Genomic DNA, 72089 nt, shown 5'->3' on the forward strand with positions numbered 1-72089 from the left:
AACTTAAAAGTCCATGCTACTTTTGGTTCTCTGTTTCTCCGGAAACTTTTGATCGAGCAGAACAGAGCTGCCAATCACATAGCCTTTTTTATATAGTATATCATACGACTGCATACCACATGCATGCTTAATCACACCTCTAATTTTTTTTTTTGAAACATCAGGCAAAAGCTTTGCCCGTTTCATTGATTAAGAAGATAGTTGCCAAGTTAATTACGGAAAACCTGGCGAAAACCGATACAACCAACGAGGGCAGACACCCAAAAACACAAGAGTTTAGGGGCAGCCGCACTGTTTAAAACGGCTCAGCCCAAAACCAGAGCTATCATTTGAAAAGAGATACCGCATTTTGGTCGTACGTACGAATTCCAGCAATACACACGGCCATGTGTAATGTGTTACTCCTGTTTGGCAATATGGGTGGTACGTATCTTGATTGAGGAAACACTGTAGCTTTCAGACGCGGATCACAGCCACTATGGGGCCAGATTCTTGGAGCAGAAGGTTACGTGTTCACGACATCTCGGCCAAGTGGTAGTGTGGGAAGGTATCCAATAAAGATCGCTGCCCGTGTTGTAATGGCATATCATGTAAAAGGCCGCTTTCGTGCCAACGAAAAATGGGTCTCCATCTCAGTTCAGCGGTCCGACTGAAAATGTTCGGGCTATCATAATGACGCAAACACGACTCAAATTTGGAGTGGAAATACGTCAACGCGGACGCTGCGTGGATAGCTCGCGCGTCCGCCTCGCTAGTATGTTGACCCATCGGACAATGACTCAGGTAAGTAAAAAGTTTCTCATTAATATTTGTTAGTCAAAAAGGACCATCTTTACAGGGATGGTTAGACGAGTTAACATAAACTAGGCCGACCGTATATACTCGTCGTCGCACGACCTATTATGGACGCGTTACTCGTAGTCGCGTGACCTACTGGCCGCTAGCTTGTCCTGACGGCCCGACCCCGTCCGAGATCCTCCGATGGTGGACCACCACACGGGCAGCGAAGGCCCCCGACAGCTCATGGAGGCTGCCACCTCCTCCCGCGGGTGTTGTGCCTACACATAGACTAGAGCCTCCGTCGTTGGCGCAGCTGCCTTCATGGCCTGGTAGCAGGCCATGTCCCTCGCCACCATGGCCTCCGCCTCGAACACAGTCGAGGGAGCCTCCTCCAGCTCCCGGTTCTCCCGGTCCACCTGCGGCTGCTCCGGCCGCCACCACCTCCCCGCGTGCTGCACGGTGGACTGTTGCAGGGACCGACATCTCATACGCGCGCCTCATGGTGAGCGCTTGGTAGCGTGCTTACTCCTCCACACCAGGACTGACGACGGTCGGCGTCCTGTCGAACGGTCTCAAACGACGGGAGCATCGCCCGCCGCTTGCCTGCCACGTCGACGGCCTCCTCGCCGCCGAGGTCGTCGAGGTCAGCATCATCGGAGAGGTGGATGATGCCTGTGGGCTGGGCCCCCAGGGCATGCAGGGCTTCCCGCGACTTCCGGAGCAATGCCCTCACCTCGGCGAGCTCAACATTGGTCGCCTGGATTTCAGCGGTGGTCGCCGACGGAGTTTGGCGATGGAGCGACTTGAGGGACACCCACTCGCCCGCCAACGCGATGGCCATGTGCGCTGACGCCTCCGCCGCCTCCCCATGCCCTCCCGGTAGGGGCCGTAGAGCGAGTCCTCAAGGAGGTAGTTGGCGGTCTGCTCCGCCTCGATCTCAGCCAACGCGTGGAGATGCGTGATACGCGTACAACACGCGTCCGTTGGGAACCCCAAGAGGAAGGTGTGATGCGTACAGCGGCAAGTTTTCCCTCAGTAAGAAACCAAGGTTTATCGAACCAGTAGGAGCCAAGAAGCACGTTGAAGGTTGATGGCGGCGAGATGTAGTGCGGCGCAACACCGTGATTCCAAGCGCCAACGTGGAACCTGCACAACACAACCAAAGTACTTTGCCCCAACGAAACAGTGAGGTTGTCAATCTCACCGGCTTGCTGTAATAAAGGATTAGATGTATAGTGTGGATGATGATTGTTTGCAGAGAACAGTAGAACAAGTATTGCAGTAGATTGTATTCGATGTAAAAGAATAGACCGGGGTCCACAGTTCACTAGAGGTGTCTCTCCCATAAGATAAATAGCATGTTGGGTGAACAAATTACAGTTGGGCAATTGACAAATAGAGAGGGCATGACAATGCACATACATGATATGATGAGTATTGTGAGATTTAATTGGGAATTACGACAAAGTACATAGACCGCTATCCAAAGATGCATCTATGCCTAAAAAGTCCACCTTCAAAGTTATCATCTCGAACCCCTTCCAGTATTAAGTTGCAAACAACAGACAATTGCATTAAGTATGGTGCGTAATGTAATCAATAACTACATCCTCGGACATAGCATCAATGTTTTATCCCTAGTGGCAACAGCACATCCATAACCTTAGGGGTTTCTGTCACTCCCCCAGATTCACGGAGACATGAACCCACTATCGAGCATAAATACTCCCTCTTGGAGTTACAATCATCAACTTGGCCAAAGCCTCTACTAGTAACGGAGAGCATGCAAGATCATAAACAACACATAGATTGATAATCAACATAACATAGTATTCTCTATCCATCAGATCCCAACAAACACAACATATAGTATTACAGATAGATGATCTTGATCATGTTAGGCAGCTCACAAGATCCGACAATGAAGCATAATGAGGAGAAGACAACCATCTAGCTACTGCTATGGACCCATAGTCCAGGGGTGAACTACTCACTCATCACTCCGGAGGCGACCATGGTGGTGAAGAGTCCTCCGGGAGATGATTCCCCTCTCCGGCAGGGTGCCGGAGGCGATCTCCTGAATCCCCCGAGATGGGATTGGCGGCGGCGGCGTCTCTGGAAGGTTTTCCGTATCGTGGCTCTCGGTACTGGGGGTTTCGCGACGAAGACTATATGTAGGCGGAAGGGCAGGTCAGGGGGCCACACCGGGGCCCCACACGCTAGGGCCGCGCCGCCCTAGTGTGGCAGCGCCCCGTGGCCCCACTTCGTCTTCCCTTCGGTCTTCTGGAAGCTTCGTGGCAAAATAGGCCCCTGGGCGTTGATTTCGTCCAATTCCGAGAATATTTCCTTACTAGGATTTCTGAAACCAAAAACAGCAGAACAAAGAATCGGCTCTTCGGCATCTCGTTAATAGGTTAGTGCCGGAAAATGCATAAATATGACATAAAGTATGCATAAAATATGTAGATATCATCAATAATGTGGCATGGAACATAAGAAATTGTCGATACGTCGGAGACGTATCAGCATCCCCAAGCTTAGTTTCCGCTCGTCCCGAGCAGGTAAACGATAACAAAGATAATTTCTGTAGTGACATGCCATCATAACCTTGATCATACTATTGTAAGCATATGTAATGAATGCAGGGATCCAAACAATATAAATGACATGAGTAAACAATTGAATCATATAGCAAAGACTTTTCATGAATAGTACTTCAAGACAAGCATCAATAAGTCTTGCATAAGAGTTAACTCATAAAGCAATAATTCATAGTAGAGGCATTGAAACAACACAAAGGAAGATTAAGTTTAAGCGGTTGCTTTCAACTTGTAACATGTATATCTCATGGATATTTGTCAATGCAAAGTAATATAACAAGTGCAATATGCAAGTATGTAGGAATCAATGCACAGTTCACACAAGTGTTTGCTTCTTGAGGTGGAGAGAAATAGGTGAACTGACTCAACAATAAAAGTAGAAGAAAGGCCCTTCGCAGAGGGAAGCATCGATTGCTATATTTGTGCTAGAGCTTTGATTTTGAAAACAAGAAACAATTTTGTCAACGGTAGTAATAAAGCATATGTGTCATGTATATTATATCTTACAAGTTGCAAGCCTCATGCATAGTATACTAATAGTGCCCGCACCTTGTCCTAATTAGCTCGGATTACCTGGATTATCATTGCAATGCACATGTTTTAACCAAGTGTCACAAAGGGGTACCTCTATGCCGCCTGTACAAAGGTCTAAGGAGAAAGCTCGCATCGGATTTCTCGCTATTGATTATTCTCAACTTAGACATCCATACCGGGACAACATAGACAACAGATAATGGACTCCTCTTTAATGCTTAAGCATTCAACAACAATTAATTTTCTCATATGAGATTGAGGATATTTGTCCAAAACTGAAACCTCCACCATGGATCATGGCTTTAGTTAGCGGCCCAATGTTCTTCTCTAACATTATGCATGCTCTAACCATTCTGGCGGTAAATCTCCCTTACTTCAGACAAGACGGACATGCATAGCAACTCACATGATATTCAACAAAGAGTAGTTGATGGCGTCCCCAGGAACATGGTTATCGCACAACAAGCAACTTAATAAGAGATAAAGTGCATAAGTACATATTCAATACCATAATAGTTTTTAGGCTATTTGTCTCATGAGCTATATATTGCAAAGGTAGAGGATAGAAATTTAAAGGTAGCACTCAAGCAATTTACTTTGGAATGGCGGAGAAATACCATGTAGTATGTAGGTATGGTGGACACAAATGGCATAGTGGTTGGCTCAAGGATTTTGGATGCATGAGAAGTATTCCCTCTCGATACAAGGTTTAGGCTAGCAAGGTTATTTGAAACAAACACAAGGATGAAGCGGTGCAGCAAAACTCACATAAAAGACATATTGTAAACATTATAAGACTCTACACCGTCTTCCTTGTTGTTTAAATTCAATACTAGAAATTATCTAGACCTTAGAGAGACCAATTATGCAAACCAAATTTTAGCAAGCTCTATATATTTCTTCATTAATAGGTGCAAAGTATATGATGCAAGAGCTTAAACATGAGCACAACAATTGCCAAGTATCACATTATCCAAGACATTTTAGCAATTACTACATGTATCATTTTCCAATTCCAACCATATAACAATTTAACGAAGAAGAAACTTTCGCCATGAATATTATGAGTAAAGCCTAAGGACATACTTGTCCATATGCAACGGCGGAGCGTGTCTCTCTCCAACATGATGAATGCTAGGATCCATTTTATTCAAACAAAACAAAAACAAAAACAAACCGACGCTCCAAGCAAAGTACATAAGATGTGATGGAATAAAAATATAGTTTCACTAGAGGAACCTGATAATGTTGTCGATGAAGAAGGGGATGCCTTGGGCATCCCCAAGCTTAGACGCTTGAGTCTTCTTGATATATGCAGGGGTGAACCACCGGGGCATCCCCAAGCTTAGAGCTTTCACTCTCCTTGATCATATTGTATCATCTCCCTCTCTTGATCCTTGAAAACTTCCTCCACACCAAACTCAAAACAACTCATTAGAGGGTTAGTGCACAATTAAAATTTACATGTTGATACGTCTCCGACGTATCGATAATTTCTTATGTTCCATGCCACATTATTGATGATATCTACATGTTTTATGCATACTTTATGTCATATTTATGCATTTTCCGGCACTAACCTATTAACGAGATGCCGAAGAGCCAGTTGCTGTTTTCTGCTGTTTTTGGTTTCAGAAATCCTAGTAAGGAAATATTCTCGGAATTGGACGAAATCAACGCCCAGGGGCCTATTTTGCCACGAAGCTTCCAGAAGACCGAAGGGAAGACGAAGTGGGGCCACGGGGCGCCGCCACACTAGGGCGGCGCGGCCCAGGAGGGGCCCGCGCGGCCCTAGCGTGTGGGGCCCCGGTGTGGCCCCCTGACCTGCCCTTCCGTCTACATATAGTCTTCGTCGCGAAACCCCCAGTACCGAGAGCCACGATACGGAAAACCTTGCAGAGACGCCGCCGCCGCCAATCCCATCTCGGGGGATTCAGGAGATCGCCTCCGGCACCCTGCCGGAGAGGGGAATCATCTCCCGGAGGACTCTTCACCGCCATGGTCGCCTCCGGAGTGATGAGTGAGTAGTTCACCCCTGGACTATGGGTCCATAGCAGTAGCTAGATGGTTGTCTTCTCCTCATTATGCTTCATTGTCGGATCTTGTGAGCTGCCTAACATGATCAAGATCATCTATCTGTAATACTATATGTTGTGTTTGTTGGGATCCGATGGATAGAGAATACTATGTTATGTTGATTATCAATCTATGTGTTGTTTATGATCTTGCATGCTCTCCGTTACTAGTAGAGGCTTTGGCCAAGTTGATGCTTGTAACTCCAAGAGGGAGTATTTATGCTCGATAGTGGGTTCATGTCTCCGTGAATCTGGGGGAGTGACAGAAACCCCTAAGGTTATGGATGTGCTATTGCCACTAGGGATAAAACATTGATGCTATGTCCGAGGATGTAGTTATTGATTACATTACGCACCATACTTAATACAATTGTCTGTTGTTTGCAACTTAATACTGGAAGGGGTTCGGATGATAACCTGAAGGTGGACTTTTTAGGCATAGATGCATGCTGGATAGCGGTCTATGTACTTTGTCGTAATGCCCAATTAAATCTCACAATACTCATCATATCATGTATGTGCATTGTCATGCCCTCTCTATTTGCCAATTGCCCAACTGTAATTTGTTCACCCAACATGCTATTTATCTTATGGGAGAGACACCTCTAGTGAACTGTGGACCCCGATCCATTCTTTACATCGAATACAATCTACTGCAATACTTGTTATACTGTTCTCTGCAAACAATCATCATCCACACTATACATCTAATCCTTTGTTACAGCAAGCCGGTGAGATTGACAACCTCACTGTTTCGTTGGGGCAAAGTACTTTGGTTGTGTTGTGCAGGTTCCACGTTGGCGCCGGAATCCCTGGTGTTGCGCCGCACTACATCTCGCCGCCATCAACCTTCAACGTGCTTATTGGCTCCTACTGGTTCGATAAACCTTGGTTTCTTACTGAGGGAAAACTTGCCGCTGTACGCATCACACCTTCCTCTTGGGGTTCCCAACGGACGCGTGTTGTACGCGTATCACATGTTCAGAGGTGACATAATCATTCTTAACACTTATGGACATTGCACAAAGCTACTGAAAGTCAATGGAATCGAAAAATCCATCAAGCATAGCAAAACATGCAATGCGAAATAAAAGGCAGAATCTGTCAAAACAGAACAGTTCGTAAAGATGAATTTCTAAGAGGCACCAGACTTGCTCAAATGAAAATGCTCAAATTTAATGAAAGTTGCGTACATATCTGAGGATCACTCACGTAAATTGGCATAATTTTCTGAGTTACCTACAGAGAATTAGGCCCAGATTCATGACAGCAAAGAAATCTGTTTCTGCGCAGTAATCCAAATCTAGTATGAACCTTACTATCAACGACTTTACTTGGCACAACAATGCACAAAACTAAGATAAGGAGAGGTTGCTACAGTATTAACAACTTCCAAGACTCATATATAAAATAAAAGTACTGTAGTAAAAACATGGGTTGTCTCCCATAAGCGCTTTTCTTTAACGCCTTTCAGCTAGGCGCAGAAAGTGTATATCAAGTGTTATCAAGAGACGAAGTGTCAACATCATAACTTTTTCTAATGATAGAATCAAAAGGTAACTTCATTCTCTTTCTAGGGAAGTGTTCCATACCTTTCTTGAGAGGAAATTGATATTTAATATTACCTTCCTTCATATCAATGGTAGCACCAACAGTTCGAAGAAAAGGTCTTCCCAATATAATGGGACAAGATGCATTGCATTCAATATCCAAGACAACAAAATCAACGGGGACAAGGTTATTGTTAACGGTAATGCGAACATTATCAACTCTCCCCAAAGGTTTCTTTGTAGAGTTATCAACAAGATTAACATCCAAATAACAATTTTTCAATGGTGGCAAGTCAAGCATATTATAGATTTTCTTAGGCATAACGGAAATACTTGCACCAAGATCACATAAAGCATTACAATCAAAGTCATTGACCTTCATTTTAATGATGGGCTCCCAACCATCCTCTAGCTTCCTAGGAATAGAAGGTTTCGCGTTCTAGTTTCTCTTCTCTAGCTTTTATGAGAGCATTTGTAATGTTTCGTGAAAGCCAAGTTTATAGCACTAGCATTAGGACTCTTAGCAAGTTTTTTAAGAACTTTATAACTTCAGAGATATGGAAATCATCAAAATCCAAACCATTATAATCTAAAGCAATGGGATCATTATCCCCAATGTTGGAAAAAATTTCAGCAGTTTTATCACAAGCAGTTTCAGCAGTTTTAGCAGTTTCAGGCAGTTTTTCGCGCTTTGCATTAGAAGTGGAAACATTGCCAACACCAATTCTTTCATCATTAATAGTAGGAGGTGCAGCAACATGTGGAGCATTAGCATTACTAGTGGTGGTAATAGTCCAAACTTTAGCTATATTATCTTCTTTTTCATTTTCTTCTCTTTCCCACCTAGCACGCAATTCGGCCATCAATCTTATATTCTCATTAATTCTAACTTGGATGGCATTTGCTGTAGTAACAATTTTATTATTATGAATTTCATGAGGCATAACTTTCGATTTCAAAAGATCAACATCAGCAGCAAGACTATCGACTTTAGAAGCAAGTATATCAATTTTCCCAAGCTTTTCTTCAACAGATTTGTTAAAAGCAGTTTGTGTACTAATAAATTCTTTAAGCATTGCTTCAAGTCCAGGGGGTGTGTTCCTATTATTGTTGTAAGAATTACCATAAGAATTACCATAGCCGTTGCCATTATTATAAGGATATGGCCTATAGTTGTTACTAGAATTGTTCCGGTAAGCATTGTTGTTAAAATTATTATTTTTAATGTAGTTTACATCAACATGTTCTTCTTGAGCAACCAATGAAGCTAACGGAACATTATTAGGATCAACATTTGTCCTACCATTCACAAGCATAGACATAATAGCATCAATCTTATCACTCAAGGAAGAGGTTTCTTCGACAGAATTTACCTTCTTACCTTGTGGAGCTCTTTCCGTGTGCCATTCAGAGTAATTAATCATCATATTATCAAGAAGCTTTGTTGCCTCGCCAAGAGTGATGGACAAAAAGGTACCTCCAGCAGCTGAATCCAATAGGTTCCGCGAAGAAAAATTCAGTCCTGCATAAAAGGTTTGGATGATCATCCAAGTAGTCATTCCATGGGTTGGGCAATTTTTAACTAAAGATTTCATTCTTTCCCATGCTTGTGCAACATGCTCAGTATCCAATTGTTTAAAAATCATTATGCTACTCCTCAAAGATATAATTTTAGCAGGGGGATAATATCTACCAATAAAAGCATCCTTGCATTTAGTCCATGAATCAATACTATTCTTAGGCAGAGATAGCAACCAATCTTTAGCTCTTCCTCTTAATGAGAAAGGGAACAATTTTAATTTTATAATGTCACCATCTACATCCTTATACTTTTGCATTTCACATAATTCAACAAAGTTATTGAGATGGGCAGCAGCATCATCATCAGAACTAACACCAGAAAATTGCTCTCGCATAACAAGATTCAGTAAAGCATGTTTAATTTCAAAGAATTCTGCTGTAGTAGCAGGTGGAGCAATAGGTGTGCATAAGAAATCATTATTATTTGTGGTTGTGAGGTCACACAACTTAGTATTTTCAGGAGTACCCATTTTAGCAATAGTAAATAAAGCAAACTAGATAAAGTAAATGCAAGTAACTATTTTTTTTTGTGTTTTTGATATAGAGTGCAAACAAGATAGCAAATAAAGTAAAACTAGCAACTATATTTTTTTGTATTTTGATATAGTGCAGCAAACAAAGTAGTAAATAAAATAAAGCAAGACAAAAACAAAGTAAAGAGATTGGGATGTGGAGACTCCCCTTGCAGCGTGTCTTGATCTCCCCGGCAACGGCGCCAGAAAAAGAGCTTGATACGCGTACAGCACGCGTCCGTTGGGAACCCCAAGAGGAAGGTGTGATGCGTACATCGGCAAGTTTTCCCTCAGTAAGAAACCAAGGTTTATCGAACTAGTAGGAGCCAAGAAGCACGTTGAAGGTTGATGGCGGCGAGATGTAGTGCGGCGCAACACCAGGGATTCCGGCGCCAACGTGGAACCTGCACAACACAACCAAAGTACTTTGCCCCAACGAAACAGTGAGGTTGTCAATCTCACCGGCTTGCTGTAACAAAGGATTAGATGTATAGTGTGGATGATGATTGTTTGCAGAGAACAGTAGAACAAGTATTGCAGTAGATTGTATTCGATGTAAAAGAATGGACCGGGGTCCATAGTTCACTAGAGGTGTCTCTCCCATAAGATAAATAGCATGTTGGGTGAACAAATTACAGTTGGGCAATTGACAAATAGAGAGGGCATGACAATGCACATACATGATATGATGAGTATTGTGAGATTTAATTGGGCATTACGACAAAGTACATAGACCGCTATCCAGCATGCATCTATGCCTAAAAAGTCCACCTTCAAAGTTATCATCCGAACCCCTTCCAGTATTAAGTTGCAAACAACAGACAATTGCATTAAGTATGGTGCGTAATGTAATCAATAACTACATCCTCGGACATAGCATCAATGTTTTATCCCTAGTGGCAACAGCACATCCATAACCTTAGGGGTTTCTGTCACTCCCCCAGATTCACGGAGACATGAACCCACTATCGAGCATAAATACTCCCTCTTGGAGTTACAAGCATCAACTTGGCCAAAGCCTCTACTAGTAACGGAGAGCATGCAAGATCATAAACAACACATAGATTGATAATCAACATAACATAGTATTCTCTATCCATCGGATCCCAACAAACACAACATATAGTATTACAGATAGATGATCTTGATCATGTTAGGCAGCTCACAAGATCCGACAATGAAGCATAATGAGGAGAAGACAACCATCTAGCTACTGCTATGGACCCATAGTCCAGGGGTGAACTACTCACTCATCACTCCGGAGGCGACCATGGCGGTGAAGAGTCCTCCGGGAGATGATTCCCCTCTCCGGCAGGGTGCCGGAGGCGATCTCCTGAATCCCCCGAGATGGGATTGGCGGCGGCGGCGTCTCTGGAAGGTTTTCCGTATCGTGGCTCTCGGTACTGGGGGTTTCGCGACGAAGACTATATGTAGGCGGAAGGGCAGGTCAGGGGGCCACACGGGGGCCCCACACGCTAGGGCCGTGCGGGCCCCTCCTGGGCCGCGCCGCCCTAGTGTGGCGGTGCCCCGTGGCCCCACTTTGTCTTCCCTTCGGTCTTCTGGAAGCTTCGTGGCAAAATAGGCCCCTGGGCGTTGATTTCGTCCAATTCCGAGAATATTTCCTTACTAGGATTTCTGAAACCAAAAATGTTAGAAACAAGAATCGGCTCTTCGGCATCTCGTTAATAGGTTAGTGCCGGAAAATGCATAAATATGACATAAAGTATGCATAAAACATGTAGATATCATCAATAATGTGGCATGGAACATAAGAAATTATCGATACGTCGGAGACGTATCAATGCGCTGCTTCTAGATCTTCTGGATAGCGGTCGCAATCCACGGTGGTGATGCGCCTCTAGGTGCTTTCGTGGTCGCCCATGGCTTGTAGATAGGGATTTCCATAGCCAGCCGTCGGTCACAGTGGTGGAGCATGTCGCCTCGCTGCCACCACCACCACCATTGCCACCGCATGCCGCGCCGCTGGCCACTCCGCCATAGTATGCGCATCCTCCGCAGCCGCGGGAGGTCCCTGCTTGGTTGCAGCAGTTGTGGGCGCCTCTGCCCTTCATCGATCTCATCTCCGACGATGACGCTGGAAACTAGGGTTTAGATTTTTTCTATGTAAATTATGTATGAATGAAAAAAAATCCTATCGGATTTTTGCGGGCTTTTTAAACTTTACTCAAAATAGTTTGACTATGGTTAGCGGGCCAAATGGCCAACCCGAACCGAATGGGCCGCGCCGTTGTGCATGGTGGTCTGGCAGACAGGACAACCACCACCAATCTCTCCGTGGGCTAACCCAAACAGATAGAAACAGACCGAATGGGCGTCCGCTTTAGGTCGGCCCGCTGGAGATATGGCCTTAAAACTCTGCTGAAAGAGATGTGCCCGTTGTAGATTGGGGCTGCTCGCTACCGAGCAGGTCGGTGGCAAACAGGGCACCGCACACCCCAACTGCCTTCTGGGCCAGGCCCATATACGGATGTGAACAGTTTTTTAATTTTTTAATTTGAATAATTTTCTACTATGAACAATTTTCGATTTGAACAAATTTTATATTTGAACATTTTTTAAATCGAACAAATTTTAAATATGAACATTTTAAAATTTTAACAATTTTTGAATTTGAACAAAATTCATATTTGAACGGTTTTCTAATTTGAACGATTTTCAGATTTGAACGGTTTTGAATTTAAACATTTTCTCAATTTGAACAATTTTTAAAAATTAAAATTTTCGAATCTGAAAAAATATAAACAAAACCAAAAAAAAGAAAAAAGAAAAGAAAAAAGAAAAAAACTAGAAAAGAAAAAAGATAAAGCAAAAACGAATTACATAGGCTAAACAGACCCAAATGGGCCTGGCCCATACCCGTATAAGTTTTGCCGTTGTAGATGAGTTCTCTATATATGGTTAGAGTTGTGCACCGAGGGAGTAGGAGTTCTGGATAATGGTTAGGGAGTAGGCTTTGTGTTTCTAGGGAGTTGTTAATCCTCCTTTGTCCTTTGTTTCATTTGAGGACTCTTCTTATAAATAAGATCCGCGTACTCTCTCTAAAAAAAAAAGAGATACCCGGGAGCAGAGAGAATTTTGCGTAGAGAATGACTTTAAGCTGATGAGCAGCTCACCATGCTACGTGCTCGATATGGAAAGCGCTATTTGTTTATGCATACACGAGCTGATACGCGTGCATGTTTCTTTTGTGCGCCTTTTTACGTCAGCCTCTGCACAGTTGCATGCCTGCTCAATTTTATAATCAGCTATGTATATATAGTATAGGCTCTGCTGCAAAGAATACTGACCACGTTATTGTATAGAAGATGCTAATCCTATCAGGTTGCATGGACGTATGCTCCCCGCGGGGAGATGCGGCGATCTCCCTTTTGCGCTAAACAACACATGATAATGGCGAGGAAAGAAGTAGTATTCGCCTTTGGAGCCAGCAGGTTTGCTGAACCAAAAGGCAGACGAACACCTACCACTCTCTGGCTAGTCTCCAGTCTCCTCCACCAGCTCAATCATCCTCACGCGCCGCGCGTCCGTGCTGTTGTTTTCATGTCGTCCCGTCGGTCGTCGATTCGGTTGGTGCCTTGGTGGTGTGCAGAGCCACACAGTACAGGAGAAGGAGAGGCCGGAGATTATCGATTGGGCGTTTCAAACCGACCATCCACTAGCACTGGCGCCGCCGCCGCCGCGCGCATTCGGCTGTGCTCCACGGAATCGGGCCCGGCCTGCTAGCCGGCTTGCGATCAATGTGGTCCATGTCATCGCTCACAGCATCTCCAGACGTTTTTCCGACGAGCCCCAGAACGCCTTTTTTTTCATCCGAATAGACGAAAATGGTTCAGCCACGTCACCGGTTCCTCGTTTTCGCACGGATTTGGGCTTTCATTCATCCGGCGAGTCCAGGCCATCCCCGACCTCCCGGGAGCGCTCGGGGACTCCGGACGAAACGAAAGAGCGGGAAACGTAGAGAAAACTTCCCGCGCGGCTTGTGGCCCCAACTTGTCGGCGATAGAGGCCAATCGTTTTCCGCGCGCTTCAAAAGCCAACCGTCTTCCGCGTGCTTCAAAAGCCTACCGGTCAGACTTCGCCGGACGCGTCGCCTCGGATTAACGCGCGACTCCCTCTATTTATCGCCAAACCTACCGCGTCTCGCCGCATTCACCACCGCTGTCTCCCTCCTCTCCCCAGCCCTGTCTTCTCTCCCCAATCGACCTCAACCAGCGAGCAATGGCGGGCCACGGTGCGGCGAACAACGGTTTCAGCCGCCGTTCCCTGCACCAGTGGGAGGCGAGCTACCCTGCGCCACCGGACTTCCGCGTGCCCGGAGGATGGCGCCTGAGCGCGCGGGGGGAGGGGGGTCCCGATCCCGCCGCTTCCGGTGGGACGCGACGAGCTCGACGCCGCTATCGACATTGTGATGGTCACCCTCACCGACGAGCAGCGCGCGGAGGAGCGGTACCGCGCCGACAACTACGACGCCTGGAACGAGTTCTTCCGTCTCCGGCACGAACGGGAACTCGCAGCCTTCAACGGCCCTCCCCTCCTCCAGCACGTAACAACGCCGTCGGCGGCCACCGCTGGTGGGGTGCGCCGGGCCGCACGCTCGCCCGTGTACTCGCGCACATCAAGGCCGGCAACACCCCCCCTTGGGGATGCCGCCGGCGGCGCCGAACGCCGGGACCTCGAGCAACGACGACATGTAGTATTTTTTTATATTTCCATCTGGCCGAATTCAAATATATGTACGAAATCTTCCTATATACGTATGAACTCGCCTACGTATGTTAAATACCTTTAAATTTCGCTTTTGTTTGATCAAATTTGCCTTGTTTTGTACGATTTCGCCGTTATTTATCAAAAGAATTCATCCATCATGGGCTCGCCGCTGGGGAAAATGGGCTCCCCGGGCCAAAAATTACATCCATCCGACCCTAAATAGCGCCGGATTTGGGCGTGGGGAGCCCCAACGGCTGGGGATGCTCTCATGGTTGGCTGGGGTTCATGAATGGAGGGGCCTCGCGGTCAATGATATGGATATCCAGGCCTGGTACACTTGGACAGCCATTGATATGATAATTAGGTCTAAGGTTGTACCAGTATTTTATTATAGTCTTGTTATTAGGAAATAATAATGTAGCCAAGTCATGTGGTGGGCCAAATTAGGGTTTTAATAGAGTCTATTTGACTTGGGCCTGTCCAAATCGAATTAGGGTTAGGCCCATAAGTGGGCGCCCCAAACCAATAGGGGTTGGCCGGCGACCCTCCCCCTCATATAAGGAGGTGGGGCGGCTAGGGTTTCAGTCAATCTAGTTTTTTATTTAAGTCATGTAGAACCTTGGGTTCTAGTATCACCATCCCTGCGGGGTTGGCCCTATGACGGCGTCTCGGACGTTCGTCTAGTTATCCAATAAAGATGTGTGAGTTCTTGAGTTGTCAAGAGTAATCATATGTGCTTGCGTATCCTTGAATCTGTCAAGGGAGTTCAAGATCTATAGGTCCTATGGATCATCAAGGTGCATCGTGAAAGATCGGGAAACTATTCCTCATCATGAGGTATCAGATTGCTAGGTTGATCACGGTGCAGATTGGTTTGTTGTTCAGTTGTTTCTGTTCGATTGTTGTGGCTACCATTGGGTATGTCGCCGCCATGCTGTTGGTGAAGATCAAGGAGGAGGAAGTGGGCGGCAGAGTCAAGTTCCAGAGGCCTTCGTTTCATGCGGAGGTGGTGGCTGCAAGGGAGAGGAAGAAAAGTACTGCAAAATCTCTGCCACTGCAGGATTTTCTGTCGTGGCAGGGAAAATCGCGAAGAAGACGGTCGGATCCGTTGGGCGGCCGGTGCCACGGCCGGCGGACCGGCCCTCTGACCGGATCACCCGGCTCCACAGCCGGCCGGACTGCTCCCTGTGTCGGGCGGACCGGTCCGCACTGTGCCAAGATCGGAGCCAACCGGGCACGGGTCCAGGGGCTTCCGCCCAGTGAACCGGTCAGCCAGGCCGGCCAACCGGGTTCGATCGACGGGCCGTCCATAGCTCGAACAACGGGGCCAGGATCAGTTGAACCGGTTTCCGTGCTGTCGGACCGGACCCCTGGCCGGTTGTTTCAGCGTGCAGCTTCGGCCTTACCGATCGTCCGGACATTAGCAGCCGTCTGCTCTTTGTTCGTCAGCCGAAGGAAGGAAGTCTGCTCTTTGATACGTCTCCGACGTATCGATAATTTCTTATGTTCCATGCCACATTATTGATGATATCTACATGTTTTATACACACTTTATGTCATATTTATGCGTTTTCCGGAACTAAACTATTGACGAGATGCCGAAGGGCCGTTGTTTTCTAACATTGCTTTTGGTTTCGTAAATCCTAGTAAGGAAATATTCTCGAAATCGGATGAAATCAACGCCCAGCATCTTAGAATCCCCGGAAGCATCCAATAACACCCGAGAGCCGCTGCAGAGGGGACACATGCCCCCAGGAGGTAGGTCAGGCGCCCTGGGGTGGCCGCGCCCTCGCTGTGTGTCGTTGCCTCGTTGACCCTCCGACGCCGCCTCTCTTCACCTATTTAAGGGTCCTCGACCTAAAACTTCGATACGGAAAAGCCACGGTACGAGAAACCATCCAGAGCCGCCGCCATCGCGAAGCCAAGATCTGGGGGACAGGAGTCTCTGTTCCGGCACGCCGCCGGGACGGGGAAGTGCCACCGGAAGGCTCCTCCATCGTCACCACCGCCATCTTCATCAACGCTGCTGTCTCCCATGAGGAGGGAGTAGTTCTCTATCGAGGCTAAGGGCTGTACCGGTAGCTATGTGGTTCATCTCTCTTCCCATGTACTTCAATACAATAATCTCATGAGCTGCCTTACATGATTGAGATTCATATGAGTTTTGTATCACTATTCATTTATGTGCTACTCTAGTGATGTTACTAAAGTAGTTTATTCCTCCTGCACGGTGTAATGTGGACAGTGTGTGCATCGTGTAGTACTTGGCGTATGCTATGATTGTGATCTCTTGTAGATTATGAAGTTAACTATTACTATGATGGTATTGATGTGATCTATTTGGTTATGTTGATCTATCTTGCACTCTAAGGTCATTTAAATATGAACATTGAATATTGTGGAGCTTGTTAACTCCGGCATTGAGGGTTCGTGTAATCCTACACAATGGTGTTCATCATCCGACAAGAGGGTGTAGAGTAGTCCTATTATGTGATCATTGTTGAGAGTGTCCACTAGTGAAAGCAGGATCCCTGGGCCTTGCTTCCAAGCATCGAATCTCCGTTTGTTTACTGTTTTGTTGAATGTTTACTCGCTGCCATATTTCATTCAGATTGCTATTATCACTCATACTCATCCATATTACTTGCATCTCACTATCTCTTCGCCGAACTAGTGCACCTATACATCTGACAAGTGTATTAGGTGTGTTGGGGACACAAGAGACTTCTTGCTTTGTGGTTGCAGGGTTGCTTGAGAGGGATATCTTTGACCTCTTCCTCCCTGAGATCGATAAACCTTGGGTGATCCACTTAAGAAAAACTTGCTGCTGTTCTACAAACCTCTGCTCTTGTAGGCCCAACACTGTCTACAAGAATAGAAGCTCCCGTAGACATCAAGCACTTTTCTGGCGCCGTTGCCGGGGAGGAAAGGTAAAAGGCACTCATACTCCGGTTCAGTGTGATTTTCTGGGCGCCATTTTGTGTGTGCTCGAAGCTATTTCCTTTAGATCCTGCAATTGCATCTTTTTGTTTCTTGTTTACACTAGTAAGGCATAATGGACAACACTGAGCTTCTTATTCTATTTCCTGATTTAAGACATGGATGGTTTGATCCGAAAATTAAAAAACCCATGGAACATATTAGTATGAACACTTTGAACACCATTGTTGCTAATGATATGGAAAATTCTAAGCTTGGGGAAGCTGGTTTTGATGAGCATGATCTTTTTAGTCCCCCAAGCATTGAGGAGGAAATTTACTTTGATGATATTTTGCCTCCTATTTATGATGATTATAATGATAGTAGTCTTTTGTTGCCGCCTGTTATGGAGGATAAATTTGATTACGATTACAATATGCCTCCTATATTTGATGATGAGAATAATAATGATAGCTACTTTGTTGAATTTGCTCCCGCTATTACTAATAAAATTGATTATGCTTATGTGGAGAGTAATAATTTTATGCATGAGACTCATGATAAGAATGCTTTATGTGATACTTATATTGTTGAGTTTGCTCATGTTACTACTGAAAGTTATTATGAGAGAGGAAAATATGGTTGTAGAAATTTTCATGTTACTAAAACACCTCTCTATGTGCTGAAATTTTTGAAGCTACACTTGTTTTATCTTTCTATGCTTGTCGCATTATGCTTCTTGAATTTGTTTATTTATAAGATTCCTATGCATAGGAAGCATGTTAGACTTAAATGTGTTTTAAATTTGCTTTTTGATGCTCTCTTTTGCTTCAAATACTATTTCTTGCGAGTGCATCGTTAAAACTGCTGAGCCCATCTTAATGGCTATAAAGAAAGAACTTCTTGGAAGATAACCCATGTGTTTATTTTGCTACAGTAATTTTGTTTTATATTTGTGTCTTGGAAGTTGTTACTACTGTAGCAACCTCTCCTTATCTTAGTTTTGTGCATTGTTGTGCCAAGTAAAGTCGTTGATAGTAAGGTTCATACTAGATTTGGATTACTGCGCAGAAACAGATTTCTGTCTATCACGAATATGGGCTGAATTCTCTGTAGGTAACTCAGAAAATTATGCCAGTTTACGTGAGTGATCCTCAGATATGTACGTAACTTTCATTCAATTTGATCATTTTCATTTGAGAAAGTCTGGTGCCTCAATAAAATTCGTCATTACGAACTGTTCTGTTTTGACAGATTCTGCCTTTTATTTCGCATTGCCTGTTTTGCTATGTTCGATGGATATTTCGATTCCATTGACTTTCAGTAGCTTTGTGCAATGTCCAGAAGTGTTAAGAATGATTGTGTCACCTCTGAACATGTGAGTTTTTGATTATGCACTAACCCTCTAATGAGTTTGTTTCGAGTTTGGTGTGAAGAAAGTTTTCAAGGGTCAAGAGAGGAGGATGATATACTACGATCAAGAAGAGTGAAAAGTCTAAGCTTGGGGATGCCCCGGTGGTTCATCCCTGCATATTTCAAGAAGACTCAAGCATCTAAGCTTGGGGATGCCCAAGGCATCCCCTTCTTCATCGACAAATTATCAGGTTCCTTCTCTTGAAACTATATTTTTATTCGGTCACATCTTATGTACTTTGCTTGGAGCGTCTGTGTGCTTTTGTTTTTGTTTTTGTTTGAATAAATGCTTGTGTGGGAGAGAGACACGCTCCGCTGGTTCATATGAACACATGTGTTCTTAGCTTTTAATTTTCATGGCGAAGGTTGAAACTGCTTCGTTAAATTGTTACATGGTTGGAAACGGGAAATGCTACATGTAGTAATTGGTAAAATGTCTTGGATAATGTGATACTTGGCAATTGTTGTGCTCATGTTTAAGCTCTTGCATCATATACTTTGCACCTATTAATGAAGAAATACATAGAGCATGCTAAAATTTGGTTTGCATAATTGGTCTCTCTAAGGTCTAGATAATTTCTAGTATTGAGTTTGAACAACAAGGAAGACAGCGTAGAGTCTTATAATGTTTACAATATGTCTTTTATGTGAGTTTTGCTGCACCGCTTCATCCTTGTGTTTGTTTCAAATAACCTTGCTAGCCTAAACCTTGTATCGAGAGGGAATACTTCTCGTGCATCCAAAATCCTTGAGCCAACCACTATGCCATTTGTGTCCACCATACCTACCTACTACATGGTATTTCTCCGCCATTCCAAAGTAAATTTCTTGAGTGCTACCTTTAAATTTCTAATCCTCTACCTTTGCAATATATAGCTCATGGGACAAATAGCCTAAAAACTATTGTGGTATTGAATATGTACTTATGCACTTTATCTCTTATTAAGTTGCTTGTTGTGCGATAACCATGTTCCTGGGGACGCCATCAACTACTCTTTGTTGAATATCATGTGAGTTGCTATGCATGTCCGTCTTGTCTGAAGGAAGGGAGATTTACCGCTAGAATGGTTAGAGCATGCATAATGTTAGATAAGAACATTGGGCCGCTAACTAAAGCCATGATCCATGGTGGAAGTTTCAGTTTTGGACAAATATCCTCAATCTCATATGAGAATATTAATAATTGTTGCTACATGCTTATGCATAAAAGAGGAGTCCATTATCTGTTGTCTATGTTGTCCCGGTATGGATGTCTAAGTTGAGAATAATCAATAGCGAGAAATCCGATGCGATCTTTCTCCTTAGACCTTTGTACAGGTGGCATAGAGGTACCCCTTTGTGACACTTGGTTAAAACATATGCATTGCGATGATAATCCAGGTAATCCGAGCTAATTAGGACAAGGTGCGGGCACTATTAGTATACTATGCATGAGGCTTGCAACTTGTAGGATATAATTTACATGATGCATATGCTTTATTACTACCGTTGACAAAATTGTTTCTTGTTTTCAAAACCGAAGCTCTAGCACAAATATAGCAATCGATGCTTCCCTCTGCGAAGGGCCATTCTTTTACTTTTATGTTGAGTCAGTTCACCTATTTCTCTCCATCTCAAGAAGCAAACACTTGTGTGAACTGTGCATTGATTCCTACATATTTGCATATTGCACTTGTTATATTACTTTGCATTGACAACTATCCATGAGATATACATGTTATAAGTTGAAAGCAACCGCTGAAACTTCATCTTCCCTTGTGTTGCTTCAATACCTTTACTTTGAATTATTGCTTTATGAGTTAACTCTTATGCAAGACTTATTGATGCTTGTCTTGAAGTATTGTTCATGAAAAGTCTTTGCTATATGATTCATTTGTTTACTCATATCATTTACATTGTTTTGATCGCTGCATTCATTACATATGCTTACAATAGTATGATCAAGGTTATGATGGCATGTCACTCCAGAAATTATCTTTGTTATCGTTTACAACGGGACGAGCAGAAACTAAGCTTGGGGATGCTGATACGTCTCCGATGTATCGATAATTTCTTATGTTCCATGCCACATTATTGATGATATCTACATGTTTTATACACACTTTATGTCATATTTATGCGTTTTCCGGAACTAACCTATTGACGAGATGCCGAAGGGCCAGTTCCTGTTTTCTGCTGTTTTTGGTTTCAGAAATCCTAGTAAGGAAATATTCTCGGAATCGGACGAAATCAACGCCCAGCATCTTAGAATCCCCGGAAGCATCCAGAACACCCGAGAGCCGCCAGAGAGGGGACACAGGCCCCCCAGGAGGTAGGCCGGCACGGCCCAGGGGTGGCCCGCGCCCCCCTGTGGTGTCGTCGCCTCGTTGACCCTCCGACGCCGCCTCTTCGCCTATTTAAGGGTCCTCGACCTAAAACTTCGATACGGAAAAGCCACGGTACGAGAAACCATCCAGAGCCGCCGCCATCGCGAAGCCAAGATCTGGGGGACAGGAGTCTCTGTTCCGGCACGCCGCCGGGACGGGGAAGTGCCCCCGGAAGGCTCCTCCATCGTCACCACCACCATCTTCATCAACGCTGATGTCTCCCATGAGGAGGGAGTAGTTCTCCATCGAGGCTAAGGGCTGTACCGGTAGCTATGTGGTTCATCTCTTTTCCCATGTACTTCAATACAATAATCTCATGAGCTGCCTTACATGATTGAGATTCATATGAGTTTTGTATCACTATTCATCTATGTGCTACTCTAGTGATGTTATTAAAGTAGTCTATTCCTCCTGCACGGTGTAATGTGGACAGTGTGTGCATCGTGTAGTACTTGGCGTATGCTATGATTGTGATCTCTTGTAGATTATGAAGTTAACTATTACTATGATGGTATTGATGTGATCTATTTGGTTATGTTGATCTATCTTGCACTCTAAGGTCATTTAAATATGAACATTGAATATTGTGGAGCTTGTTAACTCCGGCATTGAGGGTTCGTGTAATCCTACACAATGGTGTTCATCATCCGACAAGAGGGTGTAGAGTAGTCCTATTATGTGATCATTGTTGAGAGTGTCCAGTAGTGAAAGCAGGATCCCTGGGCCTTGCTTCCAAGCATCGAATCTCCGTTTGTTTACTCGCTGCCATATTTCATTCAGATTGCTATTATCACTCATACTCATCCATATTACTTGCATCTCACTATCTCTTCGCCGAACTAGTGCACCTATACATCTGACAAGTGTATTAGGTGTGTTGGGGACACAAGAGACTTCTTGCTTTGTGGTTGCAGGGTTGCTTGAGAGGGATATCTTTGACCTCTTCCTCCCTGAGATCGATAAACCTTGGGTGATCCACTTAAGGGAAACTTGCTGCTGTTCTACAAACCTCTGCTCTTGGAGGCCCAACACTGTCTACAAGAATAGAAGCTCCCGTAGACATCACTCTTCAAGAAGGACGACATTGGTGTTCAGAAGGGTGCATACTCGGGTGTGTTCAGCTTATTTGGATCTATGGTGTGCAGGAGTTTGTTCTGTGTGTCTTGGGTGGTATGCATGTTGCACTTTCAGTTTGTATTTGGAGGATGTCTGTGTCTCAATCAGGTTGATGGCGTCAAAGACCATAGGGGCGCCAAGGTCAAGACAAGCTAGTCGAGAGGGAGGATGAGGTGTGGAAGACTGGCGAGTCTTGAGGATGAAGTTCGGCGATGTTCTTATCTGACGCTACCCTTTTTCCAGCAGACCCTCACGCGTTGGGGACAACGCTTCTTGAAGAAGGGGAGAGATGATATGGATATCCAGGCCTGGTACACTAGGACAGCCATTGATATGATAATTAGATCTAAGGTTGTACCAGTATTTTATTATAGTCTTGTTATTAGGAAAAAATAATGTAGTCAGGTCATGTGGTGGGCTAAATTAGGGTTTTAATAGAGTTTATTTGACTTGGGCCTGTCCAAGTAGAATTAGGGTTAGGCCCATAAGTGGGCGCCCCAACCCAATAGGGGTTGGCCGGCCACCCTCCCCCTCATATAAGGAGGTGGGGCGGCTAGGGTTTCAGTCAGTCTAGTTTTTGATTCAAGTCATGTAGAACCTTGGGTTCCAGTATCACCATCCTTACGGGGTTGGCCCTATGATGGCGTCTCGGACGTTCGTCTAGTTATCCAATAAAGATGTGTGAGTTCTTGAGTTGTCAAGAGTAATCATATGTGCTTGAGTATCCTTGAATCTGTCAAGGGAGTTCAAGATCTATTGGTCCTATGGATCATCAAGGTGCATCGTGAAAGATCGGGAAACTATTCCTCATCAGTCAATGCCTAGCTAGGCCATCGGATTGGAAACAATGAAAAAATGTGCTAAATGAAATAGGATGATCTTTCAAAATACGCTATGTATGTTATAACATGCTAATAGTGTGCTATTTTATAAAATAGCGTTTCACAAAAATTATAAAAAATAACAAATATATCGTGTATACTAAGGATTTCATCAACTAAAAAAATCATCCAAATCACAATGATCAACAAATCAAATTTACAAAGTACAGATCACAATGAAAGACAAAGATTTGTCACAGTCTAACAACTAACGTCAAAAATTTAACATCTATAATCCAGAATTAGATGGAGAATTAAGATTTAAAAAAGATAAGTAGAAAACTAGCTAGCCAATGGGCATAGTTCAGATAAACAATTAACGAGCCAACAACATAGTAGAAGTAGAAATTAAACAAAATCATATGAACTAGATGGATAATACATGGGGTCATCATCCGATTCGGAAGGACCCGCACATTGCAGCTCATCATCACGGATAACTGGAAGCAACTTCCTTTTACTAGGCTGACAAAGTTTATTTCTTTTTGTTGCAGCAAAAGCTTTTGCTCATTGTGTTGTTAAGTCTTCTCCTTTAACATGTACATGTTGTGCAAGGAGTGGGAATCGTCGATGTGGTTCTTCGGTTGCCAACGGCTTGAATGGCTAGGGTTAGAAAATTGGGATTTGGGAGGCTCGTGGGCCAAACGACCTAAAATGACTAGTCAGCTACTCTATTTCCCTGTGAAAAAATAGTACCACTACGACGCTACAAAAATAGCGCGCCGCTAATAGCGGTATTACCGTCGCTGCAAGCTAAATATGCATAGCGTATCGTTCACTCTCAAATACGCTATAGCGCCGCTATAACGCCAAAATAGCACGCTATTTTTTTGTTGATTGGAAACGCTAACAAAGGGTTCCTGCACGCTTTCGTCCTGACGAAGTTCATATTCTTTCACTCTCGTGAGGGCGAGCTTGTTACGTGACCAGCGCTTAGTTAGCTAGCATTAGCAGTGCGTAGATTGGGCATAAATAAGGGGCACCGCTAGGAATCGGATGCCGATAATGTACTTCCCATCGGACCAATATTTGACCATACGATTGGAAACAGTGTGGCCGCAGGATTTCCAGCCAAACCCACGGCGCTTTCCGTGATTTCCTAAATTACTTCTTAAAAATAAGGAATTAAGTGCATCGCATTGAACTGCCTGGGTCAAAATTGCATGCATCCCGTAAAACTGTCCCCGTAATGCACGTTCCATCCATCCGCATCCTTATTTTTAAGAAGTAATTTAGGAAATTTATATGTTTCCGAAAAATAAAACATACTCCGTAGTAGAAAATAAGGTACATGTTCCCCGGTCCTCATAGTATTTTTATGCCACGGAAGCATCATTTTCCAGTACTAGATAATGGAAACAACTTTTTGGGAAAATAGAAAATAGCGTTTTGGATTTTTTGGCAGGCAGAAAACAGAAGATAGGCTTCCGCTGAAACCTTTTTTTTTTTGCTTTCTCCCAAGAATATTTTGCTTCAATCGGCCAGCTAGATTGCTTCCAGGACAAGTCGACGTTTACCTTGTAGTATTATCGTTTGTATCAACATTGCTTCCAAAAGAGAACATAAGATGCTTACAAATAAAAAAATTGTTTGCTTCCAACGTAACAAACATTATGCTTCTTCAACATTGCTTCCATAATAGCATATAATTTGCTTCCAAAATAAAATAGTTCTTGCTTCGAATGAAACAAAAATTTGCTTCTATCATCATTTGCTTCCTATAGAGAATAGAATTTGCTTCCAAATGAAATAGCTTTTGCTTCCAATAATAATAATATCATAATTTGCTTGTGTATACAATAAGAATAGGTCACATGGATAGTGTTGTCTAGCACATTGCCAAACTTCCACCTCTCATGGTCATGGCACATGCACACTGGCAGGGAACATTAGAGACTCGTCAATGCCACGCAACAATGACCTGATCGCCGGGCTTGGTAACCCTCCCTTCCTCTTGGAGTGCCTGCTGGTGGTGAATGGAACCAATGTACTAGGAGCAGCACATTGGTCTGCTTCCCACGACGTGAAGAAGTCGCTCTTCCTAGCTGTGGTGCTTCATACATGAAATATTGACCAGCATATTCTCGACCTTGATTGGTTCATTGTGATCGTCGTTGTAGTCGACTAGTGGCACCCATTGGCCAAAAAAGGTGATATGGAATGTGTTGAACAGAATCATGAGCAACATATATGAGAAGTATAGGAAGCACAGGGAAATATTTAAAATATAATGCTACTGATAATTTAAACAACAAATGCAAAAAGGTAGAATCATGCATGCTTTGAAAGCATTGTGATATCTCAAGATAACTCGTACCCCGTACAAGGTTCTGATCCTGAAGCGCAGATAGTTGCACAAGCACAATATTGAAGTTACAATGGTGCTGAAATTTTAATTAACAAAAATAAGAAGGAAGAAGCATGGTTATTGTATCCAGGAAACTATTTGGAGTGACAAAAACCATATAATGTACATATGAAGCATGGATATTTCGAAGCAAGATATGCTTGCTATATATGTCAACATAAATCATCTCCACAAGGACAATATTGAAATTTTTACAATGGTGCTGAAATTTAAATTAACAAAAATCAAAAAGGAAGAAGCATGGTTATTATATCGAAGAAACTATTTGGAGCGAGGAAAACTATGTAATGCACATATGAAGCACGGATATTTTGAAGCAAGAGATTCGTGCTACCTCAACATAAATCATCTTCACTGGAAGCATCGAAAATTCATACAATATAACATTTTTCGCGTGCAGTACATAGAAATATATTACTAATTTATCAACATAAATGATCCATATTGGAAGCATAGAAATTTCATATACACTATTTTAGTAATGGATATTTAAAATTATATTATAATTCAACGGATCGCTCATGTGGATGATTAATTATGTGATGAAAGTAAACCAGATTGATCATTATATATGAAATCGATAACAAAGCTCAATTGCTGTTACCTGCGCTAGGTTTGTAGCCGTTCAAGTAAGCACTTTCTCGTATGCAAGTCTTGAGTGTGGCCTCGTCGGTCCGGCTATGGCGTCTCTGCCTCTACACCGCTGGCTGCCGATGGTCAAGGAGAGGCCCTCGCCACAACTCCCCATGGCGGAGCGGCGTGCCGGCGAAAAGCCCGAACCAGGCGGAGGCGCAGGCACCCAGCCAGATCGAAGATGGTGGCGCGATGGGAGAGGAGCGACGAGGCTGTGGGAGAGAGCGACGGCACAGTTTGGAGCAAACACGACTACAACTGATTGATTTGAACAGGAGCAATTTTGGTCGCGAATTTGGTATCGGTTTCATTATTAGCCAGCACACATCATCTTTTTGATGAGTAGGTCCGATGGAATTGGAACGTACGAAGTTATTGGGCCAGAATTAATTATCTTTCCGTAGTAAGCCTTGATGTATGCGGGGCGTCCGATGGAATTGAAACCAGCGGCGTCCGATAGGTCCGATGTTTTGCGTTTCATCGGACTGCGATAAGTAGCGTTTACCATAAATAAGTTGTACTCCCTCCATTTTCTAAAATAAACGTCATAATTTCTTTTAAAAACGATTGAATCTACACATAAAATGTGTCTAAAACTCTAAATACATATAAATCTAGAGAAAATCACAACACTTATTTTGAGTGTACTACGGGTGACGACGACGCTTGTGCACCGTCTCCTTTCTGGAGGCGTCGATTTTAGAGAGTTTGGAGTTCAGGTGTTATCTTGCTGATGGTTGTATTGTTACCGCTAAAGCTGAAATACCGTAGCGGGGTTTTATTTTCTTAGTTTCTTTTTCTTTCTTTAGCTGTGTGCATCCGTCCTGCCATTAGAGTATTACGTTGTTACAGAAGCTGTATGTAATTGGTATCTCTTGATGTTAATATATTTCATTTCTTAAAAACCATATGTGCGAGTTATTTAAACTTTAAAGGTGCATGCTACTTTTGGTTCTCTGTTTCTCCTAGAACTTTTGAGCATGGCAGTGAATGCCATATAACACGACTGCATGCCACATGCTCAATCGATCTTGACACTAGGATGTCATGTTTTTATTTTTCTTCTTATTTAGAATAAATTGGTTACGTTTATTTTCAATGCCTCCACTTGCTCTTGATATTGAGTTGATGTAGAAGCTGTGTACTCACGTCAACTCCATATTGATATATTCTCCTTCTTAGACAGAGGAAAGGCCCCCGCGTCGCTCCCTCCCCTGGGCGACACGGGCGGCGGAGCAAATCCCGGCCAGCCACCACCGCAACCCCACCCACCTCCTCCTCTGCCGTCGCCGGTGTGCTCCGTCGGGCAAAGCCCGCGCGGAGCCGGCGGCGGCAGGACCCGTTTCTCCTCCGGCCGGGAGGGGCTGCTCACGGGATTGGGGAGCCCGTGCCAGCGAGATTCGCTGCGGGCGTCCATGGCGGCTGGAGCAGGTGGTGGCGCTGGGGTGGTTGAGCTGGTGGGCGCGGAGGAGGAGCCCTGCGCGCGGCGGCCCGGGCGCTGCGGCTAGCGGCGGCGATGCGGGCCCGATCTGGGCTCGGCTTGGGCCGGGCGGGCCTGGGCAGATGCGGTTGCTGGGCAGCTCGCCGTGCTGCTTGGTGGCCGGACCTGAGGATGACGGGGCCTGGCCGGGCGTGCGCGGGGAGGAGATGCGGGGGTGGTGGTCGCTGCTTGGGGGGGCTTGCCTCCTTCGGTTGGTATGCTCAGAGGCGGGCGAGGATGCCGGTGGCAGCCCTTCCAGGGGCGTGTTGGAGTGCTGCGGGAAGAGATGCGGGTGGCCGTGGGGGGCACGGTGGTGTTTCTGCCGGCGCCCGGAGGTCGGCCGGCAGTGCAGTCCAGGGCTGGGTGTGGCGGCCGTGGTGGTGATGGTGGTTGAGGGAAGGGAGGTGGTCTGGCCAGAAGCTTGAAGCAGGATGACATGATAAGCTCCGGGCTAATGCCTTGCCCTCGGTGGCTGGCCGGCCGGCAGCTGGCCGAGGCCGGCGATGGCGACGGCTTCGGGCGCCGCTTCCTTCTTGAAGGCATCGCCGAGGTGATGTTTTGTCATCCTGTCCGGAAAAGCTCCGGGGTAATCCCTAGATCCGCCGTGATCGGTCGGTGGCGGCGCTTTTGTGTCGTCTTCCCTCTTGGGGGCATCGATTTGGAGCTGCTTTGGTCGGAGGGACCCGTGGAAGATGGTTGGTGTTGGCGTCGTGGGCTGCGTGGCAACGATGACAATGGTGAGCGGATCGGAGTTGCGGCATGTCCTTCGTCACCCCTGCCGTGATGGTGAAGTCGGAGCTGCGAGGCGACTTGTGGCAACGATGCCACTTGATTGGTGCTTGCGTCGGTGCAAGGCGTGCAACTTTCTCCTTTGAAGATCACGGTTGAAGTCGGAGCTGCCTCCTCCTCGACGTGCTTGGGGGTCGACTGTTTGGCATAGGCTCACATTGGCTCCAGTGTCGTTCGCGGCGAGGGTCTCGGTGGCGGTCGTTTAAGGTGAAGTCGAAATCGCTGGCTCGTGGAGGAGTGACGACGATGACGCTCGATGACATCCTCATCGATGGCTTTTCTTCTCGCTGGCGTGTGTGCACCGTGTGGGTAGCCAGGTTGGCCGGGGTGTCCAGTGTGTGTTGTTGGTTTTCGCCCAATTTTCTCCTAAAAATTGGGCACTTTCTTCTTAATTAATGGATGAGGCAAAGCTTTTGCCTCCGTTTCAAAAAAAAAAAAATTCTCCTTCTTTATCCAAAAAAAAAACATGCTTGATCAGTTACTACTTCTATTTGAAAAAGGGACTAGAAGTTCACGAGTTTCAGTGTTCTCCATTATACTCGCACCTTTCACCTTTCTTGAAAACAGAGAAAAGCTCAGCGAACACCTGGAAGTGTAAAAGTAGATACTCCACTTTGCTCGTACGTACGAATTCCATTCAGTAATACATACGCCATGTGTTACTCCTGTTTGGCATGGTGGGTGTGTATGTGTTAGCGTATGTATTAGCGTGTATAGTAGTTCTATTTACTTTTGTACCCTAATTGTATTGTACTCTAACTCTTGGCCTTTGGCCCATTATATAAACACCTGGAACCCCACGTATTACCGTGAGAGGCTTCCCCCAAACCCTAGCAACCTTTCTACATGGTATCAGATTGATCTCTCCCGATCCAAAACCCTAGCCGCCGCCCTAGTCCATCTAGCCGCCGGCCTCACCTTCCGCTGCACCCCACGATGGCCCTCAACTCCACCTCCGGAGCCATCGTGTCCACCACCGCGGGCGCTCTGTCTCCCGCCGGTGCTGCCCGCTCCGTCTCGCCCGTCGTCCTCTCCTTTGACGCCGGGAACTACACCAAGTGGGCGATCTACCTCCGCGCCTCGCTCGGCCGTGCCGGCCTCATCGGCCACATCGACGGCACCACTCAGGCTGCTCCTACCAACGGCGCATGGATGGCGGAGGACTACACCGTGCTCAACCATCTGCACGCGGCCATCGACGAGGACGTTGCCGACATGGTCCTCGCCAGCAACCAGACCGCCCGCCAGCTCTGGCTGGCCATCTACGAGCTCTTCTCCGCCAACAAGGCCAGCAAGGCGATCTACCTCGACAACGACTTTCGCCAGCTGGTCCAGGGCACGTCCTCCATCACCGAGTACTGCCGCCGCCAGAAGCAACTCTCCGACGCCCTCGCCGACAACGACTCCCCGGTCTCGGCCCGCGCGCTCGTCCTCAACACTCTGCGCGGCCTCGGGCCTCGGTTCTCCTCCGCGGCCACCGTGATCTCAATGACGGACCCGCTGCCCACTTTCATCCGTGTTCGGAGCATGCTCCTCATGGAGGAGATGCAACAGGCCAACGCGGCTGCTAACGCCGCCTCCACTGCCCTCGTCGCCCAGGCCATGCGCCCGGCGCCTCCTACACCACCGTGCGCGGGCACAGCCTGTCAAGGCGGGTCGTCCAACTCTGGCCGGTCTCGCAAAGGCAAGAAGAAGACCGCCACCGCCCAGGCCGCCGCGCCCAACCGCGCGCCCACCCCTGCGCCTACGGGCCCCTGGTTCTGCATCTCCCCTGGCGCTGGACAGTGGCGCCCTCCTACGGGCGCTGGCATCCTCGGCCCCCGTCCTCAGGCCTACACCACAATCAACGCGCCCATGTTCCAGTCCGCGCCCTCGACCTCGACATCGCCTTCGCCCGCCCGGGACAACGCCGGCCTCATCGCTGCCCTCAACTCGATGTACCAGCAGGGTGGCTGGGTCATGGACTCTGGCGCCACGTCTCACATGACGAACGACGAGGGTAACATCCAGTTCTCCGCCCCTCTATCCTCTCCACACTTCGTCACTGTTGGGAACGGTACCTCTGTACCAATCTCTTCCTATGGCTCCACCTCTTTTCGCTCTCCTTCTGGTCATGTGTTTAAACTCAACCATGTTCTCCTTGTCCCACGTTTAATTCGCAATCTCCTATCTATTCGCAAATTTACTCGTGACAATTCATGTTCTGTTGAGTTTGACTCTCTTGGTTTTTCTCTTGAAGGACACGAAGACTCGTCGTGTGATCCTTCGCTGCAATAGTGAAGGGGATCTCTACACGTTTCCTGGCACCCCTCGTCGAGCACCACCCACCACCGCCATGCTTGTCTCCACCAACGCCGATCTCTGGCACCAAAGACTTGGTCATCCTGGTCACGATGCTATGTCGGCGCTCCAGAGTCTTTCTTTTATCAAGTGTAATAAATTGCGGCGGCCTCATGTCTGTCATGCCTGTCAGCTAGGCAAACATGTGCGCCTTCCGTTTAGTTCGTCTACTTCTGCGTCTAGTACCAAGTTTGAGTTGATACATTGTGATTTGTGGACATCACCAATTATTAGTAATTCTGGTTTTCGATATTACCTTGTTATTGTCGATGATTATTCTCACTTTTACTGGTCATTTCCGCTACGCCAAAAATCTAGCGTCTCCAGCACTCTTGCTAAATTTTTCGCCTATGTACGCACTCAGTTTGGTACCACCATCCGTTCCATGCAAACGGACAACGGCACCGAGTTCCTTAACTCTGTCGTTGATGATCTTCTTGCACAACACGGCACCACTCTCCGTCTGTCGTGTCCTTACACTTCACAACAAAATGGCAAGGCTGAGCGTGCCATTCGTACCATCAACGATACAATGCGCACCATCATGTTTCATGCTCACATGCCTGAGAGTTTTTGGGCTGAAGCTCTTGCTGCCGCGACCTTTCTCCTTAATCGCCGTCCTTGCAAGGCTATTGGGTCAATGATTCCGTACACACAACTCTATGGTCGTTCTCCCAAATATGACTCGTTGCGTGTCTTCGGATGTCTCTGCTATCCCAATGTTGCATCTACGGCTGCACACAAACTTCGCCCCCGATCGGTCCCATGCGTGTTTCTTGGCTATCCGTCTCAACACCGTGGCTACCGCTGCTTTGATCCATCCTCCGGGAAAATAATAATCTCTCGACATGTTGTTTTCGACGAAGGTGTATTTCCGTTTCAGCTTGCAGCGACCACTTCGGGCGTGTCTACTGCCACGCCCACGCCACGGCGGCTGGACTTCCTCTTCACCGACATACGGAAGCCAGCCCCGCCCGTGCCACCCCGCACTCCCTCACGCTCGGCTGCTTCTCCACCCGCGGCAGCGGGATCGCCGGTCGCTGCCTCACGGCAGCAACGGCAGCCACGGCAGCCTGCCCCGACCTCTTCGTCTGCCACGGCAGGACACAGTGCTCCCGCGCCTGTCTCGCCTCGCTCGCGCGCCGCTGCCCGGCCCGAGCCTTCTGCACCCAAGCCGACACGCTCTGGTCGTGTGCCTCGTCCTGTTCATCGCCTGGATCTTTCTGCTGTGGACTCCGTGGCCCCTCCCGTGCCCACGACATTCCGACAAGCAATGCAAGATCCTCTCTGGCGTCAAGCCATGGCTGACGAACACCAAGCTCTCCTGGACAACAAAACTTGGTCTCTTGTTCCGCGTCCACCTCAGGCAAATGTGGTCTCCGGGAAGTGGATTTTTCGTCATAAGTTTCACTCCGATGGTACCTTGGCTCGCTATAAGGCTCGTTGGGTTCTGCGTGGGTTCTCCCAACGCCCCGGTTTGGACTACGATGAGACCTTCAGTCCGGTTGTTAAACCAGCCACGATCCATCTGGTCCTTCAGATTGCTGTTTCCAGTTCATGGCCAATTCGCCAGCTTGATGTGAAGAACGCCTTTCTCAATGGCTATCTGGATGAGGTTGTCTATTGTCAGCAGCCACCTGGCTTTGTTGATCCTGCTCATCCCGATCATGTTTGCCGTCTGCACAAGTCCCTCTATGGTTTGAAGCAAGCTCCTCGTGCCTGGTACCAACGATTTGCTGCTTATCTCTCCACCATTGGCTTTGTTGCTTCCGTGACGGACACATCATTGTTTGTTCTTCGGTCTGCTGCTGACACAACCTATCTCCTGCTGTATGTTGACGACATCATAGTCACTGCTTCATCATCTGCGTTTCTGCAGCATCTTCTAGACAGATTACACAGTGAGTTTGCTATGACTGATCTCGGCGACCTACACTTCTTCCTGGGCATTGCTGTTCGTCGCTCTTCTACTGGGCTGTTTCTGTCTCAGCGCCAGTACGCCGTTGATCTCCTTCAACGGGCTGGCATGTCTGACTGTCATCCCTGTACCACACCGATCGATACTCAGGCCAAGCTCTCTGACATTGGAGGTGAACTCGTCACTGATGCTACGGATTACCGGAGTCTTGCAGGTGCTCTTCAGTACCTTACTCTGACGCGTCCGGACCTTTCATACGCGGTACAGCAGATATGTCTTCATATGCATGCTCCCAGACAGCCACATCTTGCTCTTGTGAAGCGTGTTCTCCGCTACGTTCGTGGAACCTTGGATCTCGGCCTTCATCTGTCCGCGTCCTCTTCTACAGCTCTTACCGCCTACTCCGATGCTGACTGGGCTGGGTGTCCTGACACACGCCGCTCCACATCGGGATATCGATACTGCGTATACTATGGTGATAGCCTGATCTCTTGGTCATCCAAGAGGCAGACCACCGTTTCTCGCTCTAGTGCAGAAGCTGAGTACCGAGCCGTGGCACATGTGGTTGCTGAGTGCTGTTGGCTTCGCCAGCTCTTGCAGGAGCTTCATCGACCTCTCAGTTCTGCGACCGTTGTCTTCTGTGACAACGTCTCTGCTATCTACATGTCCTCTAATCCGGTGCAACACCGCCGCACCAAACATATTGAGATTGACATTCACTTCGTTCGCGAGAAGGTGTCCCTTGGGGAAGTTCGTGTTCTACATGTTCCCTCTGCGCTTCAGTTTGCTGATGTGATGACCAAGGGGTTGCCGACTCAGCTGTTTCTTGACTTTCGGTCCAGTCTCTGCGTTCGAGAACCTCCCGCTGTGACTGCGGGGGGGTGTTAGCGTATGTATTAGCGTGTATAGTAGTTCTATTTACTTTTGTACCCTAATTGTATTGTACTCTAACTCTTGGCCTTTGGCCCATTATATAAACACCTGGAACCCCACGTATTACCGTGAGAGGCTTCCCCCAAACCCTAGCAACCTTTCTACAGTATGCGAACTTGCTTGAGGAAGAACTGTAGCTTTCAGACACGGATCACAGCCACTATGGGGCCAGATTCTTGGAGCAGAAGGTTACGTTCACAACATCCTGAATCCCCGATCGATCGATCAAGTGGGAGTGTGGGAAGGATCCCATAAAATGATTAAGATTGCTGCCCGTGTTCTACATGCCTGCGTCCGTGCCTGGCTGGCTGTAATTCGTAGCCAACCCATTCACCCGGCTGTCTCTAACTTTGGACATCGGCAAGTACCCAGGCCTATTACAGACCTCAGAAGCTTTCTACTTTCTTTTTATGGAGAGCGCAACACGGCAATTATTTAGTAAGAGCATCTTCACTGACACCCGTAACGACCCGAATAACAATTTGAGGGTTGGCGATATTTTTAAGCTCACACCAACACGTTCTAAAAGTAGCAGTCCTGTTTTGGAGCCCAAATAAAATCGCTGGGGTTTAAGCCAGCTGTCGAGTTGGGGGCGCCAGCCTGTCCACATAGAATTTCGCCCCGTGGGATCCTCTTGGTAGCAAAACATGCTCATTCCCCACCTGCTCTGCCCCCTCCCGATCCGTCTCCCACCCCTCTAAATCACCATCGTCACCTCTCCCATGTCTGACCTCTGCCCTCCCACCCAAAACCGTCGTTGTAGGTACCACTGACACCTCAGCCATCTCCCACCGCTGGTTTTGCCGAACCTGCCGTCGGTATCGACGGCTTTCCCGTCACCCACCGCCCACAAGGAGTTCGACGGATTGCCGCGGTGGACAAAGACGGTGAGATGATGGTGCAGTTATTCATGCAGGAGGAAGCCAATGCCACCGTCAAGCGGCAACAACAGTTGTTGATGTTGATCAACCTTCTCTGCATTCACCAGCACGTACTCGTCATCCCTCGGCGTGGCGGTTCGAGGGTTGGGAAGGCGCTGAACTAGGACCGGCATCGGCAAGATGGAGAACTGCTACTTGACTCCGACTACTTTGCCGGTGATGCAACACATACATCCAAGGATATTTGGCACTTTGATTTCGGAAGAAGGATCTGTTCATGGAGATTATGTTCGGAGTGGGGAAGTACGACACATACTTCATGTGCAAAAAAGACTGCACCGGCTTGCAATGCTTGGGCCAGACTATTTGAGGGCACCCAACGCAAATTATACTGGTCGGATTCTGGCACAAAATGAGCGAGAGGTTCCCGTTGGCGCTACTCGAGAGTATTGACGGCATGCACTGGGATGGAAGAATTGTCTATTTGCTTGGCAGGCCTCGGAATTTGGAACACTACTTTCTCCAGCATGGCAGGAACTCAGAACGATATGAACGTGTTGCAACGCTATCTAGTGTTTGCAAGGATACCTGAGGAACATGCTCCGCCGGTCAACTTCGAGATCAACAACCACACATACAAGAAGGGTACTATCTAGTCGACGGTATCTATCCACAATATGATATATTTGTGAAGGCATTTTCAGATCCTGCTTCGAGAAGGATTCTTATTTTGTGACATGAAGGTTTTCATACTCAACTATAGAATGATCTAGTTGAGTATTTGTGAATGCGGAGAGGATACACCCCATGATTCATGAACTTGTTGGATTGCAATTTATTTGATTCTTACATGGATACTTTAATTTGTATTTTTGAAATATTTGTGTGAAATAATGTATGTGTTTAAAAATTGTAAATACACTTTAAATTATTGTTTGAACTATGAAAAATGTTATAATTTCGTGAAAAAAGAAATATCATTTTTTTGGGTTGGGTGGGGGGCATATGAAGCGCACCAGTGTGGAGCGGTCGTCCCTAAACTAAGGAGTTCCCGCCGACACGTCCCATACAGCTGCATCGACACTATTGCTGGCTACCATATAGAGCGTGCGGGTGAGGATGCTCTAAGCAACGGAGACTAGGAGAGAGGGAGAAGGGTCGGGAGCTGAATATATAAGAAGCCACACGGACGAATGCCTACCACTCTGGGCGATTTGCTATGCAAACCTCCAGTTCCTTGACATGGACTTACATGCCCATCGTTGCCTGCAATTGCTTTTAGCCACCTAACTTTCATAGGCCATTAGCGCAGATGGTTCAAAATGGTCCACATACAAATAATTTAAGCAAATCCAAAAAGACTTAAATTATAGTATGAAAATGTGGCCGGGGCAGTTAGAAGTTTACGTTTTGCCCCTTCGCTTTTTTTTGGTTTCTACAGTATAGGCCTATCTAGGTTCTTGTTTTTCTCAGCTCCAGTGATCGCTGTTCGAGAGGGAGAGGTCTAGGCCGGGGTCGCTGATCCGCTTCTTGGCAAGCACGCCGGTAACCGGGACGAAGTGTGAGCAACAAGGGGACACCGGAGATGCCAGACATGACCACACATCTATGGCAGGTGCCCTGGTGAGCCACTGTCTTCAGTGGCACCATGCAAGAGGGCTAAGGAGTGGACAATGCCAGAATGGCCACGCTCTAAGGATGGGACGATGCCGGGCTGGCCACATGGCGTGTCACTACGAGCTCCCAATCACGGACAATGCATCGCCCATCTCTGGCGCCGCCACGGAGGTGCATGTAAGGTGTTTGACGACGAGGTCAAGGGCGGCATCGAGGTGAAGTGTTGTAGGAGGACTAGATCTCACCTCTCTCGCCCCAGCTTCGGCATTAACCGGTAGCGACAGCGTGTGACCTCGGTCGATTCGTCCGACCCTCCCCCATATGCGAGCATGAGTAGGGATTTGGGGAGATGGAGCTTACATGTGGATCCCACTTGTTGGGAGAAAAAAAAAGAGAGGTGGGAATTCGTTTTTAGCATTGGTCCGCGGTGGGTTAAAATGGGCCAGCTAGCCTAAGAGGCAATAACAGTAGACCACGGCCCACTTGTCAGCCTCGGTGGCTAGATGTCCAAGGGTACAAGTAGTTTTTCTTTTAACTTTGTTTTTCAGAAAGTGATTTAACCTTGTTGATTTCATAACTATTTCATTCGATATCAACAAATTATGTATAATGTACCAAAATTTTCAGAAAAATGCCCTCAACATGTTTGTGTAAAATTCATGCATTTTGAAACAATTAATAAACGATTAATACTATAGTACCACCCGTTTGGGCCAGTAATTCATTATATGGCTCAAAGCTGAGATAATTCTTGAAAATTTGCAAGAGGCCTACCTACCATGCCCTCACTTGTTGAAAACTGCAGTGGTGCCATTTTGCACACTCCTCATGGTACCCACTTTGAAAAAAGAACCTAGAGAGTAATAATATAGCAATCGAATAAGTACCCCGCAGAATGTGTCTTAATTGTTTACAAAGATTCAGTTAACATGAGCCATGTGAACACCTCATAAGTCATAAATAACATGTAGTGGTTATGAAAAGGCAAAAAAAGATCAGTACAACATACGCTCCAGATAGAAGTGCAACTTAGCAGAACACTGTTTAATACTTCCTCCATCCATAAAAAGATGTGTATAAATTTGGATGTATCTAGCTCACGTGAAACCAGTCGCCCGATGGTGGCATCCCGGAGCAGAAACGATGGCTTCTACTTGACTAATGCATATGCTCTGCTGCCACCTTATATGAATCGACGAACGGCTTGATATGGGAGGTGAAGCGACTACGGTGGGCGGTAAAATGAAGCGATTGGAATGCATATGGAAGTTGCGTGAGAATTAGTGGCGGCGACGCCTTAGGCCGCTGCAGCAGAGGAGACATTACCAGTGATTACAGAACTATATGAACAGGTATTGCTTTTTTTTTTTCTCTTCTAAACGAATGGCTAGCAGTCCATGCACCATGGCTGTGCCGCCTGTGCGAGCCCGTGAAGGGACGTCCAACCCAGGTGGCATGGCCAGCCCACCAAAGCCGAATTGGCTTCACCAGGCCCATGTTAAGGAACTGCGTGAATGAATGCAACGAGGAAGCGAGCAGGGTCACGAGAATTAGAGGATAACGTGGATGCACTAGGAAGCATGCAAATCAGCTAGTGGAGAATTTCTATTTTTAGAGATAAATGGTTATGGTGTGTTTGATATTTCCTAGTGACTATCTCTGAGAATTAATAGGGGCTATTTATTTGGAATCCGACGGATAGAAGGTGATAAAGGATAAAGGAAATGTGGATACAAATGCAAATAAGTCAAGTATGTATACCCGGACTACCATCAAAATATATCATAAATAGCAAATGCAGTACTAGTATACTGCATTTACAGACCGACAGTGTACACCATCAATTAATTACCATACAATCTGGCAGCCAGATGAGACGCGCTACAGTTAACAAACGGGACGTCCAACACGAAATTTGCACGCACCGTGCCAACGGAAGGACGTCCAGGGATCACATCACGCCAACAACCTTTCCAAACCTGCTTGCCGGTAAAGATAGATCGACGAAGACCTAGCATGCCGCCGTCGCCGCGTGGTAGTCCTTGGCCCCGTCCTCCACCTGCGCCCGCCGGCCGCACAGGCCGCCCCGGAACAGCAGGAACCCCGCCGCGTGCCCGGCGACGGCCGCGAGGAGCACGCCGACGTTGAACGACATGAGCGCGAGCATGAGCACGTAGGCCAGCCCCACGCGCAACGCGTGCGCCGCCGCCCCGGCCGCCACGCCTCGGCCGCGCTTGGAGAGGAAGGAGCCGAGGAACTCGACGAGGACGGCCAGGGCGAAGACGGCGGCGAGGGCGAGCACGTACATGCCGCCGCGCGCGCCGGGCCAGCCGTCGAAGAGGATCTCCGACTGCGTGCCCCAGTAGAAGGTCATGTGCATGTAGTGCTTCCGCCTGACTACGGGCGCCGCCGCCGGGCCCATGCCCATGCCGTGCCCTCCCATGTCCATCGCTAGCCGCCGCTGATTCGTGTGGGAGGTTTCGATGTTGCATCTGGGGGCGCCCGGTGGGCGTATTTATGAGGCCAGCGCGTGTGTAGTGTGCAGTACGCCCGTACGACACAGGGAGCGGAAGTACAGTACAACGTTATTGGGCTACTTGCAGCTGCATGTATCTGGCCGCTAGGTCAGAGTCAGACGCGATCCAAAGCTCATTGAGACGCGAGGCGAGTCCAGTCGCGATCCAAATTATCAGATCTCAATCCACGGCATCTTCGAGGATAGGTTACAACTTGCAGGAGCTAGCTCAACTTCTCCGGGCGAGAGGTGGTCTTTGCTTGCAAGCCAACTTCTAAAATATTTATCCAGAGTATCAGATGGTGTACATGGAAAACTGAACGATAGCGGAGCCATTTCCTATTCAAGTGCTTCGAGTACCATGAAAACGCTGAAAAACAAAGCAGTAGTCTCTCCGCTTCATATTACTTGGTGCTGAGTCCCTGATTTAAATGTAGAAGGGAGGGCATCTCTAGCGGGCCAACGCATTTCGAACACAAAAAAGTTTCCGTGCACGTCCGTTTGCGTCGGCATGCGGACACGGAAATAGCCTTCCGGCCACGGATGTTCGTTTGTGTCTGGGATGCCCCAGTGGCCTAACGCATTTTACTGTTTTTTTTATTTCATTTTCATTCATAGATAGACATATTACATAGGTTCTAAAGGAATTTAAAACGTTGCAAAATAAGAAAACCTAACTAGGGGTTTCTACTCGCCATCTTTGCTCTGAAAAAAGAACATCCAGTCACCCAAATTAGAGGGGTTTGTCTGCGTCCTCGCTCTGACGGAAGAACATCTAGAAACCTATACTAGTGGCTTCAATTGGCCCTTGCCATATTCGATGCAACGAAAGAACACCCTATAAACCTACAACCGGCCGTCGTTGGTGCCACTGGCATCACTAGATTCATCGCCGTGGTAGTGCATGCGGAAGGATGAGTAGTCAAATACCTTGACGGTCAACTCGCCGTCAACTTCGTAGAAGAAGTGCAGCGGGCACCCGACCTCCAGGTTGTGCTCGCGGGAAAACGTGTCGAAGCCTCGGTCGAGGACATGGCTCCTTGCCCGTAAAAAGTGACCTCAATGGGCCATCGACAAACGCCGCAGCTGGCTTCCCAGAGGTGCACCTGGGTCGTGTCCCCGCCGGCGACAAACTCCGCGAACTTCTCCGGGAGCCTCTTCCTGCCGAGGGTCCTCCGTGATGTGGAGGACGAACTCGAAGTGCATGGTGTGCGGTCACCCCCAGCCCGCTGGGGAGGGAGAGCGTGGAGGCGCGAAAGATCTAGCACAGCCGCCCCTACCCCTTCCCCGGCCATGGCGGCCTCTACCGCGGCGCCCTTTCCCCTGGGAGCCATGGAGATCGTGGGGAGAATGTAGACATAGAGAAGGTGGGTGGCGGCGCAAGCTTAGGGAACGAGGAGGCGGCTAGGGTTGTGTGAGGGAATGGAAGCGCCAACGCCCCATTTTATACGTCGGAGGCAGCCAAGGGGGCGGTGGCACCCATTGCTAGGCAGCCTAGGAAATATGCATCGTTGCGCGCCATTAATTTGTTGTGCACACACGGAAGCGAGACCGCTAGTGCTAAGGCACCGCGCAGAAGACGAAGCAGAGGGGATCGCTGCCAGGTGGGCTTGATGGAGAAAGGAGCGGACGCGTGCTGTGTCCGCGTAGCGTCCGCGGAGACGCATCCACGGAGCAAATTTGGGCTGCGTTTGCGTCCCTGTAGACAGTCCGATTATTATGCGTTGGGCCGCTAGGATGGGATGCAGACCCATTTTTTGACCTCGCAGATGCAAATAGTCGCTCTGCATCCGTCTGCATCAGGCCGTTGGAGATACCCTTAGGAAGGGAAACACCCTATGTGTCGTTGCATATTCGACGAGTCTCCCGTGAGGGGAGCCTCACGGAGGGGAGAGAGAGAGGGGGAGCCATAGGGCGAGGAGTCACCTAGATGGGGTCACATGAGTTACCCAACTCCAGACCTCGCAACAATGGCGAGATCCTACGTGCTGCTATAATTCACTATAAGGCAACATGTGTGCGACTAAAATGAGTTCTTTCTTGCCCTAAGGGCACCTAGGATCTGACTTATAAATGCTCCGGATCTAGGGTTACAAGGGGTAGAGATCTTGCCAGGTACGACTAATCCTAGACTATGTACATGATTCCTTGTCTTGCGCGTCACGGATCCGACCTTCCTTGAATATGGGTCAGATCCGATAGCTTCGTCTCCAGGTCGGATCCTACCTTCGGAATCTCTGGTAACTAGACCGACCGGTGGGTTGTATGGCTCACCAACATCTTTGGGCCACCCGGACTTTTCGGAATCAGGACCCCCCGTGGTATACCTAGTTAGCATATCCCAACACTATGTGAGGGAACCTACACTCCGATGTGCTAGGAAGCGTCAAGTCAGCACAACGAGAGGCGCGTATGGTCCATGCTTTCATCACATTTGTATAGTCCTTGATAGTGTCCAACAAAATAGTTTCGAAACGCAGCCAAAAAATTACCTCATAGATTAATTAAGGATTATAATAATGTTTAATTAGGCGACAAACAACTCTATAGAAACTGGTACAAAAAAAATCACATTTAGACTGGTCCTAAAGCAATAAGCTCCACCATCTAGACACTTCCCACACCCTACAACCGCATATCCCTCGCACATGGATTACCACATCACAAAAGAATCCCCAACAATAACACATCAAACGGGAGTATTGGACAAGTCACCATGAAAATACGAGTCACCCATTAAACATTCACGAACGTCTTGTGGCGCCACACTTCTTGCTTCCGATCTTGAATGTTTTCTCCTCCATAATACCTGAGTGATGTCTAGTTACCACATTATTTGTGCTTACATCCTACTTGCCTTCTTCATCAAGACGTAACCAATTGTCTTGCGGGATCTAGGGGTAGCACTCCAAGCTAGCGGCAAATTCACAAAGATTTTATGTGAAGAGCGTCCCGAAAACATATGGCAACACACCAAATGCCACAACTTCCTCACCCACTAAGAGCCACATAGACAATGCACTCGGGCAGTTGGGCACCAATAAAACATCACATGAACCTCTCCAACCAATGAATTAACCGGCTAGCAAGAATCTAGAGACGGTGACGTGGAAGCCACTGCCGAGAAGTCCACCTTACGAATTTAGATGCACCATCAATAAAGGAGGAGCGGGCTCCCTACACAGCTTCTGAAGCTCTGGCATGATCACCGTCACCAAAGCGATGACCCCTGCGGGGGATAAACAACCGTGCATTCCTTCTTGTTATCATCTATATAACCTACAAGGATCGTAGGCGGAGTAGAGACATCAAGCACAACCGGGAGTTGCTCTTGGCAGGCCCACTCTGACAAAACAGAAACATCTCAACCCATGCTAGGAAGTCTTGAAGCTCGCAGCAAAACAACACAACATGTTCAACTAGACTAGAATATAGCTGCACATTTTTCGTGGAAGGGGGAGGAAGGTGCAATCAAACACCAGAGCAACGAAGGTTGGCCTACAAGCTTCTTTCCACTACTGAATTGAGGTTGCGCGATTACTGGGCGAAGAAGCGTGGCGAGTCGAGACAGGGACTACACCAAGAGGCATGGAAAGAAACTTAGATGCTTCTTTGAAGCACTAACGCGCACGATGGCCAGATCATAGGAAACAAGATCACCAAATATGATCTCTATAGTTGGCAACACGATGACAATGGAATAGGTAGCGACAACATCTCTTATGATGCTAGTCATGCAGGGCATCAAAGGTGGTGTGGAAAATAATATTAGGGTTTGTGTTTCAAAGATGACAACGCTATGCTGCCTCGAGAACCACCAAGAGTCATGCGCGTGACTGCTAAATTGGTGCCCTTTCTCGCGAAAGTGGAGTTAGATTATATTTCATGTTGCGACCAATCAACACTTTCTTCCATAACAACACATTCCGGTGGTTGATGATTTTACAAAGGGGCCTCAGAGAGAGGGAACGTAGTGTTTGTGCATAATATAATAAGAGTATGTTTGTATTGAAGAATATATAGTCATCCCCTTTCATCTCTTTGATGTTATTTCCTCCGTTTCATTATTCTTTTTATCATGATTTAGCAATTGAACTAAAACTACGACAAACGGTATGCAATAGAGGGAGTACTTAACAATTTTCCATCTTATAGCTTAAAATTTGAACATCCTGGTACATGGACAACTAATTTTTTAAATTTAATTTTCCTAGAATCTAAGAACCAGCGTATACAAAACATCATATTTGAAGTTGTTGCTGAAATGCTTTTCGGGTGTTGGATGATCTGGCAGGAGCACAATGCTCACAATCATGGTGAAAGTTGAAGATAAGTGTCGAAGTCGATTCAATGGATAATTCAGAGTACAATCAATCTATCCAAAACAAGAAAGTAGAAGGCAGCCAAACTAGCATGATTAAATCTCGTTGGGCTCCCCCTCAGGAAGGCACTTTGAAAATAAGTATCAACACGAGCTTCAGTGATGAGTCTAGCAACATGTCTGACAGCACATGTGTTATAATTAGAGACTCGCCTAGCATTCGATCGAGGCTACAGTCGTGTAATTATGGAGTCTGACACTAAAGAGTTGTCCAACTCTACGCAGAGAAAGGACATGATAGGTTAGAATTAAAATCTATATGCCAAGAAATTACAAGAGTATTTTCTAACTTCACAGTATTTTTTATTGGGCGGAATGCTAACCAAGCGGCTCATATTTGTGCTAAGCTAGCTAGTTCAATTAGCAGGAGGTGTCTAACTCAGGTGCTTTTGTCAGTAATTGTAATCCCATTAATTAATCAATAAAGTTCTTTAATTTGCAAAAAAATATCATGGATGTAATACGGCTAGTTCCTTGATGCAAAATAAGTCTTACCACTACCATAGTACAGTGATTTTACATCTAGCTAAAAAAATTACTCTCTCGGTAATAAGTGTTGTGGTTTTAGTTTATTCTAGTTTAAATTTAAATGGAAATTATGATACCATGAATCAAAGGGGGTACATTTCATTGTTTTTCGAAATACTATATACGAGTAGAATTTCAACTTCTTAATTTTTTTTAGAATTATTCTATTTTTTTCCTTATATTGCATTACAGGAGTGTAGTGCTTTCGCCATCTGGCTGATTTAAGCTTTTCTTTTTCGGGGGTAAGCCGCCCAGAGTACCGGCCCGGCCCAGGCCCATCGTCTCCTAGCGCCCTCGCCGTCGCCGACGATGGCGCACAGCCTCACCGGCGGCGCCTCTCCCTTTTGCTGCTGCTCCTACACCGCCGGGCGAGCTACCACCCCGACCGCTCCCTCTAGAATTCGCAGCCGAGTGCTCGCCTCGGCCTCCCCTCCACAGCCCCGGCCGGCAATCGAGGGCCGAGGGGTCGAGTTCTCGGTAACGACGCGGCGGGGGCTGGTGCAGCCAGTGCTCAAGGACTGCTCGCTCAGCGTCCCGCCGGGGCAACTCTGGATGCTCCTCGGCCCCAACGGCTGTGGCAAGTCCACCCTTCTCAAGGTCTATCTTCTTTGAACTATTACTAGTATACTAGAAAGAGTCTGGTGCTCACTTTCAGGCGCATTCTTATCCATACACTCGTAACTATGCTCATCAGGTCATTGACCAATATTTTCTCAGAATTTCATACTGAATGACCAATTCCATTTCCAAGACCTATGGTTGAGTAGCTGTTCTAAGGAGATTTTTCTTCTTCCAGTGTGTAGAACCTACCCACGGTGTGAATAGGCAGAGTATGGGGCTGAAATTGAATAGGATACTTATCTTCTCCTTCGGACTGTGGCAGCTTTTCCTCAAAGCGCCGAGACCTATGAATGGCTCAGGAGTTACTGAGATTGCGATGAGATCTTTCTTGAAAAAAATGGCATCTGCCATCAGGAAACAATAGGAAGTTCAAGTTGGTAGTTGATAGGAATTATATCTGGTATCATAAATGCTAGGATCTTTAGGTGTAAATGATCAGTCATGCATCAGATATTAAATGTTTTGCATCAAGAAACTGTGACTATTGGAGCAGTGAACACCATATCGACATATGGTGATTTCATGTTTCCCAGGATGTTTGTTCAACCTGAATCAAAATAATAGAAGTAAGAACCAGAAAGTAATCAAAAGAAGTCGCATAACCTATTCTGGTATGAATATGGAGTATTTCATAAAGCAGACTGATACAAAGTTTGGTTCTGAATCTGTTTACTTGCATGTTCTTTTTTTTTTCTCTTTGCCTAATCAGACTACAGAACTGTACCTTATTGGGATACTAACTTCTTGTTTTTTTCTAGGTTTTGGCAGGTTTTCAAAATGCCTCTGCTGGTACATTGCATATTAATAGGCCCTTCAGCTATGTATTCCAAAATCCTGATCATCAGGTTACCCCTAGCTCTTTGATGAGGTCTTCCTGCAATTGTGCCGGACCGCATTATCAAGTGAAATTAAAAATAGTCTTAAAATATCGGTTCCCTTACAATATAAAATGAATGGAGAACTTCTGTTTCATGTAACGTCTAGTAATAATACTTTTCTGTATACAAAAAGCAAGCCACTTCCACTGCCCCTTCATTGCGTATCAAATGTAGCTATTATCAGCATGCCAGCTGTACTTTGTGTAGCTATAGGTGATACAACTTTGTTGATTGCATTAGACCAATCATTGGTTAAAATGATATGGCTTGATGTTTTGATATAATGTAAGCTGTGCAATACATAGACGTGGTACTAAACCAGCTCCATTTTGTGGAAAAAAAAAACAGAATGCATCTACCGCATGATTTCCAGAAGCCACATCTAGTTTTATGTATTGCAATTAACATTCAGAGCTTAGCTCACTAGTACGAATGAGCTACAAACAGATTATACAAGTGCTGATATATAAGATAGTACTTTGATGTAAGCCCTGGCAATAGCAGTTTTAGTTTCACCGAGAAGGATAATTATGCCACGATCTTCTCCTATGACTCCAGCATTGGTTTCCTGAGTAGCCTTTTCGTGTACTAATGACAAAGATTGTGGTTACAAATATGTGTTTATTTACTTAGCAAATTGTATTTTTGTGCTGGTTGCTCGATGTATGTACTGGAATCAAATGAATTATCTAAGATATTTCTTGATTGTATTTGCACCATAAAACAGTGGTTTTGAGTTATCCTAGGATATCTGTATTGTTGATGCGTGAGAGCTTTGTTAGCAATGTAGCTGTCTCAGATTATATGTAGTATGGATGAATATTGGATTCTGTCCTTTGGATACAGGTTGTGATGCCCACGGTGGAATCCGATGTTGCATTTGGTCTTGGTAAGCTCAATCTTTCATTGGATGAGGTTAGGTCAAGAGTATCACAATCTCTGGATGCAGTTGGAATGTTGAGCTACTCTCAAGTATGCAGCTGACATGTACATTTTGGATTATAATCTATTGTCTGCCCAAGGTTCACAAACATCCTTCATCCAAAACAGAGGCCAATCCAAACTCTGAGTGGTGGGCAGAAACAGAGAGTCGCCATTGCTGGTGCTTTAGCTGAAGCATCCAAAGTCCTTCTACTTGATGAGCTGACCACATTTTTGGATGAATATGATCAGGTATTAAGATTATTCATCCCTAGATTCTATATACTTAGGCGTTTTATCACGAGGTACCAACCACTATATTTAAGAGAGAAATGTTCAGTAAGCATTTCATTCCTGGGAGTAGTAGTTTGGCAATTGTGCCGAAAGCACTATTCATTAAAATTCATATAGTTTTGCTTCTCATTGTTGTAGACACAAGAGGAGCTTGTATTACTTTATATACTCCAAAATAGTAGTACAATTATTTGATTCTTCTATCGCATTTGTTGTGGCTGACATGCATTAGAAGCGACATGGCTGTTCTGTATGGAAAATCCTCTATTCATTGTCAAAATATGCTGCCTTAATAAAAATATGTTATTTTCTTGTATGCAGTTACCACCCTTATTTATTGACTGTGGTAGTTATCAGCCATTACTAGCTATCTCCATTTTATGAAATTACAGATGGGTGTTGTCAAGGCGGTGAGGAACTCTGTAACGGCTGGTGGGGAGGTTGCGGCACTGTGGGTGACGCATCGCCTAGAAGAACTCAAATATGCAGATGGTGCTATCTACATGGAAGATGGACGGACAATTATTCAAGGCGATGTCTCTAGTGTATCCAGATTTATAAAGAGGAAACAAGCACGCTACTTTGGTCATTTTGAGCTCTGATCCTGGGGAATCTGAAGCTATAGGTAGAATTATCTGCTGTTGTATACATCACTACATCAGTGTTTGTTGTTTGTAGGCAACACAAAATTATGGGTTCTTCGTGATTCTCAGCTGCACCGTAGCTAAAACGTTGGTTTGATGCAGTGACATTAACTTGAGTTTCAGTTGACCTTGTTTACTGTTTTCTAATGTTGGATGTACACTCATGTAAGACTATGGCCTGCTTTGGCCTAAAAAAAGACTCAGTGTGTTTTCTTGAGTAGTCAAGGTACCCCCTTTTAGTCCTTTTGTGTTGGATGCCATTATCATCTGAAGACAGAGGCAAATCCTGTGCTAGTGCTACTTGTCGTTCATTTGGATATATCTAGACATATTTTATTCATAGATGTGTTCGAATCTGCGACAAGAATTATGGTACGAAAGTATAGTAGTTCTAATTGAGATCCATCTGTCCTGGGGTGGTGATCCAGTCACGAGGTCATGGCTCTTCTCCTAGGATTCAAATATGGTGGTTACATTTACTTAGCAAGAGAGGCAGCACATCTCTATATACATCTTATTTTGTGGGTAAAAATGGATCTTTATCAAGCAGCGGGGATTGAAGACGCCACTAATTTGTGGGTAAAAATGGATCTTTACTTAGCAATAGTTTGCAAGATAGTGATTCACCCTATCTGCCCATGATCCACCTTTACAAAATTACAATGTCTATCTAGACTAGCTATTGTCTAAATCTCAGAAATTGTATGAAGGTAAAAAGATCTACCCGAGGTACTTGCATGAACTGCTGAGACGAGCTGCCTGCAATCCGTATCAATAATGATAGGAAGTTGGCTTCCAGCGAGGGCTAGCTCAAGACCCTTCAAACAAAATCGCAACTCAACTTCAAGAGCATCTTCACAATGTGGAAAGAAGCTGCAGATCAACGTTAAGTCTCCTACATTTCAGGCCTTGGAAAGAAGTTGTGTGCTATGATCTGATTAGTTCAGGTTTACGAACGGCTTCAAACACCATGGGCTCTCACAAAGCCCAACAGGCCGAATAATAAGAGCACTAACTAAGCTGAAAGTCATCAGAAATAACCTGCCGTGTGGTAGACACCGCATTTAGTCCCACCTCGCCCGTCTAACTATGAGGCACGATGAGGAGGCTATAAAAAGGGTCGATCTCTACCTCAATCCTTACTTACCTGGACGGGGTCTCCGAGTTATCAAGAAGGCTCGCGGCCTAGGTTAGCAGCCTCCATTGCACTTGGGAGGAGTGCTTGCTTACCATCTCCCCAACGGGGAGAATGGACGTCATAATTTTTGGTAGAGGGGGTACGCGTTCGCGCGCCCCCTGCCAAATTTAAAAAAATATTTGTCTTATTCATCATCTGATACTTGCAAGATCACTTGTAAAGTACGTGTATCCTGGAGCAGCTCTAGGATACTCACTGTTGATGGTTCGTTTAAATATAAAGTTGCTGATGGTAATGGTGGAACCGGCATCATTCTGCTTGATGAGAACGGATATACGGAGTATATCTTTTCATCAGAAAAAGGTTATCCTACATTTCAATGCTTGGATCACTGTCAGCTAGGGGATGAAGTCCGCAAGAACAAGCTGAAACTTGACTCACAAAGTCTGATTTATTGAACCTACAGTTTTTTTTTTTTGAGTGTTCAACCATACAATTCATACCCTACTATTCTTAATTCTTATGAAAATTCTGAAATCCCAAATCCCCCTCGCAGCTGTCTTGGTTTGGTGATTCTGAGACGGACCAAGATACTGATCCTGGACGAAGCCACTGCTTCGGTAGATACCGCAAGTCCGCAACAGATAACCTGATCCAGAACACGCTACGGCAGCAGTTCTCATGGGTGACTGTCATCACCATTGCCCATCGGATCACCTCGGTCCTTCACAGGTGATGTCGTATTGTTTCTTGACAATGGTCAGTAATCGCCCCCATCGACACAAATTTGGAGCTACGGTCTTTGCTAATTTGTCTAATCTGATGAGTTCTGGAGGCATGGCTGTGGAGAACGAAACGCCGGCCAAGCTACTGGAGGAAAAATCGTCCATGTTCTCAAAGCTCGGCGAACAATCCCTCACAAATGTGACCACTCAATCTAAGACAACTTATTTTGCAATGAAGGAATCATTTTTTTCATTTTTTTTTATAAGAAGGAATCTTTTTTGTCGAGAATGCAATGAAGGATATCATGCATAATTTACAAGTGAACTTGCAAGTATCAGGATATCATGCATATCTTTTCTTAATTTTGGCAGGGTTGATCAGGTGGCTTCTTGAATCTCACTTTGCTATAGGTCCAGGATCAATGGAGACTACCACTGGGGATTTACCTTTCTTCAGGATCTTCAGATAACTGCAGAGAAAACGCATTCAGCCTTCCGTCCTCGGGAGAGGCTTTGTCATGTGTGCATTCGTTTCGAGCCTGCCAAGCGATCTACGCCACCAAGAGAGTGGTGTCAGTAGCTGCTAAGGAAGGTCCAGTAGCACAGAACGGAGCAACATATTAGGCTGCTTCGGTAGATCTACATCCTCAGGTTCTGGACTGCAAATGTTGCACAAGCCCGTGACCTTCATGTTCCGTCGTCGTTTGTTGGCTTCCGTCGTAAGCGTTTGAGGCCGCCATAATAACTCACCACGATCTAAATTGCGGGCATCTTTGATCTTCCTCAATTTTAGTCTATAATTAGGAGACTCACTTGTGCATAACGTGTGCTCTCTTTGTAACTGAAGACAAAACTACTGCGTGTTATGTTTGTGGCAAAAAGAAACATATACTTGTGGAGCTGTAACTTCGCTTTATACAAAAAGTGAAGTTTCTCCACGGGCAATCGTTTTACGTTAAGATATCTGCAGCTACTGCTCTCTAGAGCATCATACCAATGGTACTGACACAATGGCAGGCTGTCGACTTTCATGAAAAAATGAGTTGATTTTTATTGCCTGGTCTTCCGGAAGGTGGTGATAATGGCAGCTTGACCAAGGCAGATGAACAGCCCTGGTTCCTCATCCTTCAACTCGAGCTCCCGTTGCATCCTATTCCGAAAAATGTGCGATCCCAATCACTAGGCTAAATCCACGTCTTCGGTGCATCCTATTTCGAGTAATATGTTTTACACTGCATCAAACAACGACGCAACTGTCTACGCGAGGAAGAACTTAGGTTTTCTTACAGAAGAGAAGGCAACCACTATTTATAATCGAACAATAAGCTCGGTACGTGACCCTGAATTAATCACCAACCAGTCAATAGTCCGTAAGCTTGATTCACAATAAATACAGAGTTTCGCCTGTGCTCCGGTGTCCCCCCCTGGCGAACGACGCTCAGCTGAAAAACACAAGGACGGTCAGGATTAGCCGATACCGCTTCGGCGTAGGGTATACGGGAGTCACTTATACTGTATTTTGTACGTATACGGGGATGACGTGGCATGTAACGTGGCAAGGAAGGGAAGGCGTCGGTGACGTGTAGAAAGACATGGCGAGGGAGCGGAGGCGTCGGGGCATATAAAAGTCCTGGAACCGCTCGTCCGCTTCCATTTCCCCCCCTTCCCCACTTCTTCGAGCTCCATCTCTCCCCCAAAAAACCCTCGTCTCTCTCCCTGTCACTCCGCCCGTAGGTTAGGCAGTGGATCGTCCGCCGTTGAGTAGATCTGGCGGCGATGGAACATGGTAGAGCTGCCGCGGAAGAAGTGAAGATGCTGGCGGTCGTGGAAGGGGATGCGCGGCCGGAGGCGGTTGGAGGGGATGGCGGAGCTGGAGAGGAGAAGAAGACGGCGGACGGTGCAAGCAAGACCGCCGTGGAGACCTCCGTCATCGGCTCTCCCGCCGTCGGCCCGTTGGTGGCGGCAACGGCGGATGTGGACGGCGACGAATCTGCTACAGGGAAGGGCGATGCGGGTGATGCTGCGGGTGATGGTGCCGCAGCCGTCACGGTGGTGGCGGATCTGGTGGATCAGGCTGAACCGTCCGCGGCCTTGAAGGTGGTGGCGGATCTGATCGGTGCGGAGGCGTCCGGCCATGTCTGCGAGGTCAAGGACGACATGCAGATGGAGGTTAGTTCGTTGTCGGCTTTTTTTGATTTCGATTAACTGGTCTGAGAGGCAAGAATGGGTGCACAGATTATCGCATATTGATAGTTTCAAATGTTTTCACACAATATGTTCATATACAGATTCGCATATTGATAGTAGTATTTATACACAGACATGCATCAAGTGGTTTGAAACGTTGATGATGATTAAACACCAGGACGTAGATGACATCAAACATTATATGTTAGTTAAACCTTAGTGATTTCAAAATACTATAGCATTGGAGCGGCCTAGCTAGAGCAGAGAACAGAACAAAAGAAACTGTAGTTTAGGAGGATGCTTCATATTGTTGTTCTGATTCATCAAATTTGTCATGGAAGTGATGTGAAGATAAGCTGCTAGGTGCAATGGTTGCATTGCTGCTGGTTCTCATTTCATAGTTACTAGCTTACCATGCTAGCTGTTTCTTTAAGCTCATGTTGGTCGAATTAATGATGTTGCACATCCCATCTTTGCTAAGTTGGAAAGCCTCGAAGGAGTTATCAGTTATTATTTAAGATTGTAATTAATTATCAATAAATCCCATGAAAATAATGACTACAGGTGATATAGTTACTTGCTTGTTGACTTATTGCAGTTCTGATGCATTGTATGACAGAGACAGTATACATCTATATCGATTAATCGACAAGAATTAGCCTCCTGTGTCCTGCTACTTGGAAATTTCTTTTATTTAAATTATGTACACGGCTGTACTGTAAATTATTTAGTATGTGCTGATTATATTGCAAAATTATAATGTAAGCATCCAGCTAATTTTGATGACCTAGAATAATGTGAGAATATTAACCTTTTGAGATTAATGTGGGGATTTATCATGGGATCAATGTGCTATCATTGAAAGGGTCCTGTAATGTATAGTATAATGAAAGCATGATCAGGGTAGGTGCTAGCATAATGTAACTATAAATATAATTCCCTTAGACTTGGTAGTTTGGAGTATACATAAGATATAATGAAAGAATAATTAAGATGATATATTTGGTATGCATAGTATTTGGATGTTATTTTCCTATAGGTGATTACTGTGGTGACTTTTCATATTTGTATGTAGGCTGGTGAAGGTTCCAGGAAGCGGAAGCGCGAGGAGGAGGAGCATGTGCCTCCTCCAATCCAGGAGCTAGGACCTGTCCCTCCTCCAATCCAGGAGGAGGAAGTACCTGTCCCTCCTCCAATCCAGGAGGAGGAAGAACCTGTGCCTGCTCCAGCATTGCCTGCTCCACCAGTGCCTGCTCCACATGTCCCTGCTCCATATGAGGAGTTGCATGATTCAGATGGCTCCCTGGAGGTGAGCTATACAAGTTGTTCTGTACCATTGCATGTATTTCATTGTGTTTGGTTTGTATCTGTAATCATAACTTGTACATTTTGTTGTTGTGCAGTATGACTCCCAGGATTCATCCGAGTCCGTGGACAGCAGGAACATTGGATCCTTCAAGACCAAGCTGATGCAGAAGCTGGATGCTGGGGCCTTCCCTTTCAAGAAGAGGGGGAAGTACTTCTGTCCATGGCACAAGGTGAAGCCCAGGGATGGCAAGCTTAATAGCCTGAGGCAGCACTGCGAGGAGCTAGCCCATACTGGCACCTCCAAGCAGATTAGGGCAGAGCATCATGGGCTTCTCTTGGTGCTTGCTATGGAGGATGCTTGAAGCCTAGTTCCTGTGGATGGTGGTTGCTGTCGATGCTTTTGTAGATATGCTTTTGGTTTATGATGTTGGAACTACTGCTGCGTGTTGTGTTGAACAGTGTTTGGTTAGCTTTTGAACTGAGTTGTCAGACCATCTACTATAGTGATGGTCTTAATTACTGAATCTGTGTGGATCTATGTTGTGTGTTCAATTATTATGTAGGTGATGATGCTTAGCTCTGTGTTTCATTTGGAATGATGGTGGTTGCATCTTGCATTAATTTGTGAATGGAAGCACAGCTCAAGTTTAGCAGAAGTTTGAAACATAAACAAAAAAAACGTAATCCATAATTGAAAACAAAAATATGCATGTCTTTCATTAACATGATGAGGGCGTTTCCTGAATCCTAGTGTAATAGTAGTGACAAATTTGCATATAGATGGTTAGGTAACATGGCTGTGGATTTACTGATATGCTAGCACATTTGGACTAATGCAAATTTAAATTTAAACCAAGTTAAATATTACAACAAATCAACGAAATATTAGAGCACATCAGCAACAAATCATCCAAATATTAGAGCAGATCAGCAACAGTCCTTGCCTGTAAATATACTAGAGCAAAGGGAAGTGTTTCGACGGAGGCTGGGGTTTTCGGACGAAAAGAGGGGGAATGTCCAAAAAATGACCAAACCACCATGGATTGGGGCATGATTTGGCACACTTGTGAACCTTGTGATGTGAAACCTTGGTTGCTCAGTGTTTTCCCATTTTGGAGTTGGCACCATGGTGGCCCCATGGTGTAGATGTGTCGACAGAGGGGTTTTCGGACAAAAAGAGGGGGTAATTGATGAAAAATGACCAAACCACCATGGATTAGGCCAAGATTTGGCACACTTGTGAACCTTGTGATGTGAAACCTTGGTTGCTCAGTGTTTTTCCATTTTGGAGTTGGCACCATGGTGGCCCCATGGTGTAGATGTGTCGAGAGAGGGGTTTCGGACAAAAAGAGGGGGTAATTGATGAAAAATGACCAAACCACCATGGATTGGGCCAATATTTGGCACACTTGTGAACCTTGTGATGTGAAACCTTGGTTGCTAAGTGTTTTCCCATTTTGGAGTTGGCACCAAGGTGGCCCCATGGTGTAGATGTGTCGAGAGAGGGGTTTTCGGACAAAAAGAGGGGGTAATTGATGAAAAATGACCAAACCACCATGGATTGGGCCAAGATTTGGCACTATTGTGAACCTTGTGATGTGAATCCTTGGTTGCTCAGTGTTTTCCCATTTTGGAGTTGGCATCATGGTGGCCCCATGGTGTAGATGTGTCGACAGAGGGGTTTTCGGACAAAAAGAGGGGGTAATTGATGAAAAATGACCAAACCACCATGGATTGGGCCAAGATTTGGCACACTTGTGAACCTTGTGATGTGAATCCTTGGTTGATAAGTGTTTTCCCAATTTGGAGTTGGTGGCATGGTGGGCCCATGGTGTAGATGTGTCGAAAGAGGGGTTTTCGGACAAAAAGAGGGGGTAATTGATGAAAAATGACCAAACCACCATGGATTGGGGCAAGATTTGGCACACTTGTGAACCTTGTGATGTGAAACCTTTGTTTCTAAGTGTTTTCCCATTTTGGAGTAGGCACCATGGTGGCCCCATGGTGTAGATGTGTCGACAGAGGGGTTTTCGGACAAAAAGAGGGGGTAATTGATGAAAAATGACCAAACCACCATGGATTGGGCCAAGATTTGGCACACTTGTGAACCTTGTGATGTGAATCCTTGGTTGCTAAGTGTTTTCCCAATTTGGAGTTGGTGGCATGGTGGGCCCATGGTGTAGATGTGTCGAAAGAGGGGTTTTCGGACAAAAAGAGGGGGTAATTGATGAAAAACGACCAAACCACCATGGATTGGGCCAAGATTTGGCACTCTTGTGAACCTTGTGATGTGAATCCTTGGTTGCTCAGTGTTTTCCCATTTTGGAGTTGGCATCATGGTGGCCCCATGGTCTAGATGTGTCGAGAGAGGGGTTTTCGGACAAAAAGAGGGGGTAATTGATGAAAAATGACCAAACCACCATGGATTGGGGCAAGATTTGGCACACTTGTGAACCTTGTGATGTGAAACCTTGGTTGCTAAGTGTTTTCCCATTTTGGAGTTGGCACCATGGTGGCCCCATGGTGTAGATGTGTCGACAGAGGGGTTTTCGGACAAAAAGAGGGGGTAATTGATGAAAAATGACCAAACCACCATGGATTGGGACAATATTTGGCACACTTGTGAACCTTGTGATGTGAAACCTTGGTTGCTCAGTGTTTTTCCATTTTGGAGTTGGCACCATGGTGGCCCCATGGTGTAGATGTGTCGAGAGAGGGGTTTTCGGACAAAAAGAGGGGGTAATTGATGAAAAATGGCCAAACCACCATGGATTGGGGCAAGATTTGGCACACTTGTGAACCTTGTGATGTGAAACCTTGTTTGCTAAGTGTTTTCCCATTTTGGAGTTGGCACCAAGGTGGCCCCATGGTGTAGATGTGTCGAGAGAGGGGTTTTCGGACAAAAAGAGGGGGTAATTGATGAAAAATGACCAAACCACCATGGATTGGGCCAATATTTGGCACACTTGTGAACCTTGTGATGTGAAACCTTTGTTGCTCAGTGTTTTTCCATTTTGGAGTTGGCACCATGGTGGCCCCATGGTGTAGATGTGTCGAGAGAGGGGTTTTCGGACAAAAAGAGGGGGTAATTGATGAAAAATGACCAAACCACCATGGATTGGGCCAAGATTTGGCACTCTTGTGAACCTTGTGATGTGAATCCTTGGTTTCTCAGTGTTTTCCCATTTTGGAGTTGGCACCAAGGTGGCCCCATGGTGTAGATGTGTCGAGAGAGGGGTTTTCGGACAAAAAGAGGGGGTAATTGATGAAAAATGACCAAACCACCATGGATTGGGCCAAGATTTGGCACTCTTGTGAACCTTGTGATGTGAATCCTTGGTTTCTCAGTGTTTTCCCATTTTGGAGTTGGCACCAAGGTGGCCCCATGGTGTAGATGTGTCGAGAGAGGGGTTTTCGGACAAAAAGAGGGGGTAATTGATGAAAAATGACCAAACCACCATGGATTGGGGCAAGATTTGGCACACTTGTGAACCTTGTGATGTGAAACCTTTGTTTCTAAGTGTTTTCCCATTTTGGAGTAGGCACCATGGTGGCCCCATGGTGTAGATGTGTCGACAGAGGGGTTTTCGGACAAAAAGAGGGGGTAATTGATGAAAAATGACCAAACCACCATGGATTGGGCCAAGATTTGGCACACTTGTGAACCTTGTGATGTGAAACCTTGGTTGCTAAGTGTTTTCCCAATTTGGAGTTGGTGGCATGGTGGGCCCATGGTGTAGATGTGTCGAAAGAGGGGTTTTCGGACAAAAAGAGGGGGTAATTGATGAAAAATGACCAAACCACCATGGATTGGGCCAAGATTTGGCACTCTTGTGAACCTTGTGATGTGAATCCTTGGTTTCTCAGTGTTTTCCCATTTTGGAGTTGGCACCAAGGTGGCCCCATGGTGTAGATGTGTCGAGAGAGGGGTTTTCGGACAAAAAGAGGGGGTAATTGATGAAAAATGACCAAACCACCATGGATTGGGCCAAGATTTGGCACTCTTGTGAACCTTGTGATGTGAATCCTTGGTTTCTCAGTGTTTTCCCATTTTGGAGTTGGCATCATGGTGGCCCCATGGTGTAGATGTGTCGAGAGAGGGGTTTTCGGACAAAAAGAGGGGGTAATTGATGAAAAATGACCAAACCACCATGGATTGGGCCAAGATTTGGCACACTTGTGAACCTTGTGATGTGAAACCTTGGTTGCTAAGTGTTTTCCCATTTTGGAGTTGGTACCATGGTGGCCCCATGGTGTAGATGTGTCGAGAGAGGGGTTTTCGGACAAAAAGAGGGGGTAATTGATGAAAAATGACCAAACCACCATGGATTGGGCCAAGATTTGGCACACTTGTGAACCTTGTGATGTGAAACCTTGGTTGCTAAGTGTTTTCCCATTTTGGAGTTGGCACCATGGTGGCCCCATGGTGTAGATGTGTCGAGAGAGGGGTTTTCGGACAAAAAGAGGGGGTAATTGATGAAAAATGACCAAACCACCATGGATTGGGCCAAGATTTGGCACACTTTTGAACCTTGTGATGTGAATCCTTGGTTGCTATGTTTTTTCCCATTTTGGAGTTGGCACCATGGTGGCCCCATGGTGTAGATGTGTCGAGAGAGGGGTTTTCGGACAAAAAGAGGGGGTAATTGATGAAAAATGACCAAACCACCATGGATTGGGCCAAGATTTGGCACACTTGTGAACCTTGTGATGTGAAACCTTGGTTGCTCAGTGTTTTTCCATTTTGGAGTTGGCACCATGGTGGCCCCATGGTCTAGATGTGTCGAGAGAGGGGTTTTCGGACAAAAAGAGGGGGTAATTGAAGAAAAATGTCGTAACCACCATGGATTGGGCCAAGATTTGGCACACTTGTGAACCTTGTGATGTGAATCCTTGGTTGCTAAGTGTTTTCCCATTTTGGAGTTGGCACCATGGTGGCCCGATGGTGTAGATGTGTCGAGAGAGGGGCTTTCGGACAAAAAGAGGGGGTAATTGATGAAAAATGACCAAACCACCATGGATTGGGCCAAGATTTGGCACACTTCTGAACCTTGTGATGTGAATCCTTGGTTGCTAAGTTTTTTCCCAATTTGGAGTTGGCACCATGGTGGCCCCATGGTGTACATGTGTCGAAAGAGGGGTTTTCGGACAAAAAAAGGGGGTAATTGATGAAAAATGACCAAACCACCATGGATTGGGCCAAGATTTGGCACACTTGTGAACCTTGTGATGTGAAACCTTGGTTGCTAAGTGTTTTCCCATTTTGGAGTTGGCACCAAGGTGGCCCTATGGTGTAGATGTGTCGAGAGAGGGGTTTTCGGACAAAAAGAGGGGGTAATTGATGAAAAATGACCAAACCACCATGGATTGGGCCAAGATTTGGCACTCTTGTGAACCTTGTGATGTGAATCCTTGGTTGCTCAGTGTTTTCCCATTTTGGAGTTGGCATCATGGTGGCCCCATGGTCTAGATGTGTCGAGAGAGGGGTTTTCGGACAAAAAGAGGGGGTAATTGATGAAAAATGACCAAACCACCATGGATTGGGGCAAGATTTGGCACAATTGTGAACCTTGTGATGTGAAACCTTGGTTGCTAAGTGTTTTCCCATTTTGGAGTTGGCACCATGGTGGCCCCATGGTGTAGATGTGTCGACAGAGGGGTTTTCGGACAAAAAGAGGGGGTAATTGATGAAAAATGACCAAACCACCATGGATTGGGCCAAGATTTGGCACACTTGTGAACCTTGTGATGTGAAACCTTGGTTGGTAAGTGTTTTCCCATTTTGGAGTTGGCACCAAGGTGGCCCCATGGTGTAGATGTGTCGAGAGAGGGGTTTTCGGACAAAAAGAGGGGGTAATTGATGAAAAATGACCAAACCACCATGGATTGGGCCAAGATTTGGCACACTTGTGAACCTTGTGATGTGAAACCTTGGTTGCTAAGTGTTTTCCCATTTTGGAGTTGGCACCAAGGTGGCCCCATGGTGTAGATGTGTCGAGAGAGGGGTTTTCGGACAAAAAGAGGGGGTAATTGATGAAAAATGACCAAACCACCATGGATTGGGCCAAGATTTGGCACTCTTGTGAACCTTGTGATGTGAATCCTTGGTTTCTCAGTGTTTTCCCATTTTGGAGTTGGCACCAAGGTGGCCCCATGGTGTAGATGTGTCGAGAGAGGGGTTTTCGGACAAAAAGAGGGGGTAATTGATGAAAAATGACCAAACCACCATGGATTGGGCCAAGATTTGGCACTCTTGTGAACCTTGTGATGTGAATCCTTGGTTGCTCAGTGTTTTCCCATTTTGGAGTTGGCATCATGGTGGCCCCATGGTGTAGATGTGTCGAGAGAGGGGTTTTCGGACAAAAAGAGGGGGTAATTGATGAAAAATGACCAAACCACCATGGATTGGGCCAAGATTTGGCACACTTGTGAACCTTGTGATGTGAAACCTTGGTTGCTAAGTGTTTTCCCATTTTGGAGTTGGCACCATGGTGGCCCCATGGTGTAGATGTGTCGAGAGAGGGGTTTTCGGACAAAAAGAGGGGGTAATTGATGAAAAATGACCAAACCACCATGGATTGGGCCAAGATTTGGCACACTTGTGAACCTTGTGATGTGAAACCTTGGTTGCTAAGTGTTTTCCCATTTTGGAGTTGGCACCATGGTGGCCCCATGGTGTAGATGTGTCGAGAGAGGGGTTTTCGGACAAAAAGAGGGGGTAATTGATAAAAATGACCAAACCACCATGGATTGGGCCAAGATTTGGCACACTTGTGAACCTTGTGATGTGAATCCTTGGTTGCTAAGTTTTTTCCCATTTTGGAGTTGGCACCATGGTGGCCCCATGGTGTAGATGTGTCGAGAGAGGGGTTTTCGGACAAAAAGAGGGGGTAATTGATGAAAAATGACCGAACCACCATGGATTGGGCCAAGATTTGGCACACTTGTGAACCTTGTGATGTGAAACCTTGGTTGCTCAGTGTTTTTCCATTTTGGAGTTGGCACCATGGTGGGCCCATGGTCTAGATGTGTCGAGAGAGGGGTTTTCGGACAAAAAGAGGGGGTAATTGAAGAAAAATGTCGTAACCACCATGGATTGGGCCAAGATTTGGCACACTTGTGAACCTTGTGATGTGAATCCTTGGTTGCTAAGTGTTTTCCCATTTTGGAGTTGGCACCATGGTGGCCCCATGGTGTAGATGTGTCGAGAGAGGGGTTTTCGGACAAAAAGAGGGGGTAATTGATGAAAAATGACCAAACCACCATGGATTGGGCCAAGATTTGGCACACTTGTGAACCTTGTGATGTGAATCCTTGGTTGCTAAGTTTTTTCCCATTTTGGAGTTGGCACCATTTAAGGGATGCAGCAAAAAAAATTCATAATATTTTTCATAATTTGTATGAAACAATAAAATTGTAACTTTCTTCATAAATGATAGATCTTAGTTTACAGACATAGATGTAATGTGCATGAAGTAAAATTTGGAAATTATTATTTGTAAAAACCAGAATGCAATTTGAAACTTTGCATTGAAAATAATAATTACAAATATGGGACGTAAATTGCATTATTATGAGTTGGGACAACTTAATGGGCTTTCGGCCCATTTAATGATTAATGAATGCGTTGACTGGTACATTACGTGCGAGTAGTGCGGGGTGATTGGGTAGAAATAGTGCAGGTCGTGGACTCGTTGACCTAGTTCTCAACCTCCATCTTCCCACGTCCGCCACCCCCCACCTGAACCACCGTCCGCCGCCCCCGAGCTGAACCACCGTCCGGCACCCCGCACATCACCGACCCTCGGACGCACATCTCTGTCGCGGCCACCGTCGTCTGTGCATCGAGATCAAGATCTCTCCCGCGGCCACCGTGGGTGTCTGCTGCGGCCATCATCGTCTCTGCCGCGGACATCCTCGTATCTAGGGCGGCCACCGTCTCTGCCTCGACAAACGCAGGTATGCCGCGGCCACCATCATCTGTGACGCGACCATACTCTCTCTCACGGTCGCATCCTCCTCCCTCAACCCTAATTTCCTCACCACATGCGGTATAGATAGTCCTCATCACATGCAACACAAATGAACGATCCCGATAGTCATGTATCTCCACGAAATCATGCATGTTTGTCTATGTAACTGAGTCGTTAATTGATTTGTATTTACCCAGCCTCAGCTACTTACGACTTGATTCATATTGCTAGCTTGCACTTCATATATGTTAGCAGACGGAATACATCATTGTTATCACATGAAGTTCATACATGTTAGCAGACGAAGTACAGATGTGTTTTCACAGGAAGTTCATATATGATATGACATGAAGTTCAAATCTGTTATCACGTGAAGTTCGAATCTGCTGTCACATGATGTTGAAATCTGTTATGACGTAATTAAACCCGAGGGTATAGTGTATTAGTTTCATGTGATGCAGTTGTACAATTTTATTTCCTACCTCGTATTAATTTCATGTTGTTCAATTGGTCTGCAGGATGCAAGACCCGGATGGGGAGATTTTCTATGACATAATTAGGTGGCAGAAAGTCGTAGCAGCAATGACCGACGAGCAACGAGACAAATTACGCACTTGTGCTGTTGGCCGATGCATGATCCAAATTCCATCCAGAAAGATACGGCCACTATTGGTCAAATACATGATGCAGGTTTATGACGAGGAAAAGGGTAGGTTCATCATTGAACCTAGGGTGGGTGAAATATCGGCAACAAATGAGGATGTGGAATGCTTGCTAGGATTAGAGGATGAAGGCTTGTCGTCTGCTGATATTTTGGAAGAGGAAGGAGAAGAATGGAAAACAAACATACCTACTAGATTTCTTAGTAAAAAAACTGGCAATTTAGTCATGAAAGATATGATTAATGAAATCATTACATCTAAAGCCACAAATGACGACTTCCTTCGAAGAGCTGTCTTAATTCTTATAGGGCTTGTTCTAGCTCCTACTTCGACAGCTACGGTTTACAAGCCGTTCTATGCATTTGTGGAAACAATGTACAAGTTACACAACTTGAATTGGAACCAATTCACACTTGCATATGTCATCGAGCAGATCAGCCCTTCCCGGAGAGGAATATATGTTAGGCAGTGGCCGAAAGGCAATGTTGCAATTTTAGAGGTACATGTCCTTTAATGTTTTTTTTTGTATTTGTTGCAACATATACTAACTATCCTTTATATTTTTTTTACATGTAGTACTTGTATTGGGAGAAAGTGCAATCTCTTGATGAAATAGCACTTTATGCTCGCATCTCTTCACGCCCACTTATGATCAACTGGACAGAAGCTGTTGTAGCCTTGAGAGATAGCTATGATCAAGATAATGGCCGGGGCAAAGGTATCCTTAAGGTAAGCATACATATACCGGCCATTTCATTTATTATAGTTGTTTTGCATATAACTATGTACTGTCAAATATCGTATTGACATATTAAATTTGTTAATTTTAGATTGAAGATAACATCACAGAGGAATATAGGCGACAGTATGGGAAGAAAACAGATGGAAACAAAAACATGGGTGCAGAAATTAAAAAACCGGGTACTGGAAGGAGCAATGGAAAGGGCAATGGAAGGAGCACTGGGAAGGCTAGTAGCTCGAGAAAACCCGGCCCGTCGTGGGAAATAAAGATGGAAACCACCATGAAGAGGATGATGCAGGATTTTAAGAGGGAGATGATGGAAGAACTACCAGAGAGATGCGCGAAGGTGATTAGGCCGAAATAATTATGAACAACAAAGTTCACCATGTATTTAATTATTATTGCCATCCTAAAATTTGTTTCCTTGTTGCAGGATGTTGTCAAATTATTAAACAAATCAGGTGTTAGGTACAAGCCATTCGCGGAAACACTTTCAGATCAGTACTGTTATGACGAAGGCTGCGGATCTTACCTCAACGGAGTACCTGAACGGAAAGAATTTGTTTACGACAAAAAAAGTGACACCCGGAGTGTGTCATTACCTAAAGAAGATGTTGACAAGGTTAGTTTCACAACAAATAATGCAGATTAACATGCTTCCACTATTGTGAATATACAATCTACTGCTCACAATATACAATGTCTGTAATATTTTGGATATTTCACCTGCGTCACGTGCTTGTATGTTTCCTTTTCGTAGGTGTCGAAAGAGGACAATAAAGAAGAGGATTACATAACACCTGCAAGGACCAAGTGTGACTTCTTAGGGGATGGCACGCCAGACAATCCATGGCAAGTTGCTGAAGATTTTAAGGAGGCCTCTTCATCGGAGGTGCCATCAAATATTTTTGAACCTGCCCTCAAAAATATGAACAAAGAAGACGAACACAAAGAGGGTGCCTCAGAAGGATCAAAAAGCATCAACAGTGCAACCGGCAAGAATGAAGATGTAAATGGAAAGAGGAAGCGAAAGCTCCCTCTTAAACTGCAGTATCCTTATATCATTGAGAATCGAACGAAACGACAACCTCGAAAAAGCCAACTCCCGCAATAGGTACGCAACGGAAGTTATGTACTTAAATTTTTGATTACTAATCTGATACTAAACACAATGCATTTTGTGTGTACAGCTACTCCGTCCAGCAATGATGTTGAAATTCCGCAAGACTCTACTGCCTTAACAGCGGAACACATTGCAGCAGCAGAGATTTTTGTTCAACTCTGTTGCAAGAGTGAGGTAAATGGGAAAAAAATTATCTACAAAAATGATATTGGCGTCACGTTGACATCACAACGGCTTAAAGTGGTTCTAGACCATAAATGGTGTACAGATGATGTAAGTATATTGCTGACGATTCAACTATGCACATACTTTTAATGTATGAATTATGCACATGTATGTTTGTGTGTTAACTACACCAAACCTTTGTTTTTCAGGTTATCGATGCTTACATTGGAGATTTGTCTCGTCGTGTTGGGGATGATCGGTACTTATGTGCAGGGTAGAGGTCATCATTCCTACTAGAAGCACATCGCAAGGGCCACAAAACAAAAAAAAATAATAAGAACGATGATCACCTAGCTGTAAGAACTGGAACCATTCAACGAGTTATCGACGAATATTTTAGGCGGGAGAAGGTAAAGTATTCCATCAATATGACAAAATTTAGTAGTAATACTAATTTAAATTGCATGTACTGACAATTTTTCCTGTGACACAGGCATATTTTCTAGTTAACATATCGAACAATCACTGGACTACCGTGATCATGCACACACCCAAGCAAGAATTCCAAGTTCTTGACTCATTATTTCCATTAAATGTGACCATAGACACTGTCAGGGCTCTGGTACTGTTTCTTCTACTACATATTGTCTTCAAATTGCATGCGTACAGAAACATCTAATTATCTATATTTGTATAGAGACAACAAATTTCTGCTGACATCCAAGAGTACAACAAATCTACATTTGGATTTTTCCCTGATGTGATATCTTGGGATATAAAATCATACGATATGCCGCAGCAAACAGATGGGTCAGTACATGCAAACTACAACTAAATACATATTACGCTACTATTGCATGTACTAACTCAATGAACCGAATTAATTGTGCAGCAATTCATGTGGCTTATTTGTTCTTCAATGCATGGAACATTGGGATGGAGATAAATGGAATAAAGAAATATCACAGGTACTGATATTCTACATGGTGACCAAACACCTTTGTTCCGTGGTACATAAAATGAATAACCGATGCCTATTGTTTGCAGGAGATGATAAATGGATCAAGGAACCTCATTAACGCACAGATAGTTCTAGCAACTTCAAATCTGTTAGAGATGGTGAAAACGAAGGTTGTCCGGATCTCCAAGAGATTTACTAAGTAGATAAAGCTGCAGTGATCATAGGTTGGGTTTTAATCCCGTAGAAGGTTTCCCAGCTTGTGTCAATCTCGGCTTCTGTGATTGTATGACATTTAAGTACGGTTGGCAAGTACTGTGATTGTGTATGACATTTAAGTACGGTTGGAAAGTACTGTGATTGTGTGATTTTAAGTATTCATCTATATATTAAGCTACTAGTGTGATTGATCTATATATTAAGCTACTAGTGTGACACAAAAAAGTATGTTACCAAAATTTCAACAGCACTTATATGACAAATATGCATCAACCATAGTAGCATGGACAGACCATCTGTAATGCAGCCTGGCCTTGCGCCCCAGTACCCTGTCCGATGGATCCGTTTCACATAAAAGTATGTTACCAAAATTTCAACAGCACATAACTTTAAAACGAGAAAATTACAAAAAGCCACCACAATTGTGGCTAGGGTTTCAAAAAACCACCATCTTTCATATTTTTGACACACTAGCTATTGTAATGTACATACTGCTACATATTCAATCCATTATAACACATTGGCAAACAATGTAGCTACTAAACCATGCATTTCATAAGGAGTAACCAACACAACAGTTATTTCATAGAACAACACTTAGTACTTGGTCCACACAGTAGATCTCTCCACACAGTGATACAACATACATAGTACTTGGTTCAGTTACACAAATATCAGAGATAGAACATCTACTACATTTATTACATCAACATAGTGGCATGCTTCACTCCCAACTTGCACAAATCTCTTGTATGGCCTTCATCTTCTTCTGGTTTCTATCTCTAATATTGAAGAGATCTGCAATGTAATACTCCAGCTTCTTCTTCTCCTCCTTTAGAGTGGCAATCTGCAGCTCTGCCTTCTCCCTCATAACCTTCTCAAGTTCAGCAGCAGATTTTGCAACCATTGCTTCTTGCTCACTACTCAGGCTACCAAGTTGTTTATGCAGTTCAAGGTTTTTCTTTTCCAACTCCCTCTTCTCAAGCACTAGCTGGTAATTGGCAGTAGCATACTCTACATTACCAGAGATTCTGGTTTCCTTTTCCTCCTCAAATGAATGCCACAACTGGAGCAATGCATGTTTCAGAGATTGTGGCCACTCCTGATCCACCCAAAATACTGTCTCACAAATATTTTCCTGAAAATTATTTTTATTCCAAAATTTAGTACAAGTGTTGATGAAACAATGTGGCTCAAAAATATGGTGCTAAATATGACACAAGGTTTTCTATTGCTACATCCATCCACAACACAAGAACTGTCACAACATTTTCTCAATGCACAAGGATTTGTAAATGCACAAGATATTGAAGAGATGTTCCTACCTTGCATCCACAGCCCAAGAACCTCCGGCCCGTGTTCGTCCCCTCGAATGCCACATACTTGTGGCACGGCAAGTGATGGTGGCAGCGCTCCGGCCCAACATGAACACCGGCGTAATCCGGGTCATACACGGTCTCTGGGACCTAAATCACAAGATAAAATGCAACCAATTCGAATACAACAGAGTAAATCAACTAATTCCCAAATTTTACCAAACCCTAACCCTAGCTCAACACGTACCCGAGACGTTGGGCTCAGATCGGCCCCATGTGCGAACTCAGAGAGCAGACTGTCTTGGCTGCTGCTCTCACCGTCGTTCCACGACGGCATGGCGGCGGCGGCGTTCCTGCGACGGCGGACGTGCGACGGCGGCGGACGGGAGAAGGGGAGAAAAGAACAGACCGACCCAACGCACGGGCCTGCCGGGTCGTTTTGACCTGTCTAAGTTGCCACGTCAGCTTGACTACGGACCCCACCTGTCAATTTGATGCTTAACCCGCTAAACCGAGCTTATTTCGCGAAGTGGTGGGTATCTGTCACGCTGTTAGATCAAACTGTTGGTTTTCTGTCAAAAATATGAAAGGCGGTGGTTTTTTGAAACCCTAGCCGCAATTGTGGTGGGTTTTTGTAATTATCTCCTTTAAAACCCATGTCACCATTCCAACTCCACCTTCATATAACAGATCTTTAAATAACATAACTTTAAAACCATGGTCTGCCAACAATTTGTATGCATCAAAATTGTGAAATATCATCAGCATCAATTAATGTAGTAATAGCACCATCAAAATATCAGTATCATCAAAAATTTTCAAATACAACACATAATGAGCAATGACTACAACTTCATATAGCCAATGACTACATAACACATATCGGCATGCCAACTGAAGCTTCATAATGTTGTGCCAAGTTCGTCCTTCAAAATAAGTCATTCATCATCCTGACCTCCAAACATATGCGCAACATGCCTGCAATTAACAAAACAGATGATAAAGTAAATAACTAAAGTTTAAAAGGATGCATAAATAATTGATCGCCAGCAAAAATTTATACTCACCTAGGATTCAGGTCACACTTCAAGCTACGTTTGGTGTGTCCAGCCTTTTTGCATCTGCTACATCGAATCCCCCTACCCCGCTCGTCATATGATAATGGCCTTCCATTCATTGTCACGGGTCCTTGTCCATCATCTCTACGCTTTCGTTTCTTAGGCGCACCTCGAGCAGCAACTTGAGCAGGGTCACCCAATTCATTTACATTAGTATTCGGCGAGTTTGTGGGACGGTTGGGTACATTATCATACTCCATCTTGTTTGAAATAATGTCAGCATAAAATGCCTTGGTCCGCTCGAACAACAGTGGATCTTTGCATGCAACTTGCAATGCTTCAGCTTGTAACACATTCAACTCCGTAAATCTTTGTCGCTCCTCCGCTACGGGAAAACCCCAATCATATAGATCGCTCGTGCGCCTCGCTGGCAAGCCACCCCTAGCTTGTTTAGAGAATCGCAGAAGAACTAAACAACCCGGTATTTCATCCAAATCCAGCACATCAAGTACATGCAGAATATGCTTGCAAGGAAGTCCCCTCCGGATCATCCTTCGATAGCTGCACTCTACTAATTTATCCGAGTTGGCCGGTTTATAGTCAACATAAAACTTTGCATGCTTTCTCTTTTTCCAAGCAACAACAAACTGCATCTCACCTTCTGTTCCCTTATACTGATCTATAACCTCAATGCCTTCTATTTTATATATCTCTTGCTGCAATATATAAAAGTTTGCCGGAGTGAATACCTTTGCAGCAGCTCTCTCAATTCTCCTCAAATTGGTTACTGGTACAGGTGATTTCTGTGAACTGATGCAGTCATCTTTTGCCTCCGTCTCTCTAATGTGCACTATAGCATTCTCGTAGTGCAAAATCAAATCCACTAGTGTCATACCGTAGTCTAGGTGTAGGTGAAGACATGAGTTAAGACTTTCACTTCGCTGATTGCTTTTCATACCAAGCCAGAACCCCTCAGATAGGTACGCCGCTGCCCATAATATCCTCTTCTTGTACATTCTTTTCAGCCACGTTTGTGTTTTCTCCGTCTGCCATTTCTGGATAAAAGCGTGCCATCTTTCCTCGAATATATCCGGTGTGGTCGTGTAATACAACAGAGCCCGAAACTCACTCAACGACTTGAAACTTAGGTGCCGAGCCATGTTCTTTTCAATGTGCCATGAACAAATACGGTGCGACTGCTCCGGAAACACACTTCGAATAGCTCTAATCATCGCACTATCGGCATCGGTGATTATTGACTTGGGTTTCTGCTGCAACATAGCTTTCAAAAAAGTCTTCAGTAACCATACATACGTGCGTTCCTTCTCATCTGATAAGATGGCACACGCAAAAACTGCCGTCCTCCGGTGATTGTTAATTCCAACAAACGGAACAAATGGCATACCATATCGGTTCATCTTATATGTACTATCGAACACAAGTATGTCTCCATAATCATTGTAATCCTGCCGGGACTGAGCATCACACCAGAACAAGCTTTTCAAACGACCTTTACTATCAACGTCGTACTCAAAAAAAAATCAGCAAACTTCTTCCTCCGGTTCTCCATCATGGCAATGGCTGAGCTAGCATCACCACCTGCAAGTAACTTTCTCTTCTCCCTGCAGCACATGTTGTACAAGTCCTTCCTCGTAAACCCAACTGTGGTGTACCGACCATACTTGCTGAGGAAGGTATCCATGATCACATGCTTCCTAACCCCAGCTGCTGCCAATGCTAATATCTCCGCTTTCTGGAAATCTTTTATCCTCCTATGTGACCATAAAAATGGGCTCTCGCTCGGTTCTGCACACTTATGACTGTGCTTGTAAACAAATTTTGCAACTCGCCAAACCCCCGAACCTCTATCAAGCTTCACATCCAACTCCGCTTTACAATTGCAACGTGACAAAGGTCTCAACCTACGAGTGCGGTTGTCCATAGTTAGAAACTTGCTGTTACGTTTTCCTTCCCGAGAACACACAAACCGCCTTCTGCGAACTATTTTGTTAGCACCCTTAGTCTCTTTGAACTTGAACTTTCTTACACTGAATCCCTCTTGTCGAGCATATCCATTATAAAAAGTATAAGCAGCTGCCTCAGACACAAAGGTCTTCTCCATTACTTCCCAGTAAAACTTTCTCTTATCTTCTGTATCACTCTCATCTTCATCCTCTGATCCATTCTTTTTCTTACCAACTGAATTCACCTGCATGCACAATTGGATAACATTTAAAACAATTTTTTTAACGCCATGGCCGCGAGTCATACAACGAATAAATTCATAAATCTTACATGTCTTCTTCTAACAGGTTCTTCTATAGTCTCCAAGTCTGAATCACCGTAATAGTCGTAAGAAGAATTATCGCCAACTAAGACCTGACCAAACAAGAAATATTAACGGCCATGTCACGACTATATAAAATGCATTGTTGAGTTATTAAATATAAATTAAACATACATATCACCTAATAAAATTAAAATGCATACCTCATCAACAAAACCACAGTCCAATCTCTCGTCATCAGTTGGCTCCTCCACAACATCACTCTGAATCTAATGCATTTTAAACCATGTCAACATCAATTCACATTATCAGACATTCCATATTTTTATGCAATCACACAATTATTACTACAAACTCACATTATCAGTGTCAACATCTTCTTCTTGCTCTACATTATCATCTTCTACATCAACACCATCTGCATCCATCTATTAGCAAAAATAAGCACAATCAGTATTTAACTACTTACATGCAAGTACTAAATAAAACTAGTAGTTCCGTTTCACTCACACTTTCGTCGACATCATCGTCTCCACAACTTTGTTCATCTTCAGGAGGTGCATTATAGTTGGCAGACGAAATATTGAATTCCTCTTCATCTGTATTTCCGCTTTCGTACTCCATTGAACTTGCACTCAAATCTGAAACGTCCATCGCCTGTTCAAAGTAACAACCAAAATAAGTACATCTCAAAAAAGGAGCTCGAAACCCAAACCCTAACATCAACCAAATCATGAACATGCAATTACTTTTTACAATCAATTACCTACCACGAACCAACAATGATCCGCCAAACCCTAACGCCGCCTGTAGCAGCAGGAACAACCCGCGTGCGATCCTTGCCCAGCCTCCTCGTCACCGGATCCACCTCCCGCCTCCACGTCCGACCTTGCACAGCCTCCTCGTCGCAGGATCCGCTTCCCGCCTCCACGTCCGACCTTGCCCCAGACTCCTCGTCGCCGGATCCACCTCCCGCCTCCACGTCCGACCTTGCCCAGACTCCTCGTCGCCGTGCGCTACGCCTTGCCACCCCAACGTCGTCCTCCCTGCCGTCTCCCTCCCGATGGACAGAACCTTCCAAACCCTAACGAGGACGAGCTATGGCGCACACGAACGAAACCGCTACGCCTTGCCGTTCCCAACGTCGTCGTCCCTGCCGTCTCCCTCCCGATAGAACCTTCCAAACCCTAAGGAGAACCAGCAATGGCGCACACGCAAGGATTCAAATATTTTCCCCGTAACCACCGCCTATCGCCGGCATCAACTCCACCTGATCGACGTAATTTTCGGGTCCAACTCCGATTCTAATGACGTGGGGCCGGCGGAAACCGTCTTCACCTAAGATATGTACAATATCTACGTGGCATCCGATCATCTATGTGGAAAATGACGTGGAGTATAATTATACGCGACTAATACGGCCCCACCGTCTCGAACGGGTATCCCACCTGAACGTCGTTCACCAGGGGGGGGGGGACACCGGAGCACACCCCACAGAGTTTATTTCCTCAACCAAAGAATGAGGAGTGCTTCGGTGTCCCCCCTCAGCTCCATGGTTTCAAAAAATTGGAGCTGCTTCAGCTTTTTTAAATGATATGTGGAGCTGCTCCAGCTTTTGGTACAAATAGAATAGGAAAACACGAAGCGGCTGTTTATTTACGTCCTCCTACCACCGATAAGTGACTAAAACATTATGCACATGAGCACGTCTTATCTTTCTCCCCCCTCTCCTGGGCATGTTTCCCAACGCCCAGACTCTTCCCCGATTTGACTTCACCGTAACACGATTCACGCCTAACGCCACTGAATCGAGGCCGCCAGCGAACGAATCAACGTACCTTTCACCGGAGTCAAACTTGTCCGATTCGTTCTCGCTGTCGCGCAAATCGAGTTGCTCCTCGCTGCCGATGCCGCCAGAAGCTTGTTGTGGCAGCTCAACCAACTTCGTCTTTGGTGAGGCGGTGTGGAAAAAGAAAAGGGGGTGTTATCCATTACGTCCGGGAGCATTGGCAAATCGGGGAAAAGTCTGTGCGTTGAGAAATATGCCCGAGAGAGGAGGGGGAGAAACATAAGACACTTGTAACATTTTGGTCACTTGCCGGTGGCAGTGGAATGTAAATAAACTTACTCCATATTTTCTGTTCCGCGAAACCAATTTCTCGTATTTGTACAAAAACTGAAGCAGCTCCACAGATCATTAATTTTTTTTAAAAACAACTTCAACTTCTTGAAACCATGGAGTTAAGGGGGGGACACCGAAGCACTCCTCCCAAAGAATAGGATTTTTATTGTGCCACCAAACTACAGTCTAAAAATAATATATTTCCATTTTACTTCCTGAACCAAACAACCGCAAGTTAAGAAAGCCCGTCTCATATAGATTTGTGCATTGAATGGAAGCTAGCTAATGTTATGGTCGGTCTGACCTATACACGCAAGAAGCGCACTAGTGGCTAGTTGTGGGCTTAGCCCAAGTAAATTAGGGGCTTAGCCCAAGTAAATTAGGGTTTAGAGGAGGCCGTCCTCCTATATAAACACTTGTACCCCTTCGTGATTAAGCAGACAAATATTCAGTATCATACTGTCTCGTCTCCTGAAGGGAGACGGGAGACCCCTGCGCCCCGCCGCACCTAACCCTAGCCGCCGCCTCCTTCCTCCGCGACGGCGCCCAGCCGCCGGCGCCGAGTCCTTCCGCCTCCTCGCCCGCACTTCCACCCCTACAACCTCCGCTCTAGACCCGGTAGAACCCTAGCCCCTACCACTTTGGTATCAGAGCTCCATCAGCGCTACTCCCTCCTAGAGCAAGAACAATAGTGTAGCCGGACGGCTATAGTAGTTTTTCACGTTATGTAGAGTCAACTTATAGCTAGCACGTACGATAGTTGGCTATAAAAGTGTACTACTTTTACAATATATGGTCCACCTTTTAGTCTTACAAAGTGCCTAATCACGTGCTAAAGCTGGCTCTTGCATGTGAGCCCACTTCTCTTCTCTCACCTAATCTCTCTGATCCAACTAAGCAAATATATGATATTTTATGTCTTATAGCTTGTTGACTGGATTTTATTGTACTTGCTCCTAGGCGAGCCCTGAGCCATGAATTAGCGTGCTCGTACGATGGAGAAAGTGCTTGCGCACCTCCTCGATCACAGCGTCCACAATCTCTCGATGCAGTTACTACCTTCATTTCAAGGAATAAGGCGCATGCGTATTTTAAGACGAACTTTGATCATAAAAATTAAGCAACAAAATCTTAATTATATTATATGTAATTAGTATCGTTGGATGCGTATTGAAAAGAAATTTTTAATAATATTAATTTTATATAAACAATGTTTATCTATTTAAAGTAATTCTTGATTAAACAAAAAGCATATAAAGCGATGACGTCTTATTTCTTGAAACAGAGGTGGTAGAATATTGAGCTACTCT

General features: G+C 45.4%; 3 protein-coding genes and 1 non-coding gene across 4 annotated transcripts; 3 read left to right on the forward strand and 1 right to left on the reverse strand.

The window, feature by feature from the left end:
* The first annotated feature begins 29261 nt into the window (after positions 1–29261).
* On the forward strand, positions 29262–30602 carry LOC139838172 (uncharacterized). The gene is made up of 2 exons (XM_071827544.1): positions 29262–30381; positions 30565–30602. Exons 1-2 carry the CDS (start codon positions 29262–29264, stop codon positions 30600–30602), a joined length of 1158 nt encoding a protein of 385 aa, XP_071683645.1.
* Positions 30603–37852: 7250 nt separating this feature from the next.
* LOC127344533 (copper transporter 3-like) lies at positions 37853–38514 on the reverse strand. Its single transcript, XM_051370831.2, has one exon. The coding sequence runs from the start codon at positions 38461–38463 to the stop codon at positions 38026–38028; it is 438 nt and encodes a 145-aa protein (XP_051226791.1). The 5' UTR covers positions 38464–38514; the 3' UTR covers positions 37853–38025.
* A 5149-nt stretch (positions 38515–43663) lies between these two features.
* On the forward strand, positions 43664–47016 carry LOC127344532 (ABC transporter I family member 10). The gene is made up of 5 exons (XM_051370830.2): positions 43664–44035; positions 44818–44904; positions 45784–45909; positions 45988–46110; positions 46545–47016. The coding sequence occupies exons 1-5, from the start codon at positions 43748–43750 to the stop codon at positions 46752–46754; spliced, it is 834 nt and encodes a 277-aa protein (XP_051226790.1). The 5' UTR covers positions 43664–43747; the 3' UTR covers positions 46755–47016.
* A 919-nt stretch (positions 47017–47935) lies between these two features.
* LOC127346379 (U1 spliceosomal RNA) lies at positions 47936–48095 on the forward strand. Its single transcript, XR_007879544.1, has one exon. It is a non-coding gene; the product is annotated as a U1 spliceosomal RNA (small nuclear RNA).
* The last annotated feature ends 23994 nt before the right edge of the window (positions 48096–72089 follow it).

This window comes from Lolium perenne, chromosome 3 (assembly GCF_019359855.2).
Source record: "Lolium perenne isolate Kyuss_39 chromosome 3, Kyuss_2.0, whole genome shotgun sequence".
Taxonomy (NCBI): domain Eukaryota; kingdom Viridiplantae; phylum Streptophyta; class Magnoliopsida; order Poales; family Poaceae; genus Lolium; species Lolium perenne.

Coding starts and splice junctions, on each gene's coding strand:
- LOC139838172 (XM_071827544.1), top strand. CDS start 29,262: ATGGCCCTCAACTCCACCTCCGGAGCCATCGTGTCCACCACCGCGGGC. Junction 30,382..30,564: donor CTTCGTCACTGTTGGGAACG/GTACCTCTGTAC, acceptor TTTCTCTTGAAG/GACACGAAGACTCGTCGTGT.
- LOC127344533 (XM_051370831.2), bottom strand. CDS start 38,463: ATGGACATGGGAGGGCACGGCATGGGCATGGGCCCGGCGGCGGCGCCC.
- LOC127344532 (XM_051370830.2), top strand. CDS start 43,748: ATGGCGCACAGCCTCACCGGCGGCGCCTCTCCCTTTTGCTGCTGCTCC. Junction 45,910..45,987: donor GAATGTTGAGCTACTCTCAA/GTATGCAGCTGA, acceptor CATCCAAAACAG/AGGCCAATCCAAACTCTGAG. Junction 46,111..46,544: donor TTTTGGATGAATATGATCAG/GTATTAAGATTA, acceptor ATGAAATTACAG/ATGGGTGTTGTCAAGGCGGT.